Raw genomic sequence first — 70,990 nt, forward strand, 5'->3', positions numbered from 1 at the left:
CTTAGAACACAGATGGATTCCCAGGGAAGGGGCTTGAGCAGTCTGAGTACGGGGACTTCACTGCTGAGAAAGCCACACTGGCAAACTCATGGCACACAGCTCCTCCTGGGGACACCACAGCAGCGTCTGCTCCTCCTGGGGACACCACAGCAGCCTCTGCACCAAGTCCGTCCTGCAGAGCCCCGCTTCCGGCTAAACTCACCACCAGCCGCCTAGATGTCTTTTGTCTGATCATCTTCTTCAAGTTTTCTGATTTCATTTTTTAAACAATTTATAGTTTCACGACTTGCTTTTAATCTTTCCTTAAGCTCTGCAATTTCAAAGCTTGTTTTTTTCTTGGCAGCTTCTAATTTTTCTCTGGTTTTCACTTCAAGTTCTGCAACTAAAGAAAAACACTTGAGCTGAGACTTCCTCCTTCTTATGTTACGATGCCCCACAGGAGAGCAAACGGCGCTTCCTAATGCCTCTGTTTCCAGGCCGAGAGGTGGACAATTTAAGATACAGAACATGGAACGAGGTGGGTTGAGAGGGAAGGGAGTCTAGACTCCCAACAGAGGATCCAGGTTGTTTTCTGGAAAATGAAACTGTAGCTACTCGCAGCTAAGGCTTTGAGACATCATTTCTCTGTTTTTCTCTAGATACGTACTACTTTAGACTAAAGGACATACAAACCCAAGAAATGCCAGTGAACCCAAACTATTCTTAGCTAATGCACAGGAGCAATTTACATAGCAAAATCATACCACCAAAATAAGCCTCTAGCTTTTTTTTTTTTTTCCAGAAAAACAAAACAAAAACTATTTGAATTTGAAATCTAGCTCTGCTAGCCATGACACATTTCTACATTCACTTCCTCACAAGTGACATAAATTATAATGGCCTAGACCTCGTTATTTGTTGAGAAGACTGTGTGTGTGGTGTGTGTGGTGAGTGCAGGCCAGAGATCAGCTTCAGGAGTCCTCTTGCATTGCTCTCCACCTCACTGTTTTGAGACAAGGACTCTCACTGAACCTGGAGCTCACTGATTGGCAAGAACAGCTGGCCAGCAAGCCCTAGTGAACGTCCCATCTCTGCATCACTTGCTCTCGGACTGTAGGATGTAGTGGGTAGCCATTCCAGCCTTGGCCTGGAAGTTCCAACCCCCACTGAGGCTTCGGTAAGGGTCACGCCCACAAGGCGGGGCTGAGGGAGGACGCTGAAGATGCAGGATGGAGATGCCAGGGATCTCTTTGGTTCCCGGACCCTGGACACTGGAGGTAGACGGAGCAGAGTTCTTCAGAGAACACCGCCGGACTGCGCCATACCTTTGCCAGACCCTATAATCTACCTATCCCTTTACTTGTACGTTACCCCACAAAATAAACCTCCCTTTTAACTACGTGGAGTGGTCTTAATAGTTTCACCGATAGTAGGCACACAGACTGTAGACACCATATGCAATTTTTTACAGAGGTGCTGGGATCCAAACTCAGGTCCTTGTTTGTGCACAAGTACCTCACCAACCAAGCCACCTCCCCAGCCCTGTTCAGAAGATCTTAAATGAACCAATGTGTAGAAAGTCCCTAGAACACTGTGTGATATGTAAAACACTTTATCAACTATTATTACAACTATTTATGTTGGCAAAAGAATGTTAGTATTTAAAAATGTCCAGAGGCTGGTGATGCAGCTTGAGGCAGACTATGATTAGGTGACGTCCTGGATTTAACCCCCAGGAATGCAAAAGCAAAAATTTTAGCTGGATACATTAAAAATGTCTTAAGTACAAAATGAGATACAGCCACTTACATATGCTAGTTGGCTAGTATGGTCTGTCTTGATGAATTAAAATCTCCTGCTTGCAGCCAATGTCTCCATCTTGTGGAAGCCTTAGGTAACTGCTGCTCACAAAATACAGCTGTTCTCACAAACATGATTCACTAATGGGCAGGGAGGTGGTACAGTGAAAAACACTTAACTTTGAAATCACAAAGACTTGAGTTCAAACACATCCTCACTCCCTATGAGGTAAGTCCAGCTATTTCTAAATCTCCCTTCATTTCTTCTACCATGTGACAGCTAACCCTAGACATTTCTCACAGGCTTGAGGATTAAGAGCGCATCTGTCACCTAGAAATGTACAGGCACTTAGTGACCGCTCTCCTTTATTAGCTCAGTAATGTCATCTATGGTAACACGTCGCTTGTTCTATTAACTCCTAAGGAATTTACCTTTTAAAAAAAGTCACTAATAACAGTTCCCGCACTTACGACACTTGGAGGCACTTACAACACTTGGAGGCACTTACACTCTGTCTCGTGTTTATAGGCTCCTAATGTCAGCTGACGAGATGTTGTTAACAGCTGCTGCATCATTGCTGTTGGGTCTTGAAATATCTTGAGGGATAAAATGAGAAAAAAGCCCAGTAACTCCAAGGGTCTCCAACTTAAGTGCTTCCCCCCAACCCCGCCCCCAACACGGTTCTCTGTATCTTTGGTGCCTGTCCTGGAACTTGCTTTGTAGACCAGGCTGGCCTCGAACTCACAGAGATCCACCTGCCTCTGCCTCCCGAGTGCTGGGATTACAGGTGTGCGCCACCACCACCTGGCTTAAGTGCTTTTAAAACTCACTGTAAGAGCAGTGAGAATGCTCGGCAGGTAAAGCTGCCAGGCCTCGTGACCTGAGTTCAGTCCCTGAAAGGAGAGAACCACCTTCCCAAAGCTGGACTTTGACCCCCACACCGTAACTGAATGTTTGAAAAAGCCCCCTCTTATGAAGTCTTACCATTTCATCGTAGAATTCCGACACCACCGTCTTTTTCCCCAGCATTGCATTGGTGTCCGACTGGAAGAGCTTTAGTAAGTGATACAGGGTCACCTGTGAGTCAGAGACAGATGTCATCTGGTCGGCGGTCCCATCGGCGCCAGGAAACACCCTATGGTCAAGTCAGTCCCCCCCCCCCCCCGGGACTTTTGAGACCCTCAGGCTGGCCTCAAACTCGCTCTGCAGCAGCAGAAGGTAGGCCGTGAACTCCTTCCTATCTCCCGCCTCACTTCTCAATGCTGGGATTGCAAGCATGTGCCACCAGGCCTGGCTGACACAGTCGTTTCTTTAGCTGAATTATAGGATGGGATTAATAAATACAGCAAATTCCCCATCTTGCTTCAGTTGTAACTTAGGGGGCAAATCACCCCAACTTCCTGTCCTTTATTCTCCACCAGGTATACTGTAGTCTGTCCACATTTCAGAGGGGAGGTGGGGTCTACACAAGCATCTCTAGAGAGTAACTATCCCAACCAACACACAGAAAGCTATGGGGATTTTAATCGTTCTTTGTGAATATTAATGTTTACAAACAGACTTGAGAACAAGGATTTGCCACTGGGTATGGTGGACAATGCCTGTTATCCCAGCATTTGGGAGGCCGGGCTGGAGTGTTCCTGAGTTCTACGTCAGCAGCCTGGTTGCAGGATGAGACTGTGGGAGGCGGGGAGGTAGTTTTCTAAAGAAATAACCAATACTGAATCTCCAGTGGGAGCGAGATCCTCCACTAGGGGCATTAACAACAGTTGGCAGGCGACTCCTCTGCCAAGGGTACCCTGCCTGTGAGCTCAGGTGCACTGGGGCCTCGGGAGAAGCTGTGTGCTGAAGCCTTCTCCTCCAAACAGAAGGGCTGGCAAAGCTGCACAGCTGTGGTGAATCGTTCACACCAATCCAGAGGCCACACAACTCCCCACAAGGCTAGCTCACATCACTGTAAGGAAACAGTATGCTTCCAAACAATCACAAAATAGGATGTGTACTCTGAAGAGGAAAATGAACAGATATTTGCCGCTAAGTTTAAACAAACGAAATCAACCTACGGACGTCTGCCTTCTCTGCATGGGATTTAGCCAGTGGAAACACGCTACCTTCAAAGGGCGCTTTCCAGGTTCAGACCACAGCTTAGTAGTACAAGGCTCTGGGTTCTATCCTGGCTTGGGGTGGGATGGAGAAAAGGAGAAGGCAAATCCCCAGAGGATTACTAAAACAACAGCAGACCATCTTAAATGAGAATATGAGTTACGTGGGCCACATTAAAGTTGTATTTGATCATTTCTGGGACGGACAACATGTTACAGAGACTCTACAATCTGAGAACCCAGGGTTGGAAACCGTGTGAGCACACCACACATACAAACAAATAAATGTAACAATTTGTTTTTGGAAAAAAAAAAAAAAGAGAGAAGGCCATGGGGTGGCTGGGCCTACTGACCTTCCTTTTTTGCTGGATACCAAGACAGAGATGACATTGAAGGTGATGTTATGACAGACAACGAACAAGGCCTGAGGGGGTCTACATCCACAGGGAAGATGCTCTATACATCCAGAAGGGCCCACATCCCATTGGGCCTGGCTGACTCTGACTCCCGAATTGGTTTCAGGTAGGTAGGATTTTCTGGTGTTTGGAGACAAGGTTTCTCTGTATAACAGTCCTGGCTGTCCTGGAACTCAACTCTGTAGACTAGGTTGGCCTTGAACTCAGAGATCTGCCTGTCTCTGCCTGGAATTAAAGGTGTGTGTGTGTGTGTGTGTGTGTGTGTGTGTGTGTGTGCTTGCACGCCCACCACCACTGCCCCATGAATTTTCCGTTATTGTTTTCATGAGAAGCCACCTGTAGGCCAGCCAACAAGTCAATGTGGAGCAGCAGATAACCTTTAACTCCTGTGTGTACCTCCCGAGTGCTGGATTTGCTGGGGTTTCCCACCACGCCCATTTTTAATTCTTCCATCTTTCTGTTTCTGTTATAGGGTCTTAGTCTGTGGCCCAGGCTGGCCTGAGCCGCTAGGGTTGTAAGAACTGTTCACTTGCAGCTTTGCTAGGACTTAGCGCCACCCCCTTCCCCACCCCTTCTAACAATTTCAGTTTCTTTCTAAACAGAAAGAGCCTAAATAACAAGGGAAATTTTAACTTGTGGCAGGATCCCTAGGACTTAAGGTACACGGAGATCATCTGTGCAAACAGCAGCTTCTCAGTAAGTATTCCACGTGCTCATTCACTAAATGTCCTGTTTTCTACAGGCAAGGGTTAACGTTACTCACGGGTCTTTCGTTAGGGTCAATGAAGAATATTTTGATGATGATTTCAAATTCACCCCATCCGGTTTCAGTGATTTCATAGGGAGGCTTGGTAACGACTAGAGGGGGAAGAAAGAGAAACAACCGTAAATGACCAATTTGGTTCTTGCTCCTTTTATAATCATGTATACGATGAACGAAGAACTGGAACACACCTCTTAAAGGGTTGCCATAGCTTTCATGTAATTTAAACTGGATTTTCTTCACATATGCTGACATATCCTAAAATAGAGGGAAATTAGTTCTCTAGTGGAAACACACTTAGCATATACACACAACTTTATAAAACATACTTCCCTTCGAAGTTTACAGAACATAATTCAAACAAAACAGGGGTTAGCTGGCATAGTGAGCTGTAATCCTAGCTAAGGAAGGACGACTAAGGTCGAGGGGGGCCCGGGCAACTTGGCTAGACCCCACTTCAGAATGAAATGTTCCAAAAAGGCAGGGATGTAGTTCAGGAAGCATGCTTGGTTTCTTCTCCCAACACAGCAAACAAAACAAAAGCCAGTGTTCACATGTGTGCATGTGTGAGTGGATGTGTGTACATGTGTGTGTGAGCATGAACATGTATGAGAATGTGCATGTAGATGCCCAAGGAGGCCAGAGGCTCTGGACTTCCTGGGGCTGCAATTACGGGCACGTGTGAGCTGCCCTGGGCGGGTGCTGGGACCAAACTCAACTCCTTTGCATGAGCGTTATTTGCTCTCAACTGCTGGGTCATCTCTCCAGCCCCTTATCTTAATCAGAAGACACTTTGGAAAAACTGTTTCCACTCATTACACGAAGATAAGAATTTTGATTTGATTTGATTTTTTCAGATGGGGGTAGGGGCGGGAATTCTATAATGGGCCCACTTCATTCTTGGAAAGTTACTACACAGAATTTTATAATTTGCTGTCATGTAAACAAACTGTACTTCAAAAAACAGCCACAGAAAAAAAACATCGCATACCTCATTTCTGTATGGTTTTACATACACTGTCCACTGGTGGGTGTGCCCATCTTCTTCTCTTTTCTTCCCAAAATATCGGGCAACATTACCATAAACTATTGGCTTAACGATGGTAACCCCCTAAAAGAAAAGCAAGTTTAAAACCAGTAACTATTTTACCATCACCTGAAGAGCGTGAGCACCCGCAGCTTGTTTTAGGGACAGCGTCTAAGTACTTAAGGGTTTAGTTAGAACAGGCACCTCCTCAACCCATTTTCACACTCATTTCATGTTAACACAAGAACCAAGTAAGAAATTAATCACAACCTTCCCATCAGCTGACAAACTTGCTGCTCTTGCAGAGGATTGGTTCAGTTCCAGCACCCACACGGCAGCTCACAGTGCTCCCTACTTGAAATGTTAGTGATTGTGTGCATCTGGGTGCACATCTGGGTGCAGTACATGTGGAGCAGGGGTGATCTGCTGTAGAGATTCTCTTCCTTCTACCACGTAGGTCCTGGGGCCTGAACTCAGATCATCAGTTTGGCGGCAAGTGCCTCGACCTGCTGAGCTGTCCCATGGCTTGAAAGATGGCGTCAATGTTCCCATCTAAATCACCATGTAAGGCACATGTGTATTTGACTAAAGAAAAACAAAAAGCCTTCACAGACCTATGCTGTGGATATCGCTCTATGTAAATAAAGTTCTGATTGGCCAGTGGTCAGGCAGGAAGTATAGGCGGGACAAGAGAGAAGAGAATTCTGGGAAGTAGAAGGCTGGGGAGAGACACCGCCAGCCGCCGCCATGAGAAGCAACATATAAAGACACTGGTAAGCCACAAGCCATGTGGCAAAGTATAGACTAACAGAAATGGGTTAATTTAAGATAGAAGAAGTAGATAACAAGCAGCCTGCCACGGCCATACAGTTTCTAAACAATGTAAGTTTCTGTGTGCTTTCCTGGTTGGGTCTGAGCGACTGTGGGACTGGCGGGTAAGAGAGATTTGTCCTGACTGGGCCAGGCAGGAAAACTCTAACTACAGACCTAGAAGCTGGGATACAGAATACAATTGCTAATTTGACTGGCGTCACTTGCAGGTCAAGGTCTTTTCAATGAATCTATGGCAGTCTTTACCAAAGCACAGCACAGAAACCAAGGACAACCTATGAGAGAACTTTTGGGCAAACATTTTCCATTGTCATCATTATGTGCATTATAATTCGGATATGAAGGCACTAACTTGTCCATGAATTAGTACACGAGGAGTTCACAGTTGAATGCCCTACTAGGAGGTGGGCCCTGTGGGAGCAAGCAGGCCACTTGGGTTGGGTCTCTAAAAGGTCTATCTTATTCTTGGCTCCTCCATCCCGTCCCCAGCTACAGAGATAAGCAGCTGTGCTCTGCCATGTGCTCCCTGCCATGATGCTCAGTCACACGCCTCAAGCCTGTAACTGGCTAAAGGACCACAGGTAGAAACAGACAGAGGACAGTGGAGACAAACGAGGGCGTTTTTACTCTGTGTCATAGACACATTTGTATTCTATGAAATAGAAAGGAATCTGCACATGTTACTAAATGCTTAGTATGTGCATTGCTGATGGTTGGTTTGTTCTGATGGTTGGCTAAGTCTCCTAGAAGAGGACAAGGTTGATACCAGCAGACACCAACTGCTGGCTCTCTGAATAAAACACACTTAGGGATCCAATTCCCGTTTCTGTTCACTGGCTTCTGTGGTGAGAGGCTGCACAAACTTGGGTGTCTGGATTACCATACCTCTGAAGCCTAGAGCCTAAATGAACTGTTCTCCTTTAAAAATGGTTCCTGTCTGGCGTTTTATTACAGCAGTGGGAAGCTAACCAACACAATGCGTTTAATACACCTTACCCAAGACACAATACACCTTACCCAAGACACAGCTACAACTAGAAAGTCGAACTCTCAGTTCCAAAATGCTTAGGAAGAGACTTGAAAAATGGAATTAAGTATAAATGTTACAATAAATATTAATGGACACAAATACGGCAAAAATCGTAAAGTGGCACCTGGATGCTTGAAGCACGGTAGCTGATGACCAGCAGGACATCTGCTACAGCTGTGCTCAGGTCTAGGCATTTCCATCACTTCTGATTGGGGTAAAGGCTGTACAGCTAGGTTATGATGGAAAACTGGTATTAAAAATACCAAGTTTTGCACACAGATCTGAGAGTAACTGTCCAGTAACAGAAATCTCCAAAGGACAAAGAGCAGGTCAGAGTACTAAACAGTAAAGAAAGAGGAAAAAGGAAGCCAGTCAGGCAGGTAACTGAATCAAACCTGTACGTCGACAGTTAATTCTGGGGTCAGTGAGATGACTCAGTGGACGAAGGTTCCTGGTACTGTGCCTGATGACCAGAGTGTGGTCCCCAGGACTCCTGAAAACTATCCGCTGCCCTCTGCACCCAAGCTGTTGCAAGCATATACCCACACAAACATAATGGAAGTGTTCTAAAGTGAATTCAAGAGAAGGCAAGCAGCTTTTATGTGAGCCAGACCATGGCAAGAACTACTACTGACAGGCAGCACAGTGACCACCACAGACGCGGCCTCGGGTTCAGGCCTCGTTGCACTGAGTAGGACAAGGGTGCAGATCCGGTAAGCAAACAATACACAGCTAGTATGGTGGTGCAAGGAACTGTCAATTTGTCAGTAATGGAAAGGGGCTCACTCCTGACCGGACATAAAGCTCCTGGTGGAGATTTATCTATATTGGAAAAAAAGAACCCTAGGAGCACACAGTAATCAGCAAAGAGAAACAAGTCTCCAATTTTAAAGCTGTGCATGACTACTCTTGGTGTTTGAGGACCGCAGGCTTAACTTTCTCAAGTTATCCTGGACTAACATTAGAAACTTCCAGAACCTAACATGCACAAAGTAGAGAAAAGTTTTCACATTAACCCTTTGCTCTGTATCACTTCAAAATTGGCTCAAATCGTTACCGAAAGGTTAGGCAAATGTACACTTCTATGAAGCCTCTTATGCTGACATGAACATAATCTGGCATTTCTTCCTTCCTCCTATTCCATTCCAGTGGCTTTAAGACCGGTGAGAAATTCTCACTTTACATTCAATATTAAAACAGCTATGGATGCATAGACACTATGATTAAGGTAATCTAAAAATAATAGGAAGCTGATAAAGATTAAAAAAAAAAACCTAAGTAGATGGTGTAAAAGTAATTTCTTTTGAGAAAAATAATTGCCGTGATGGATTTGTAAGTAGGAGTTAAAGGGGGAGGCGCATCAGGAGCCAGCTGATCCTGTCTTAAAAATGAACCAAGGGTTGTAGTAAGATGGGAGGGTGCGAGCTGGAGAGATGGTACACCGGGCAAAGACGCCCGCAGCGCGAGCTGGAGGTCCCGAGACTGACACTAAGGACCCCCCAAACCCCCCCCCCCCGCACACACACACGGTGACATCAGAGAACCTCTACCCACTATCAATCATACACGTACGATGCTAAAATAAACGTGTGGGAATTAAATGTCACAATCTCCAACACTGTGTGGGAGACACCCGTTCACTAAACACGACGGCAGCTAAGTGCTCCTTTGATGACTTCGGGAATGACGACCCTGGGCGACTCTACCCAAGGCTCGGCAGTTACCACCTCCGTCAGCGCCACAGACTGTCCAAGCCAACCCCGGAACCTTTGTTTATAGGAGGTGACGAGGGGGACTGGAAGCCAATGAGCACCGAGCGGCGCGGGGCCAGCCGGATGGGAGCGCGAGGGACCCCGCCGCCAACGCACCGCGCCTGCGCACTGACCTTCACTCTCCCGCCGGAGTCAGGCCCAAATTCCGCCATTCTCTTGAACATATTGTCCCAGGGAAGGAGCCGCGGCCGCCAGGGAAAGAGCTCAGGCCGGCGGGGTCGCCGCTCCCCTCACAGGCCCTCTCCTCCCGCGGGAGCCCGGGCCCAGGGTTTCAGGCTGGAGCAGGGCGAGTCACTTGGGCACGCGGCGTCGGGGTCGGCCATTCAGCCCCGCGGTGGGAGAGCGGAGCGGAAGGAGCGGGGCGGGGGGGAGACCGCGGCGCGTGCGCATGCGCGACGGCCTCAGGCGCACACGGCGCACGCGCAGGGCTGCGCCCGGCCATGCCAAGAGAGATCCGGTCCAGGAGTTGTAGAGTGGTAGAAAATCAATTGAAACTCACCACGCACTTTCCAAAAGCCGTTACTAGGAAAGACAGGTTAAAGCAAACGTTTAAAGAGGAATTCGCCGGGCGGTGGTGGCGCACGCCTTTAATCCCAGCACTCGGGAGCGGAGGCAGGCGGATCTCTGTGAGTTCGAGGCCAGCCTGGGCTACAGCGCAAGATCCAGGGAAGGCGCAAAGCTACACAGAGAAACCCTGTCTCAGAAAAACGGGGGAAAAAAGAAGAAGAAGAACAACAACAACTCAGGGGCTGGACAGGGGGCTGGACAGGTGGCTCAGCGGTTAAGAGCACTGGCTGCTCTTCTGGGGATCCTCTGCTGGTGTGCAAGCGTACATGCAGGCAGAACGCTGTGTATATAACAACTAAATGCATCTTAAAAAAAAAAAAGAACTCAGAAAATAGAAGCTCAGGAAACAATAAAACACAACCTGCGAAATGTAACTCATAGACAAAAGAACCTATCACATGCGTGGAACAAGTTTGATGCTACAAGAGAATGCTCTAATAAATCATTAGGGGGAAATTATATTATGAAATAAAAATGTGATTGCACTAAGAACACATTTACTAGGAGAGCTAAGAGATGTTCTCCGTGGACGTGAGGACACGGGACGTGAGGACAATGGGAGTGTAGCTGTTGTGGGGGGGAAACAGAACACACTGCAATAGGCATACCAATTCGGTCAGGTAAGAGAGCCAAGATGCTAATTGTCTGTGCTTTAAGAATCCAACTCAGAAATTAAAACACAAATATAATAAAAAAAAAGCGGGGGGGGGGGATCCAACTCAGACAACAGGCATCAGAGTCTCGGAACAGGAGGTTTTAAAACTCTTCATGGATCTCCTGGCTAATACCTATGTCTGTTCCTTTAATAAGCATTCTGATTCTTCTATCTATCGGCCCCTCTCTTATCTACCTGCTGATCCAATTAATCTAGAATACTGTTCAACAGGCTGCTTGGACGCTTGCATATAATTGTAGCGCACAGCTGTTCTGTCTTGACCCTGAATCACTGCCCCAGAGATGTAGCAGGTAACTGTTTTACCTACCTATGACTTCGAAGTACCTGCCTGCCCCTGGGGCATGGCTCGGTGCTACCCTTGAGACCTGAGACACAGGTAGGCCACTCTTTGCTCTCTCTGGTGGGACTTGGATGCTGGGACAATCTCAGGAGGAAGAACAGTGTGAGACCCTGCGACAGTTCCTCTGTTCTGTCTTGTGAGCTTTCCCTTCTTAATAAATCACTTTGCCCTTTAAGCAGACTCCGTGGATTTCTTGCTTTATCTGGCACCCAACCTGGAGCATAAACTGACTACCCTGAGATTAAGGGTCTCATGCTCTACCCACTGAGCTAGCTGGGCCTCCCAGAACAGGTGCTTCTGGCACTGGGCAGAACAGCACAGCTGTATGACGCCGTGGCATCCTGGGCCAGGGATCAAAGCTGAGCACTAGACACATCACCCGCCCACCTAACCAACTGCGTGGGTGGGTAGTGGCATTGAAGGCACTGGCTGGTTCTTTACTTGTAAAACAATTCCGTGTGGCTGCTGCCAACTACATCTTTTGAAATAACTGCTCCTTCCCACCGATGCCACCATTTTGTACATAGCCGCCTTTGTGGGCACATGCATGCAGCCTGCCCCACAGCACCTCCAGCCTCAGAGCTATCTGCAGGAGTCCCAGGCAGTGAATTCTGCAAACTAAACTAAGAAATACTGTCACCGGATCCCTCAGATACTGGGAAGGTGAGAATGATGCCTGATTTGGCCCTAAGTGATTAGGAAGTGGGTAGTCTACACAGTGGATACCCTGGAAATGGTGAGAACTCATGTACTGGGTGGAAGGGAGCAGATAGGGGTCTTCACACATAAGAAAGAGAACACAGAAATTCTCTGAGCATCAACTGATTGCTTCTGGCATTAAAAAAATCTGTTTGTTTTGTTTTTGATTTTTGAGACCTGGTTTCTCTGATCTGGTTTCTCTAACTGTCCCGAACATGTTTAGTAGATGAGGTTAGGCTGTAACTCACAGAGATCCACCAGCCTCTGCCTCCCAAATGCTGAGATTAAAGACATGCGCCATCAATGCCACCTGACTGCTTCTGGCATTAAAGCTTGATGTTTTCAGATCATGGTTAATGGTGAGTAAGTGCATCAAGGGACAGAGAATAGCCAGTGAATAAATACACCAAAAATAAATGTAAAGTCGGTAGGGGATCCAGTCCAGAGCATTCCCACACTGAGAAAAGAAATCACAATCCTAGAGCCAGCCAAGGGCCTGAGAAGCAGGAGTGTGTGGAGGATGAGGCTGGCCTAGAGCAGACTCTAAAGTAAGGAGTGGATCACTTTGTCAAGGGCCTGTTAGGGACAAGAGAGATTGGTCAGCTTGGTTTTGAATTTTACCCCAGAAATATCAAGGTGGTAATGTGTGGAGGAGGATGTAGGCACAGGCTATGTGTAGGTGAGGATGTAGGCACAGACTATGAGTAGATGAGGATTACAAAATGGTACGTGTAGGTGAGTGTGTAAGCAATGGTTATGAATAGGTGAAGATGTAGGTCCTGGCTAAGTATAGGTGAGGACACAGACCCTATTAAGAATGCCATAAGCCGGGGCAGTGGTGGCACATACCTTTAATTCCAGCACTTGGGAGGCAGAGGCAGGCGGATCTCTATGAGTTCAAGGCCAGCCTGGGCTACAGAGCGAGATCCAGGAAAGGAGCAAAGCTACACAGAGAAACCCTGTCTCAAAAAACCAAAAAAAAAAAAAAAAGCCATAATGATTTTTTTTAACAATATATAAACAATTTCCCCACAGAGACAGCATATGAGAGTAAACAAAGACAATCATTGTGCATTGAAATCATTTAATGGCTGTTTGTAGTTTTTCACAGTGCACTTAGTTTTGCTGATACAAGCTCATCTGTCTTAGAGTTAGTTGATATGCATGGAGCTACTTTAAGAAAGTTAAGGGCTAGCATAGAGACTAATCTGCCCTCAGTACCTCATGATCAGCTAGAGGCCTGGGAACATTCTCTCAAGGGTTAAAACAGATTAACACATGAGTTGAGAATTTACTTTCAAGGAGTATAAATGGGCCAGCACTAAGAAAATACTTTTTTGATAGGACACACATTTCATGACAAGTTTCTGAGGTGCAGCAGTCTATTCACTCAGAGTTCTGGTCCCTTAAAAACCCACCTTGCCCCACACAGTGGCTCTTCTTTACTGTCTGGGTGCTGAGCCCACACAAGGCCTGGGAGCTCACACAGATGCCATCTTACCCAAGATCTCCTGTCTCCTTACATATCTGCTGTATATCTATCCAACAGTGGGGAGATGAAGATCAGTTCCAATGACACTTGATGTGAATGACTTCATAGGTGAAGAGCTGATGTAGAGATGTGTGTGACACCCAAGGCTAGAACACTGTCACCAGCATCTGCTGCCTTGGCTAACGGAAAATGGAGGCTTTCCATAAAACAGTGAGCACGTTAGTCAGCATTAAGCCTCTTAGGAGACAGTCTCCATGGTGCTCCTGTTTCTGATAAAAGCCTGCTTGTCTGAGGGGGAAACTGAGGAAGTGTGACCTTTCCCATAACTACTTCTATAGCGAGAAAGAGACAGAGTGAGCTGAGGTGGAGGCACACGGCGGTTACAATCTACAGTTGCGAAGGTACTGGGTGAGATCTCGGCCTTGACAGTGGTTTCTCCAGGCCACCCTGTGGAGGAGAGTGAGACAGGAGGGAAATGGTTAAAATTGTCTCATCTGTCACACAGTTGCTCAAACTTGTGAGGGGAAATAGTGTAACAGTGACGCTAATGAACACTGTGTTCTGGGCCAAGATCTAGTGTGAAACCCAGGCTATAGCTGCACCCAGAACCTGCTGTGGACTGGTGGAGCTGCGTCTACATGGCTGTTTGATCCTCTCCAAACCCTGGGCAGAGCACAGGATGGTCAATGTCACTGTGACATCACGGGCACAGAACAGTTAACTGATGATACAAATAGTCTGGGGGCCTGAAAAGGAAGCAGTCATGTGTGGGAATTCTCACAATCTGGAGAAATTCTCTGAACCTAATGATGGAGAGAAAGGCCCTAGCTGTACCCACAGTGTTCAGAATAACACTTGGGCCTTAGAAAGCCTCACCACACATATCAACAGAACCAGCAGTTCCCCCTGCAGAGTTCCGATATACCATGCTCCGATGCCTTGTGGATCCCTCACAACCCTCTTTGCACATTGCATGGCTTGAGTGATGTCATCCTGGAGCAAAGCTGAAAGACAGGCGTGAGGAAGGACAAGGACTGTTAGAGAAGCCATTTTCAGTTCAGATCCAGCCGGCTTTCTTCTGTGATGCTGAGAAGTGCATACAAGAAATGTTTTCCAAGTGTCCCTGCATCTGTGGTTACTGGAGACAGCCTCTCTTGATTCCATGCAGGTGATGTGGTGTAAGTCATTTTATTTCTTATTTATAAAGTCCCTGGGGGTTTGGGATGTACTTGAGTGTAGAGTGTTCTTAGGATTCCAGCACTGATAAAAAGTAAAGAACACACTGAAGTCACGAGGGGTCACTGGAGGCTGTGGGACTCTCAGCTACCATGAGGGAGGTTCCTCTTTGTTCTCACACTAGAAAATAGAACACACCCGAATTGTCACCTGGGTCTACCAGTGGAATTTATCCTAAAGAGAAACAGGGGCTGGACAGATGGCTCAGTGGCTAAGGTTGCTGGCTGTTCTTCCAGAGAACTTGATTCTAAACACCCACATGGCAGCTCTCAACTGTCTGTATCTCCAGTTCTAGGAGATGAAGCCCTTTCTTGACTCAATAAGTAGCAGCCCCAAACACCCACACAAATAAAGATAAATGAATACTTTTAGGAAGAAAATACTGCACAAGCCTTGTGGGAATAAAGTTCTAGCAATTTATAACCAGTAAAATGGAAGCAGACATGTGCTTTAAGAGTCGAGACTTGGGGCTGGAGAGACGGCTCAGTGTCAAGAGCATCGGCTCCTCTTCCAGAATCCTGAGTTCACTTCCCAGATTCCATTTGGTGGCTCACAGCCATCTATGGTAAGATGTGGCGCCCCCTTCTGGCCTGCAGGCAAACACGCAGGCAGAACACTGTGTACACAATAAATAAACCTTTAAAAATAAAGAATCAGTACTTGAGAGTGGTGTTTTCAACATACGAAGTATTGTTACTGCAATTTTATTCACTCTGCAAAGTGAGAATTCTGGTCATTATGTGTTGCTATGTATGTAGGTTTTAGTAGTCAAAAACTTGTGTAAAAATGTAAAGTCCTCTTTTTTTTTTTTTTTTTAGTTTTTTGTGACAGGGTTTCTCCATGTAGTTTTAGTGCCTGTCCTGGATCTCGCTCATGTAGACCAGGCTGGCTTCAAACTCACAGAGATCCACCTGGCTCTGCCTCCCGAGTGCTGGGATTAAAGGCGTGCGCCACCACAGTCTATACATGTTCTTGTGTGAGTACCTATGTGCATGGTGTAATTTAACTGGACCTACAGCATAGATTTACAGTCTAGTAGAGTGTTATCCAAGGATTTACGGCTATATCAACTCTCTGAGCACTCAAATTGGGGATGATGTTCCTCTTTGCTTGTAGTTTCTAATACCTGTCAATGACTTGTAGATGAGTGTACAAAACGCTTTTAAAGATAGGCTAAGTAGGCTACAAAGAATGCTCCACAATCTCTTTTCTCTGGAAAATTTTCACAACCAAATTTAATAAATTGGGAATCAGTAGTTCACTGTTTAGAGTGCTTGACTAAAAATGTAGCAAGTCTTGGGTTCAGTTCCCACACTGGAAAAACAGAACAACATTGATCAATTTAATGCATGCATTAAAAATTATATATTACTCCCATCATGGCATGTGTTCAAGTTCTACCATCCCAGGCTGCAATCCTGATATAAACCTGGTTAGTTTGTTTCTTATTAAAAATAAGTTTCATCTTAAAAAATCCATGTTATTTTGTTAGGTGAGATAATGTCTGTGGAATATTTCTTCACACTGTGTGAATATATGTCACTGTGATTGGTTTAATAAAGAAGCTGGCTGGCCAATAGCTAGACAGGATAAATGTTAGGTGGGAGAACCAGACTAAGGATACTGGGAAGAAGAAGGGAAGAGTCAGAGGAGTGGCCAGCCAGACACAGAAAGGAAACAGGAGGTGCAAGATGAAAGAGAGGTACTGCCACATGGCAGAATGTAGATTTATAGAAAGGGTTGATTTAAGTTGTAAGAGTAAAGTGGTAACAAGCCTGAGCAACTTACTGATTGAGCATTTATAATTAATATTAAATCTCTGTGCATTTATTGTAGAGCTGGCGGTCCCAACAGAAACTATGCCTACAAATGTCCATCTAAGATTAGATTTATTGAACATATATACTAAAGAGTTTGCCGGGTGGTGGTGGCTCACACCTTTAATCCCAGCACTCGGGAGGCAGAGCCAGGTGAATCTCGGTGAGTTTGAGGCCAGCCTGGGCTACCAAGTGAGTTCCAGGAATGGTGCAAAGCTACACAGAGAAACCCTGTCTCAAAAAACCAAAAAAAAAAGAGTTTATAAACAAAATTTGATATTAGTAATTTACCCTAAAATATCTCTTAATGTCAAGTGTACATTAATATATACACATAGAAGCCAGTTGGACGAAATGCCAGTGACTTGGTGGTACCCTGTCATATGATCTTTGTTATAGAAATGTCTTCATTTGTAAATGTTAGAAAAAAATCTTTATAATCAAATTCATTCAATTAAAAATGACTCTACAACAGTATTCCTAACAACCCAGAAGTAAACTGATAGAATGGAAATCTTCAGGACAAATCACCAATAAGGCCAACTACAATTAACTAGCACATTATTCCAGAAACTTTAATTTATTTTAAAAATTTATTTATTTATTTATTTATCTATCTATCTATCTATCTATTTATTTAGTTTAGTTAGTTAGTTTGAGACAAAGTCTCTCTGTGTAGCCCTGCCTGTCCTAGGATCTTGTTCTATAGACCAGGCTGGTCTTGAATCAGAGATCTATCTGCCTCCACCTCTAAAGGGCTGGGATTAAAGTGTATCATCACTACACAGTCAAAGATTTGTTTGTTTTTATTTTATGTGAATGATTGTTTGCCTGCACATATGTCTAGGCATGACATGCATTCCTTGAGCCCACACAGGCCAGGAAAGGTTGCCAGATCCCCTGGAAAACTGAATTTATAGATAGTTGTAAGCTGCCATGTGGCTGCTGAGAACAGAAACCAGGGCCTCTGCAAGAGCATCATGTGCCCTTAACCACTGAGACATCTAACCAAGTCCCAGAAACCCTGGAACTGGCTTACAGATGAGCCTATGCTGGTTGACCAGTGAGCCCCATGATCTGCCTGTCTCAGACTTCCCAGACCTGGTCCTACAAATGCATGTCACCAAACTCAGCTTTTATGTGGGTGCTGAGGCACTGGGGACTCTTCTGTCTGAACTACCAGGCCAGCCTCTGTTTGTTTTGTTTATTCATTCAGTGATTTTGGAGGTGGAACCAAGACCCTCTGATTGGTAGGCAGGGCATTTTATCGCCAAGCTATGCCCTAAGCTTAATGTCTTCCTTGGCTAATGTTGATGTGAATAACTTCCTAACAGTCCAGACAGTCTCCCCAGGTTCCTGATGCTTCATTCAGTGATGTCTCCTGCACAGAATCTCTGCTCTTGTGCATGAAAGCAGGGGCTTGTTTGCTATCCCTCTAACCCGCCTTGTCTTACCACTGCAGGGGATCCCACAGGCATTCACTGCATTTGGGGTTTTGTCATCATTACACCAGTATCGGCTATTGATCTGAAATATCCCATAGTCGGTGCTTTGGTCCCCATGGTTGTAGTTTGTAGTCTCTGTGTTAAAGCTACTCCCATGCTGAGCCAAACACACCCCTAAAAAGAAAAAGGAATATTCATCAATAAGCAGCAACAGCAAATGATTAATATTGGAAACCAAAATTAGTTCTTTGAGCTGGCTGTATTTACAGGTATAAGTGCAACCATATCATTAAATTATAAAATATACTACCACTAGTTAAGGCTGGGTCTGGCTGTGTTGCTCAGTGTAGTCTCTAGTCTCAAGTGATTCTCCTGCCTCTTCCTTTCAAGTAGGTGGAATTGATGTACCCAGTCAGCAATTGAGTTTTCAATTGTTCCCAAGAGAATCCCTTTGATTACAACCAAGAATAAACAAGATTTGGTATTCAACAGTTTAAATCAAGTGCTAGGTACTTCCTTTTCCTTTGGAAGCATCCATGTGGTAAGAAACGTTTCTTTCTCTCCCCACCATGGCAAGTGCCTCTCCCCTCAAGAGGTGTCCTCTGAAAAGGGGCCATTCATCTGGAAAAAATGTCACTTAGCCAGATGTGTTCATGGCTCCCATCGGACCAGATATTGTGAACTCTGCTCACATCAACTTGTGCAAAACCAACAGGCAGCCCTATGCTGTCGGGAATTACCAGTTATCAGACCAGCACTTGTGGGAAATTGGCAGAGACATAGACCAAACTCCCAGAGTTGGTGGGATCTACCTTTCTGGCCAAGATGTCTTTAGAAATATGTGTTGAGAGTTCCTACATTTTCACCAACCAAAACCTTGGCCTTTTGCACCACAGAATGAACATCACCTCAAAGCAAAATGCCCTCTGCTCAGCCTTGGCCGACTGCCTCAGTCTGCCCACCTTGGGTGAGGTCTAAAGGTCATTGTATTGAAGAAGTTTCTGAACTGCCTTAGGTGGTTGGAGACAGGGTTGAAGGTTACAAGAAGACCAAGGAGGCTGCTTTGAGTCCTAAGGAACATAAGGCCTGGGGTGACATCCCCAAGGTCTCTGTCTCTCTGCAAATGAGAGCTGGCAAGGGCAAATCAAGAATCTGGAAAATGGCCTCCAAAGGGAGTCACGCCATTAGGAGGTGTGGTCTTGTTGTAGGAAGTGTGTCACTGTGGGGGCAGGCTTTGAGGTCTCTTTTTCTGAAGTGTCCCTCAGGGGGATAGCCAGTCGACTTCCTGTTGTCTGCAAGATGTAGGATTTTCAGTGACAGCAGCATGTCTGCCTGCACGCCTCCATGTTCCCTGTCATGATGAGAGTGGACTGAATCTCTGAAACTGTAATCAATCCACCCTCAATTACATGTTTTCATTATAGGAATTGCCATGGTCATGGTGTCTATTCACAGAGTTAGTAACCCTAACCAAGATGGAGGTCCTCTGAAACTTTATTACACTTAGATTATACTTACTCTTCAGGGAAGCAGTTTACTCCTAAATGCCAACAACTCACTAGAAACTTTGGTTACAAATGTCCAAACCTCCCATGTGTTCACCAGGAGCAGCTTTCAAATGTCCAGCTTGCTCACATTGAACAGTAATATCATGGATGTTTCTGAAGGTCTTGATGATACCACTGCCTTCCTGGTAGATGATATAGGTTCCCCTGATTGGATATGATGTTGTCTCTGTTAGAGTTATAATTGCTATGAGGAGACACCATGACCATGGCAACTCTTATAAAGAAAACATTTAATTGAGAGTGGATCTCGTACAGTTCAGTCCATTATCATCATGGTGGGGACCATGGCAGCGTGCAGGCAGACTTGGTGCTGGAGGAGGAGCTGAGAGTCCTACATCTTGCAGGCAACAGGAAATCGACTGAGACACTCACTGGATGGTATCCTGAGTACGGGATATCTCAAAGCTCAAGCCCACAGTGAAACAGTCCCTCCAACGAGGCCATACAGCCTCCAACAAACACACTACATATTAGTGATGCTCCCTATGAGATGACGGAGGCCAACTGATTCAAACTGCCACAACCTCATTTCAGCAGCACGTAGGGGAAATTAAGATAATGTTGACCTGCATACATATTCAAAAGGTTTGAAAGTTTTTCTCTCTAAAGGTCCATACCACGGTCAGAGAAAGGAAGACAGATCCCAGTCACTCCAGGTCTCAGAACTCAAGTTCTGAGTGAGTGAGGCCTCTCATCTTTTCTCACCCAGTGTGGGCTATGGAGCCAGAAGCAACTGGAAAGCCTAGTGACTCTCCACGAACACCTCAGGTCCTGTTGCCTTAGCCTGGGAAGATGTCCCCTCCCATGTCCTCACCCCAGTATCTCTGATGAAAAAGACAAACACCGATGTTTTAATCAAACTAGTCCAACACACAGGAATCATGAAGGCTTACTGACTCCAGCTCCCTCTCTGCTCATTGATTGCTTCCATGTACCTGTTCTGCAGAGGGTGATTACCTGGAGGGGTCAAGGAGACTTACAGTTTGTCATGTTGATTCCCATGTAGCCATCCATTGCATTTCTTCTCAGAGTTCTGACCAAATCACAGCGTTTATAGACCTTGGCCTGGACAGGGACAGAAAGCAAGAGGAGCCCCAGGGTGAGGAGAGCCTTCATGTTGACCTGGAAGCTGGATCCGCTGTAGGCTGACTGCAGAAGGCAAGCCTGCTATTTAAGCATCCTCCAAGTTCCTCCTTTTGCTAGCAGCTGTGGCCTCTAATCTTTGAGCTGTGTGCCAAGGAGGAAGTCCCTGCAGTTCTGATTTCTGCATTTGTCCTTTTTTCGCAAGTTTGATGAGCGATGTTCTGGTGGACCAGCGGGAAGTGCACAGTACTTATTTTAAAGCGCTTAAAGATGTGGACCATTAAGAATGGAGAGGTAGTTCTCTTTCTGAAAGGGGCTTTTTCTTCCATTTTATTTTAAAGTTAAACAACTAAAAGAAAATAAAAGGCACAACTAATTTTTACAGTTAAAACCAGCAAGTACTTTTCACCCACACTGCTTCATATCAAATTGTTCTGTGTGCACCCACCATTTTGCATTGATTTTTACTTGAATCACTTCATGTGTATTTCCCCCAAGCAGACCTGCTGCATGTCCTTGTTCTCTAGAAGGCTGGGTCCCACGGTATCACACTGCTTAGCCAGTTTCTCCTCTAGAATGTCTCCATTGCTACTGTTCTATTTGTATTTCTATTATTGGTGAGACTCCTGTGGACATCATTCCTAGCTACTTTACACCATGCCTTGCCTCTCCTCTCCATGTTAAAACATAAAGGGTTACCATAAAACAATAGGACTTCAAAACTAAAACACAGGAACCAAACACATAAGTCTAACTACATGCAACCTTTAAAAGTATCTCAGGAGGCCAGGGGTACTTTTCAAATAAAGTTTTCATTTGCTGATACAGAGGAGACAACAAACGGAATGTATTTCGATGTTTAATTATGATTTTTATTTCATGAGTACAGGCCTTTTGCTTGCATGTATGTTTGTGTGCCCCATGTGTGCCTGACTGTAGGGAGGCCGGGAAAGGGTGTGAGATCCCAGGAATGGAGTTACGGTTGTGAGCTACCATGTGGTGCTGGGCAGCTGTGTCCTCTGGAAGAGCAGCCAGTGCTCTGACCTGTCTGGCCATCTCTTTAGGCTCTCCGTGGTGTCTTGAGACAGGATTCACTCTGAAGCCCAGGCTATCCCGGAGTTCATTTTGTATTCCACGCTAGCCTTGAATTCCTGACCATTTTCCCCTCTCATCATCACAGGCCCTGGGATTAGCGGTGTCAGCCCACAAGGTTCTCACTGTCAACCAGGGCTTCTTCCTGCAGGACACAGTTTTCTCCCAGGCAGGAGCTAGTAGGAATCCTCACTGGGATAAACCCCTAAAGCAAGAGAAGATGTCCAGTGATGCCAGTGTTTAGACTCATGGTAGAAATGTCAGACCTGCTCAACTCCAGCTGGTTGGTGTCTCTTTGCCCTGAGAGCAGAAAATTGGCCGTTCAGGCCCTTAGACCTTAAGGTTTCATACAGCCAACCGAAGATCACCAGACACTAGCCGAAATAACAAAACAGAAGAGAAGGGACCAAGAGGATATCGAACAATAAAAAGTGAGATAGGATCAGCATGAATGCCCCCAGAGAGACCAGAGCGCAGGAGGACTAGGGATAAATGACTAGAGAACGTGTTTACATTGTTGCTTTTCTGTTGCTTTGATGTACCGTGGCCAAGAGAACCTATAAAACAGAGTTAAATGCGGCTTACTTGTCCAGAGGGTTAGAATCCATGACAGCAGAGCAAAGCCACGAGGGCAGGTGGCTGAGCAGCCGCTGAGGGCTCAATCTCAATCCACAAGGAGGAGGCAGAAAGCACTCCCTTGAAGTGGTGTGGGTGCAAATCAGACCCCAAGGAACACACTTCCTTCAGCAAGGCCACACCTCTCAGTTCTCCTTCCCCTCCCCCACAACAATCACCCACTGGGGAGCAAGTATCCAAATGTCAGAGTCTAAGCGAGGACATTTCATTAAAACCACCACTGTGTTCATAAAGGAGATCACCTCTGCTAAAAGCACTGAGGTTAACTGTGTATCCCTCTTCTATCGGGGCCCCAGAGCAATGGGGAAAGGCCTCCCCTGGACAGCAGGTGACTGCACAGAGCATTGGTCAAGCATGGACTGCCCTTGGCAAGTGACAGCCTCAAGAGGAAGCCTCCTGCCTCTGAAGGACAGCTTCATCATGGCAGTAATCACCATATGAACATCTCACGTACAACCATAAAAGAGTAAAAGCTCATCTGAAGTCTCTCTGAATGTTTTTCTTAAAAAAACAAAAACAAAAACAAAAACAAAAGCCCCGAGGTGTTGGAGAGATGACATAGTGGAAATAAACAGCGACTGCTCTTCCAGAGGACTCAGGTTCAATTCTCAGCACCTACCTGCAGCTCATAACCATCTCAACTCCAGTTCTAGGGGATCCATTGCTTTCTCCTGGATCCTGGTGCCACAAGGCATGCTCCTGATGCACAGAGAGATAGGAAAGAAAAATATTTTTTATTTTCTGTGTGTGTGTGTGTGTGTGTGTGTGTGTGTATGGACACATGGATCTGTGGGCTGTGTTGCGTGTTGCTCATGCGAACGTCAGACTTGCAGGAATCTATTTTTTATCCATCATGCGCACCTTGGGTTTGAACTCAGATCGCCAGACTTGGAATGAGCCATCTTGCTCACTCCTCCCTGTTTTCTGACTTGGAGTTCTTAAGATTCCCGGAAGCTCTTAGGTTGGGAACTGCTGGTAGTTTTAAAAGAATGTCATCACCTTGCCACTCAGAGGAATGCAGAGTTCACCAGCCAGTGCTGAGTCAGAATAGAGAGTAAGTGTTGAGTGCATTCTTGGGTAGCAAACCACCTGCAAGGCATTGTTTGTCTAGTTCTGGGGGTTAGATCAGGGGATGGAAACCACAGCTGGTCCACCCAACCCCACATGCATTAGGACTTTCCCTGCCTGTTTTCCCACGTGAGAGTTTAATTCATGAATCCAGCACAGTAAGAGATTAGCAACTGGCGAAGGCAGGATTATCATTGAATTCTGTAAAACTAAACTAAGAAATACTGTCACCAGATTCCTCAGATACTGCCAAGGTGAGAATGATTCCCATCTATTTTGCATGTATGAATGAAAATGTGGCCACAATATGCTTGTTTTTTGACTGGTTTTGAATGCCTGGGATTATGTGTTCTATATGTCTTCCTAACAGCTCAGCGATGTTCACAACTAGCTACTTGGGCTCAGATTTTGTAATGACAGAAAAATGTTATTTTTATGCTGTTCTGCCACCATTAAGAGCACCAAGTTGTCTGCCATCACCGAATAACACGTGGGCAGGTGCCATTTTGACTAAAGTTAAAGAGAGGTCACATGACTTCACCGCTATCTTTAGTGAGGGCGACCACATGAACTGGCCAAACCAAGGAGATGTTAGGTCTCTCGTGTATTTTTCTGTATGATAATTCCTGTCCTGTAATAAAAGCAAGGTTTATAAAAGAGTTTAAAACAATGCTCGGTTAATGAGGCATTAAAGCTGCACCACCATGCATTCAAGTACAGGAATGTACCTTGCTGAACAGCCAGATTTTATAGTGTAAGAGTAAACCTCTCAATAAAGATTTTAAAAACACTGAATTGTTTGCAATGTTCAAACTTGGTTTTGCCTTATGATAATGCCTCAGGACCACAGCTGAACAAAAGAGGCTGAAATATTCCTTCTAACCTTCTTGATTTTACCAACATTCATAAGCTGTAACTAATTGGGAAAATTGTATGTCCAGATTTAGCTCATTAGTTAAACAACATTTGTATAATTCAGATATACCTAACAGATAATGATACACTGGTCCTCAAATTCTTCAGTGATCTGAGAATATGATATTTTACTAAAAACAAAGACATGCCAGCTCCTAGCATTATCCTGTACCTCCTCCAAGGAACATGGAAGAATTTCTACCTGGAAGCTTGCTTTAAATGTGAGAAAGCCAGCCATGCAGCAGGAAGCAGCTTTGCGCCTTGAACTAGTGCCGAGACTCTGCCCAGGCTGGACAACAGGATCCTGGTAGATCAATTGCTCCACTTTGCCAAGTTAAGGTAGGACACTGTCCCCAAATTCCCACCCCACAGGAAACTGTCAAATCTTCTGGGGTTGGCAGCTGAAGAAGATAGGTCCTGTCTCTGGGACTTCTGTCCCCTTAACAACTATAGAGAAACCTAGGACTGCCTAGGTAACTGGAAAGCTGTCTCACTTCCTACTTATCCTTCTCACATCTGATGGCATTTGATGACGAGGGTACTTATAAACTGCCAGAGCACTGACTGCAAACAGTTTTCTGAAGGTTCTTAAATTTCTATGGATTTTCTTGGTCCCTGCTTTTAGAGACAGGTTAGCATTAGAGGGGGTATGGAAGCCTGCAAGCATGTTCAACTCTGTTCCTCTCCCATTCCTCTGTTTCCCCTCCCTCCTCTTTCACTCACTCAACCACTTCTGTTCAGTAAATTTCCTCTGGTTATAGTCTGTTGTTGTTGTTTTTTTGTTTTTGTTGTTCTTTTTGTTTGTTTGTTTTTTGTTTTCGAGACAGGGTTTCTCTGTGTAGCTTTGGGCCTTTCCTGGAATTCACTCGGTAGACCAGGCTGGCCTCGAACTCACAGAGATCCGCCTGCCTCTGCCTCCTGAGTGCTGGGATTAAAGGCGTGTACCACCACCGCCCGGCTGGTTATAGTCTTAAAAGTGTGTTTCATTGGGCTGAAACCAGGCCCTAGGAAAATGTTAATACCTTTTTAACACAAAGCCATAGCCTTTTGCTATGACACCAAGATGTAAATCTGTTCCAGCTATCTTACAGACACCTGCATGTTCCTGAAAAAGAGTCCTGCTACTATATCAAGGAATATGACACGGTGGATCAGTCCCTAGACAGGTCCACCCCTCCTGCCAAACTTGTGCCAAGGCCAACCCACAGGGGCCCTTCCTGATATGCCAGCCCCTGCATGAGTTCTGAGGGTACCAACTGGGTTGAGTACTGACAGGTTGATTTCACCCACATGGTCATTTTAAACTCTGTGGTGATATTTTAATTGTCCTGAAATGTGATTTTATTTGTATGTTAAGAAATAAAGTTTGCCTGGAGATCAGAGGTCACATAGTGAGCCATAAACAGAGTCAGGCGGTGGTAGCCCACACCCTTGATCCATTCATGTGGCAGGCAGAGTCTCTGTGTGGTCAAGGACACAGCCAAGTGTGGTGACACCAGCCTTTAATCCCAGTACCAACCATAGAGACCTGGAGGTCTGCATAGACAGGCAGTGATGAGGAAGTGATGTGGCTGGACTTAGAGCCAATGAGAAGGCAGAACAGAAGAGCAATAAAAGCGCAGGTTAGAAGATGTTCTCACCCAGAGTCGCCTCGGTTTCCTGCTTCAACAGTGCTTGAACGGAACCCGGCACTCCCCTTCCGACCCCAGGCAGCTTACAACCTAGTCATTCTGCCGCTCCAGTGTCACCACCGAGCCTTGCCCTGCCACTGCCATGACCACCACATCTCCCTCGCAAGTGTGCCAGAAATACCACCAGGACTCAGAGGCTGCCATCAACCGCCAGAACAACCTGGAACTGTATGCCTCCTATGCCTGTCTATGTCTTGCTACTTCGACCGGGATGATGTAGCTCTGAGGAACTTCGCCAAATGCTTTCTCCACCAATCTCATGAGGAAAGGGAGCATGCTGAGAAACTGATGAAGCTACAGAACCCACGAGGCGGCCGAATCTTCCTGCAAGATGTCAAGAAACCAGACCATGATGACTGGGAGAATGGGCTGAATGCAATGGAGTGCGCCCTGCACTTGGAGAAGAGTGTGAATCGGTCACTACTGGACCCGCACAAACTGGCTACGGACAAAAATGGCCCCCTCTTGTGTGACTTCATTGAGACCCATTACCTGAATGAGCAGGTGAAATCCATCAAAGAGCTGAGTGACCACGTGACGAACCTCTGCAAGATGGGAGCCCCGGAAGCTGGCCTGGAGGAATATCTCTTTGGCAAGGACACAGTGATGAGGGCTAAGCTGACTTCCCCAAAGCCACAAGTGATGTTACTGGTCACTGAGGCCGCATGCATGTCGGGCTGCCTTTATCTTTTCTATAAGTTGCACCAAAACATCCACTTAAGTTCCTTAATTTGTACTGTTTCTTCAAATAAAGAATTTTGGTACCAAAAACCAACCAACCAAACAAACAAAAAACCAAAAAACCACAGGTTACACAGGAAGAAGCTCTCTCTGGGGAAGTGACGGCGGCGAGGTGGTAAGATAAGGCAGACATGGCTCTTCGCTAGTTCTCTGATCTCTTTGGCTATTACCCTTGTATTTATCTCTGTGTTTCTTATTTAATGAGACTGTTTAGAAATTCATCTACAAAGCTCTGTTATCTCTTAATTCTTATTGACACCTTTACAAGATGGTTGTACTCCCCACCTCCAGGAAAACAGCAGAGGTGACGGATCAGGTATTTCCAAACACATCCTCCCCTGATTTGGCATGCCATTTCCCCAAGCTCCTGGAACATGAGTGCTGGTACCACCTCTCCAGACTTAATAGCATATCTATTCTTTCATCTGACTCATTCACCCAGGCCCCTTCTGTACAACCAGGGCACATCTTCATTTCATTCCATAGGGCTGTTGTTAATAATATATTTTTTCTCCCAGTGCCTTGCCTTCTCTTCCTCCTCAAGAAACAGGTGCCTGAGGTCTCCAGGGTGGCAGTTAACCAAATCCTACTCCCCCCACACCTCCTGCTGAGTGGGACCCCCACCTACTCCTGACTCCCCTCCCCACATCATCCCATGTCTGCAGGAAGTGGCCAGACTTGATCTGGTGCCCATATACCCAAGGAATCTGGCGTGTTTAGGTGGAAGCCCCATCTTGGCCCCACCTCTCTCTGTCCCCAGATACTACCCCTGAGAAAGCCCACCCAGTAGCAGCTCAACCTCTAGAGGGTACTTAAGGTCTGGCCCACAGACTTCCCCTTGTGGTTCCCCTTGTTTTCTGGGACCACCCGGGAATGTATTCCTCAGATTAACCCTGGACTTATTAATTTGGCTTGATATGATTTACTACATCAGTGGAAAGGCTTAATATCAGGGTACAGAAACTTTTCATCCATGTCCTATGCCCAGACTCTGGATTGAGGGAAGAACTAGGCACACATCACCCATGCCCTCACAGCAGCTGTAGGAAGTTCATCATTCTGACTGGAACACAATTCATGGGTGTGGTGAGATCTATGGACAGAGTTGCAGCATTTATGGGAGACAATCCCAAGAATAATCCTGTGAGGGAGGTCCCACCCAAGCCTTAGATTATAAACTGGAGCTAGCCAATTTACAGACTTTGAGAGAGTGGGACAGGATGGGAACCAAACCATGTGCTGGGAAGTCTAGAAGCAAGAGGAGGCCGAGGAAGATGTTTAAAGCAGTGCAGGGGTGTCTGGGAAGTAAATGGAGTTGGAGAACCCAGGACCAGAAAGTGATGATTCCAATTGCAATGGAACTTAGAATCTAATTATAGGATAATGGTTACTATTCATGAATATTAAACTGCAAGTCTGGGCTATAGAATGTTCACCTAGTGTGCACAAAGCCTCAGATTGGGTCCCCAGCCCCCATCAAACCAGGGATGGTGAGTCTCAGCACTCAAGAGTCAGAGGCAGGAGGACCAGAGTTCCAGGTCATCCTTGGATGTGTCTCAGCTGCCTGAGACCCTGCGTCCCTCTGCCTTCTCCCTTTAAAACTTGGGGCTGGGATGACAGCTCAGCAGGTAAAGTGTTTTCTGTGCAAACATGAAGGACCAAACTTCTCCCAGAACCCATGCACAATGCCATGTGGTATGGTAGCCTGCCTGGAATCCCAGCACATAGGATGTGGAGACAGGCCATCCCTAGAGCAAACTGACTAGCCAGACAAACCAAAATAGTGATTTTTGTGTTTCTGAGCCCACAGCTTAAGTTAAGGTTGCTTGCATTAATTAACATGCATGGGTGGGTGTTGCTCACTTGAGCAATTGCAATTACCAATGGCTACACCACTGGGGAATGCAACTCCTCTCTTCCTTTCCCCTCCCCAGCAGCCTTTAACTGCCTATTGCTCCTCTGGGACAGGTGGGGCTTCACACACGCCTCCCTCACCCAGAATGAAATGCTAATGGGCCCAGTCTTGAGCAAGAAGATCCTGCAGCTGAGAATGTATGGGAGCAGCAGCCATGTTGTGTCCAGAAGGCAGAATTTCCTAGCTCCCATCCCCTTCCCATCCTCTTTATAGTACATACACTTCCCAATGCTTTGGGGAACCCAACTATCTCACCTGCAATACTACATGGTCTGGAGTTAGACCCTGATATGGCTATTAATTGAATCGATATTAAATGCCTTGGATATGCTCAAAACAAGGATGAATTAAGAGAGTAAGACTCCCAATGAGTTGCCATAAATAGTTCTTTCAAAGATGGAGGGACATCTGTAGTGGATAGCCATCCCAGCATTGGCCTGGAAGTTCCAACCCCCATTGAGGCTTCTGTAATGATCACGCCCACAAGGCAGGGCGGAGGAGGAAGCGGAAGACCAAGGATCGGGAAGAGGTCACTCTCTTGGTTCTGGGACCCTGGACGCTGGAGGTAGACCGAGCAGAGTTCTCCAGAGAACACCGCCGGACTGCGCTATACCTTTGCCAGACCCTGCAACCTACCCCTTCATTTGTAAGTTACCCCACAAAATAAATCTCCCTTTTAACTACGTGGAGTGGCCTTAATAATTTCACCAATAGACATCCTGCATGGATCTACAACAGGGAGACAAATTTTCCTTCTTAAAGGGAAAACATGTCTTGTGAGTCTGTACACTCTGCACAGGCTACGGCTTGAGTGACCTCTTTCGAGGGAAGCTGGAAGACAGGATGGGAACAACAGGAGCTGCCCCAGAATTGTCCAGATTTAGCCAGCATTGTTCTGCTAGGCCCAGGTTCCATTCTAAACACATCACAGCTTACACCCTGAAGTCCCGGGGGATCTGGTGCCCTCTTCTGGCTTTTCAGGGCACTGATGCATGTGGTGACACGTGGAGGGAAAATATCCACATACATGAAACAAAATGGAAAAACAAAAACAAAGTGCTGTAGTTGTGGGAGCTGAACATAAAGAATTTTAAAATAAAAATAAAATATTTTAATAGAAATATTTAATAATAAAATACGATGTTTCTAGTGCCCATTAAACTGCCTCAAAAGAACAGTACAGATTGAGAGAGGGAGAGGGACAAATAGAGAGGAAGTGACGGCATCAAATGCTAGAACAACACACGGGGATCTGGCTGTCGCTGTAGCAATGTCTTCATGTCTACATGAAGTGTGTAGATGAGGGAGTAAAAGCAATGGCTTCGTGCAGGTGAGGATATAGACACATGCTATGTGCAGGTGAGGATATAGGCACGTGCTATGTGCAGGTGAGGATATAGGCACGTGCCATGTGCAGGTGAGGATATAGGCACGTGCCATGTGCAGGTGAGGATATAGGCACGTGCCATGTGCAGGTGAGGATATAGGCACGTGCCATGTGCAGGTGAGGATATAGGCACGTGCCATGTGCAGGTGAGGATATAGGCACGTGCTATGTGCAGGTGAGGATATAGGCACGTGCTATGTGCAGGTGAGGATATAGGCACATGCCTTGTGCAGGTGAGGATATAGGCACGTGCCATGTGCAGGTGAGGATATAGGCACGTGCCATGTGCAGGTGAGGATATAGGCACGTGCCATGTGCAGGTGAGGATATAGGCACGTGCCATGTGCAGGTGAGGATATAGGCACGTGCTATGTGCAGGTGAGGATATAGGCACGTGCCATGTGCAGGTGAGGATATAGGCACGTGCCATGTGCAGGTGAGGATATAGGCACGTGCCATGTGCAGGTGAGGATATAGGCACGTGCCATGTGCAGGTGAGGATATAGGCACGTGCTATGTGCAGGTGAGGATATAGGCACATGCCTTGTGCAGGTGAGGATATAGGCACATGCCATGCGTAGATGAGGATGTAGGTGCTGGTTAAGCTTAGGTGAAGGATAGAGACCCTATCAACAGTGGCATGTTGTTTTTCCCAATATATAAACAATTTCTCCCAGAACACCATACGAGAATAAACACACACAAGTTGTGCATTGAAATCATTTAATGGAAATTTGTAGCTTTTCACAGTGCACTTAGTTTTGCTGATACAAGCTCATCTGTCTCAGAGTTGGTTGATATGTATGAAGCTACTTTAAGAAAGTTAAGAGTTAGCACAGTCACTAATCTGTCCTGAATACTTCATGCTCAGCTAGAGGCCTTGGAATATTCTCTCAAGGGTTAACACAGACTGACACATGAGTTGAGAATTTACTTTTTTTGTGTGTTTTGTTTTTTGAGACAGGGTTTCTCTGTGTAGCTTAGCGCCTGTCCTGGATCTCGCTCTGTAGACCAGGCTGGCCTCGAACTCACAAAGATCCACCTGGCTCTGCCTCCCAAGTGCTGGGATTAAAGGTGTGTGCCACCACTGCCTGGCAGAGAATTTACTTTTTTATGCAGTATAAAAAGGCCTGCTCTAAGAAAATATTTCCTGTGGGATGTCCTGTATGTTGTGAATATATGTTGCTATGATTGATTGATAAATAAAACATTGATTGTCCAGTAGCCAGGCAGGAAGTATAGGTGGGACTATTGGAGAGAAAAATTGGGGAAAGAGGAAGGTGGAGTGGAGGAGATGCTGCCACTTGCCAGGATGAGGAGTAAGATGTAAAGTGCAGATAAGCCATGAGCCATAGTATAGATTGGTAGAAATGGGTTAATTTAAGATGTAAGAACTAAATAACAAAAAGCCTACCACAGCCATATAGTTTGTAAACAATATAAGTTCCTGCGTGTTTACTCAGTTGGGTCTGAGCAGCTGCAGAACTGGCAAGTGAGAGAGATTTGTCCTGACCGTGGGCCAGACAGGACTGGAGAAAACTTTGGCTATGGTCACACATTTCATGACAAGTTTCTGAGTTGAGAAGTCTCACTCTGTCCACTCAGAATCCTGTTCTAACCTTAAATCCTTAAAAACCCACCTTGCCCCACACAGTGCCTGTTCTTAATTGTCTGGGTGCTGAGCCCACACAAGGCCTGGTAGCTCAAACAGATGCCATCTTACCCAAGATCTCCTGTCTCCTTACATATCTGCTGTATGTCTATCCAACAGTGGGGAGATGAAGATCAGTTCCAATGACACTTAATGTGAATGACATCATAGGTGAAGAGCTGATGTACAGTAACTATATCAGGAATCTGTGTAAGTATAATTTAATTTGTATAAAAATGTAAAATCTGTATGTGTTGTAATGTGAGTATATTTTTGCATGATATAACTTTACTAGACCTTCAGCATAGATTTACAGCATAGAAGAATATATTCCAAAGGTCTCCAGTTACATCAACTCTCTGAGACCTCACATTGGGAGTGATGTTCCTCTTTGCTTGTAGTTTCTAATACCTGTCAATGACTGTAGATGAGTGTACAAAACACTTTTAAAGATAGTCTAAGTAGGCTACAAAGAATGCTCTACAATCTTTTTTTCTCCCCTCTGGAAAATATTCACAACCAAATTTAACAGAGTAGGAATTAATAGTGAACTGATAAGAGTGCTTGACTAAAATGTAGCAAGTGTTGGGTTCAGTTCCCACACTGGAAAAACAGAACAACATTGATCAATTTAATGCATGCATTAAAAATTATGTATTACTCCCATCATGGCATGTGTTCAAGTTCTACCATCCCAGGCTGCAATCCTGATATTGAACCTTGTTTGTTTCTTGTTTAAAATGAGTTTCATCTTAAATACATAAATCTATGTTATTTTGTTAGGTGAGATAATGTCTGTGGAATACTCCTTCACACTGTGTGAATATATGTCACTGTGATTGGTTTAATAAAGAAGCTGGCTGGCCAATAGCTAGACAGGATAAATGTTAGGTGGGAGAACCAGACTAAGGATACTGGGAAGAAGAAGGGAAGAGTCAGAGGAGTTGCCAGCCAGACACAGAGAGTAAACAGGAGGTGCAAGATGAAAGAGAGGTAATGCCACATGGCAGAATGTACATTTGTAGAAAGGGTTGATTTAAGTTGTAAGAGTAAAGTGGTAACAAGCCTGAGCAACTTACTGATTGAGCATTTATAATTAATATTAAATCTCTGTGCATTTATTGTAGAGCTGGTGGTCCCAACAGAAACTATGCCTACAAATGTCCATCTAAGATTAGATTTATTGAACATATATACTAAACAGTTACAAACCAAATTTAATACTAGTAATTCTCAACACATACAGTACATCAATACATATACATAGAAGGCAGGAAGACAAAATGCTAGTTACTTAGTGGTACCCTGTCATGTGGTATTTATTATAGTAATATCTTCATTTGTTTTTCTTTGAAATTATTATTATTATTATTATTATTATTATTATTATTATTATTATTTGGAGCTGAGAATCAAACCCAGGGCCTTGCGTTTGCTAGGGAAATGCTCTACCAATGAGCTAAATCCCCAACCCTATATCTTCATTTGTATATGTTGGAAATCTTTATGATAAAATTCATTCAGTTAAAAATAACTGTACAACAATATTCTTAACAATCCCTATTTAAATGGCTAGAATGGAAATCTTCAGAACAAATTACCAATAAGGCCACATATAATTAGCTAGTAGATTATTCCAGAAACTTTCTTTCATTTTTGTTATATTTATTTATTAATTTTTTTCTTATTTGAGACAAAGTTTTTATGGGTATCCCTGACTGTCTTGGGATCTTGCTATGTAGGCCAGGCTGCTCTTGAACTTGGAGAGCTGTCTGCCTCTGCCTCTGGATTGCTGAGATTAAAAGTGTGTATCATCACTGCCTAGTCAAAGATCTCTTTATTTTCATTATATGTATATGACTGTTTGTCTGCATGTATCTCTGGTCATTACATGCATACCTGGAACCCACAGAGGCCAAGAAAGAATGCAAGATTCCCTGGAAGTGGAGTTATAGATGATTAGAAGTGGCCATGTGGCTGCTGGGAACCGAAACCAGGGGCTCTGCAAGAGCATCATCTGCTCTTAACTACTGAGCCATTTCTCCACCTTCCAGAAACACTGGAACTGGCTTACAGATTATTTATTCTCTTCTGATTGGCCAGTGAGCCCTATGGATCTTCCTGTCTCAGACTCCCCAGAGCTGGTCCTACAAATGCATGTCACCAAACTCAGATTTTATGTGGGTGTTGAGGGAGACTCTTCTGTTGAGCTCTCTGATTATATTGATTGTTCATTCATTGATTTTGGAGGTGGAACCAAGGCCCTCTGATTGGTAGGCAGGGCATTCTGTCGCCAAGCTATGCCCTATGCTTAATGTCTTCCTTGGCTAATGTTGATGTGAATAACTTCCTAACAGTCCAGACAGTCTCCCCAGGTTCCTGATGCTTCATTCAGTGATGTCTCCTGCACAGATTCTCTGCTCTTGTGCATGAAAGCAGGGGCTTGTTTGCTATCCCTCTAACCCGCCTTGTCTTACCACTGCAGGGGATCCCACAGGCATTCACAGCTCTTGGGGTTTTGTCATCATTACACCAGTATCGGCTATTGATCTGAAATATCCCATAGTCGGTGCTTTGGTCCCCATGGTTGTAGTTTGTAGTCTGTGTGTTAAAGCTACTCCCATGCTGAGCCAAACACACCCCTAAAAAGAAAAAGAATATTCATCAATAAGCAGCAACAGCAAATGATTAATATTGGAAACCAAAATTAGTTCTTTGAGCTGGCTGTATTAACCATATCATTAAATTATAAAATATACTACCACTAGTTAAGGCTGGGTCTGGCTGTGTTGCTCAGTGTAGTCTCTAGTCTCAAGTGATTCTCCTGCCTCTTCCTTTCAAGTAGGTGGAATTGATGTACCCAGTCAGCAATTGAGTTTTCAGTTGTTCCCAAGAGAATCCCTTTGATTACAACCAAGAATAAACAAGATTTGGTATTCAACAGTTTAAATCAAGTGCTAGGTACTTCCTTTTCCTTTGGAAGCATCCATGTGGTAAGAAACGTTTCTTTCTCTCCCCACCATGGCAAGTGCCTCTCCCCTCAAGAGGTGTCCTCTGAAAAGGGGCCATTCATCTGGAAAAAAATGTCACTTAGCCAGATGTGTTCATGGCTCCCATCGGACCAGATACTGTGAACTCTGGTCACATCAACTTGTGCAAAACCAACAGGCAGCCCTATGCTGTCGGGAATTACCAGTTATCAGACCAGCGCCTTGTGGGGTATTGGCAGGGACATAGACCAAACTCCCAGAGTTGGTGGGATCCACCTTTCTGGCCAGGATGTCTTTAGAAATATGTGTTGAGAGTTCCTACATTTTCACCAACCAAAACCGTGGCCTTTTGCACCACAGAATGAACATCACCTCAAAGCAAAATGCCCTCTGCTCGGCCTTGGCTGACTGCCTCAGTCTGCCCACCTTAGGTGAGGTCTAAAGGTCATTGTATTGAAGAAGTTTCTGAACTGCCTTAGGTGGTTGGAGACAGGGTTGAAGGTTACAAGAGGACTAAGGAGGCTACTTTGAGTCTTAAGGAACATAAGGCCTGGGGTGACATCCCCAAGGTCTCTGTCTCTCTGCAAATGAGAGCTGGCAAGGGCAAATCAAGAATCTGATATGTGTGGTGGTTTGAAAGAAAATGGCCTCCAAAGGGAGTCACGCCATTAGGAGGTGTGGTCTTGTTGTAGGAAGTGTGTCACTGTGGGGGCAGGCTTTGAGGTCTCTTTTTCTGAAGTGTCCCTCAGTGTGACAGCCAGTCGACTTCCTGTTGTCTGCAAGATGTAGGATTTTCAGTGACAGCAGCATGTCTGCCTGCACGCCGCCATGTTCCCTGTCATGATGAGAGTGGACTGAACCTCTGAAACTATAATCAATCCACCCTCAATTACATGTTTTCGTTATAGGAATTGCCATGGTCATGGTGTCTATTCACAGAGATAGTAACTCTAACTGAGACATCATATCCAACCAGGGGAACCTATATCATCTACCATAAAGGCAGTGGTATCATCAAGACCTTCAAAGCATCCCTGGTATTACTGTTCAATGTGAGCAAGATTGACATTTGAAAGCTGCTCCTGGTGGGCATGTGGGAGGTTTGGACATTTGTAACCAAAGTTTCTGGTAAGTTGTTGGCACTTAAGAATAAGGCTGCTTCCCTCAAGAGTAAGCATAATTTTCCCAGAAGTGGCAAACATTTCAGAGGACCCCTGTCTTAGTTAGGGTTCTATTGTTGTGAAGAGACACCATGATGATGGCCACAGTTATAAAGAAAACATTTAATTGGTGTGGCTCACAGTTTCAGAGGCTCAGTCCATTATTATGGCAGGCAGACATGGTACTGGAGGAGTACCTGACAGTCCTACATCTTGCAGACAACAGGAAATCGACTTGAGACGTTTACTGGACAGAGTATAGGATTTCTCAATACCCAAGCTCACAGTGACATAGTTCCTCCAACAAGGCCAAAGCACCTCCAACAAAGTCACACCACCTAATAGTGACGCTCCCTATGAGATTACAGAGGCCAATTGAATTCAAACCACCACAATCTTATTTCAGCAACAACTAGGGGAAATGGGATTCCTCTGCCCTGCATAGGAAGTTCAAAAGGTGTGAAAGTTTTTCTCTCTAAAGGTCCATACCACGGTCAGAGAAAGGAAGACAGATCCCAGTCACTCCAGGTCTCAGAACTCAGGTTCTGAGTGAGTGAGGCCTCCCATCTTCTCTCACCCACTGTGGGCTATGGAGTCTGAAGCAACTGGAAAGCCTAGTGACTCTCCACGAACACCTCAGGTCCTGTTGCCTTAGCCTGGGAAGATGTCCCCTCCCATGTCCTCACCCCAGTATTTCTGATGAAAAAGACAAACACCGATGTTTTAATCAAACTAGTCCAACACACAGGAATCATGAAAGCTTATTGACCTCAGCTCCCTCTCGGCTCACTGATTGCTTCCTTGTTCCTGTTCTGCAGAGTGTGATTATCTGGAGGTGTAAAGAACAAGAGACTTACAGTTTGCCAGGGTGATTCCCCTGTAGCCGTCCATTCCATGGTTTTTCAGAGTTCTGGCAAACTCACAGCGTTCATAGACCTTGGCCTGGACAGGGACAGAAAGCAGGAGGAGCCCCAGGGTGAGGAGAGCCTTCATGTTGATCTAGTTCTGGATCAGCTGCAGGCTGAGTAGAGAAAGCAAGCCTGCTATTTAAGCATCCTCCAAGTTCCTCCTTTCTCTGGCAGCTGTGTGCCAAGGAGGAAGTCCCTGCAGTTCTGATTTCTGCATTTGTCCTTCTTTTTTTCGCAAGTTTGATGAGCGATGTTCTGATGGTCCAGCGGGAAGTGCACAGTACTTTTTTTTTTTTTTTTTTTTTTGCCAGAGCTGAGGATCGAACCCGGGGCCTTGTGCTTGTTAGGCAAGTGCTCTACCACTGAGCTAAATCCCCAACCCCAGTACTTATTTTAAAGTGCTTAAATTTGTGGCTTGTTAAGAATGGGGATGTAGCTGTTTCTAAAAGAGGATTTTTCTTCCATTTAATAATGAAGTTTAACAACCAAAAGGAAAAAAAAAAACACAATTAATATTTACAGTTAAACCCAGCAAGTACTTTTCACCCACACTACTTCATATCAAATTGTTCTGTGTGCACCCACCATTTTGCATTGATTTTTACTTGAATCACTTCATGTGTATTTCCCCCAAGCAGACCTGCTGCATGTCCTTGTTCTCTAGAAGGCTGGGTCCCACGGTATCACACTGCTTAGCCAGTTTCTCCTCTAGAATGTCTTCATTGCTACTGTTCTATTTGTATTTCTATTATTGGTGAGACTCCTGTGGACATCATTCCTAGCTCCTTTACACCATGCCTTGCTTCTCCTCTCCATGTTAAAACATAAAGGGTTACCATAAAACAATAGGACTTCAAAACTAAAATGGAACCAAACACAGAAGTCTAACTACGTGCAACCTTTAAAAGTATCATCTCAGGAGGCCAGGGGTACTTTTCAAATAAAGTTTTCATTTGCTGATACAGAGGAGACAACAAACGGAATGTATTTCGATGTTTAATTATGATTTTTATTTCATGAGTACAGGCCTTTTGCTTGCATGTATGTTTGTGTGCCCCATGTGTGCCTGACTGTAGGGAGGCCGGGAAAGGGTGTGAGATCCCAGGAATGGAGTTACGGTTGTGAGCTACCATGTGGTGCTGGGCAGCTGTGTCCTCTGGAAGAGCAGCCAGTGCTCTGACCTGTCTGCCCATCTCTTTAGGCTCTCTGTGGTGTCTTCAGACCAGGATTCACCCTGAAGCCCAGGCTGCCAGAAGCCATCCCCGGCAGTGGGCCGGTCCCAGCAGAGGATGTAAGGATTCAGCAGGAGAAGGAATGAGCCAGGTATGATGGTCAAGAGAATCTTGCAGCCTGATTCATTAGCAGCAACACATTCACAGCATAGAAAACATCCCACAGCAGACTAGGGAAGTCAAAAGAAAGAAAACACATGCGCATGCACATGTGTGTGTGTGCAAGTACATCATATGTATGCATAAAATTGAGAAAGCCTACGTAAGTTTAAAGAAACCCAGGGCCTCATACACTGAAAGAACAGAGGAAACGCCACCCAAAGTGCTCCCCTCAAGTCACCTAAACTATTGACACCCTTCCTGGGCGGCTTCTGGTTTCTTTCTGGCTTGATCGAAGGGTTTGAGCTCCTGTTAAAGGTGATGTCTGCACATGCAGATGGATTCCAGCTCACTCACTCCTCCAAGCTGTTTGCCCTCTTTCTATATCACCTTCATCATGGCACCAAATAACCCATGAATCTGTCGTCTTAGGATGGCATCTTAGGAAGCAGGGTATAGCCCTCCAACAATATTATCTTTTGATCTTACTAGCACAAGACTTGAGGGCAAAAGGTCTGTACATAATTATCTGCTGTATCCTCACCTCTAGTCTTAGTCAAGGTTTCTATTGCTGTGAAGAGACACCATGACCAGGACAACTCTGAAACAGGAAAACATTCAATTGGGGCTGGCTTACAGTTCAGAGGTTCAGTCCATTATCACCATGGTAGGACGTGGTGGCATGCAGGCAGACATGGTGCTTGGAGAAGGAGCTGAGAGTTCTACACCTTGATCCACAGGCAACAGGAAGTAAAGTGTCCCACACTGGGTGTAGCTTGAGCACAGGAGACTTCAAAGCCCACCCCCACAGTGACACACTTCCTCCAACAAGGCCACGCCTCCAAACAGCGCCACTCCCCACAGGCTAAGCATCCAAGCACATGAGCCTATGGGGCTGTTAGTTTCCACCGCGGCTGCAGCCTGCCTCTGTCACCGAAGCAGTTACATCATCACTTCTCTTCAGGCGCCTTTCCACTGCCAGCTCTGCGCCACGTGAGCTCCTTAAAAGTGCCTGCCAGACAGAGCTGGCACTCTTGCCTCTTGCTCTTCTCTTGTCTCTCTTCTTCTTCTTGTCTCTTCTCTGTTCTCACTGTCTCTCTGTCTGTCTGTCAGTCTGTCTGTCCATGTCTCTCATGTCCTCACTCTGACATGGCCTTTCAATCTTTCACACATTCCCTCCCCCAATAAACCTCTTGTACTTTCTTGGTTGCACGTGACATGTTTGCTTTGTAGCATACCTTGGCAGGGCCCACTGAAAGGTACCCACGTTGCCTCTCTTTTTTAATTTATCATTACAAGAAAATATATCATTTCAAACCACCACATGCCCCATTCTCTTAGCATGTCTTTCTCATCTGACTTTGGTCCTCATTCAGATCAATCTCCTTGTCAAGACATCTCCCATGATGCCTTGGTTCTAATCCAGTCAGCATGGCTGCTCTTCTTACCTAATGTCTCAGCAGCCTTGCATGAAGCACAACACTTCATACTTCTAGGAACCCTTCTCTGTTGGCTGCTCCACACCTACATCCCATGGCACAGCCAAATCTGATCCCTACTCACTCACTACACATTGGCAAAGTGAGCCTCCTCTACTTCTAGAGAGGATTGTATCTCAGCTTCTCTACCCACCTCTTCCTTCACAGACTGCTTCTTCTTAGTCCTTCTTGTCCATTCTTTGATTTCAATGTCGTATCTCAATGTGAGCATGCCCTGGTATCAACCTACTATCATCTGATACTTACCAATAATTTATTCATTTATAATTTATTTCCCTATCTATTGTTAGACTTATCTATGCTCGATAATAATCTCAACATATTAACTGAAATACTCCAGAAGTACCTAATTCCCAAAGTTTGGATTTCATGTCTCTAAAAGCATGTGATGAAGTTCTCCACCGTCCTGTTCCATTCAACCCAGCACATAAGTCATCTCTTTATCTCCTCATATGACTTAGTATGAAATTGTTCAGTTTTATTGCTAGTTATTGTGAATCTCTTGTTGTATTGGTTACTTTTCTCTTCTGGGAGTGATGAAACATCACACCCCAAGGCAACTTGTGAACAAAGGGATTATTAGCTTACATGTCCTGATCACAGTCCATTGCTAAGGGAAATCAGGTCAAAACCTTAAAGAAGGAAACTGCAGATAAGACCTGAAGAAGAAGCCATGGAGGACTGCTGCTTACTGACTTGCTCACATGGTCTGCTCAGATTGCTTTTTTATACACTTCAAGACCACCTGCCCAGCAATGGCACCATGTCCAGGGACGCTGGGTCCCACATCAATCTTCAACCAAGAAAATGCCCCACAGGCCAATTTGATGGAAGCATTTTCTCAATTGAGGTTCTCCCTTCTCAGATGACTCTAGCTTTTTTTTTTGTCAAGTTGACAAACAACAACAAAACTACAAAGGCAGTCACATTCTTTGATATGTGAATTAAATTTCCCACAAAAATATGGGAGGAAGTCTAACACATGTTATTTGCTGATTAATACAATAACTGGTATTCATGGTATGTACCTTCATAGATGGTGGAATTTATCTCCATAGAGAATTTATCTCCTCTCACCAAAACACACACTTAAAAAACAGAGTTTTTTTCTACATTTTAAAAATATTAAGGGGCTGAAGAGATGGCTCAGTTGTTAAGAGCACTGGCTGTTCTTCCAAAGGACCCAGGTTCAATTCCCAGCACCCACATGGCAGCTCTCAACTGTCCCTAACTCAAGTTTCAGGAGACCTGACACCCTCATGCAGGCAAAACACCAATGTGCATAAATAAATAGAAAGAGTGTTGGAATGGGGTGGAGGTGTAGCTCATTAATAGAGTCCATGCCTGAGCATGCGCAAAGCTCCCAATTTGACCCTCAGCATAAGAGAGAGAGAGAAACAGAGAAAGAGAAGAGAGAGAATTGCCCTGAATCTAGCAACATATACTGAGCTCTTGGTTCTCACCCTGGCATAATGTCATCTGCTCCCTATATTAGCTATCAATTTTCCAACAGCTCCCTTTCAGTCCAATGTAGAGGGTGTTTAGTTATTGTTTTGGTTTTTTGTTTGTTTGTTTGTTTGTGTTAAAGGTTTTGACCTTGATGACTTCTGGTAAGAGAGAGTTAGTTTCCTTTAAGGGTGTCTGCACTGGTAGGTGGACCACACTCAAGTGGATGGCCTCACACCCATGAGTACATGGGTAACACACACTGGAACCAGTTGATTCAAAACAGCAACCACAAATTAGGACATCAAGTTGCGAGGAGATCTGGAGGGAAGAAGAGAATATAAGAAGTGGACCGGGAATAGGAGAATAGGGATTGTGGAGCCCACAGAGGTTTCCTAGTGTGATCTGAGCTTGCTTTATCCAAAAGGGCTGCATAATGGGATGGATTGACCATATGCACGGTTACCAGGTATTTGGAAGGGTCTACACTTGGCTGTGCTAGGAGGAGGTCTTTTGCTCTACTCCTTGGCATTCCTATAAAAAGCCCCTTAGAAGAGACAGAAAGGGACAGTGGATTAGGATCCAGGCCCTCCCAATGCTATCCTGTGCTTCTGTCTGTCTCTCCCCCTCTATATTTCTAACTAAATCTCTTATACCTCACATCTCAAGAGTACCCTGGGGGAAAAGGTGGAGGCATGTCCCACACAAATGGCACCACGAACGGGGACCGAGGACTTCACAAAAGTGTGTCAGGGGGCATCATGGTTATTGGCAGTGTAGTAGATATAACACTGTTTACTCGGGCCTCTGGATTTATGTTGAAAAATCATTTCTGTCAGTGTTATTCTGTTTCCTGTTGCCAAGGACAGCAGGAGTCAGAATATAGCTCGGATTACATGAAGGTGATATTCGGAGATGGGATGAGGTCTGAAGACTTGGGAAGGAAATTCTCCACATCCTCTTATCTATTTTTCACTGAGCAGGAGTTTCAATTGCACAGACATTGGCTACTGAAAGGCCGGAAAGCGATCATTAATCTTTATTTGAAAATATACTGGTTTTGCATTTTACACACCCACACTCTGTGCTGTTTCCTAGCAAACCCAGGCATTACAGGGACCACCAAAATGCCACTCTTGGGTTAGGGTAAAGCCCTTCTGCTCATTCCCACAAGAAGTCACCTGACTCAGGAGGCAGGAAGCAGCCACATAAGGAGGTCTGTGTCCCAGGTGACTCTACAGAATGCCATTTTTATGCGGTTTCTCCTGTCAAGTTCATTTTAACATTAGCACAAGCAGAGAAAGCAGTGTTTCAGAAACAAACTCAAAAAGTGGTCAGATACCTTACAATGAAACAAGACTGTGAATACAGAGAACCACTGCAAACCAAAACACTGAAGATGCCCCCACAGATCTATGAGGTTCTGAATTGCAGAAGCCAGAGAGCTTGTTTAGGGAGAAAAGAAAGAGGACAATGCCTTGGACTCCCAGGGACCATCTGGCTTCCCCATATTCATATCACTCAAGCCAGAACAAGCAAGTCTGATTCATCTATGTGAGTGAACTTGTTCATCGAAAAGGGAAACTTTGCCGACCTATTTTTCTAATTTAAGTTTTCTTCTCTGAACTTTAATGCTTTTTTGCCTTTTTGGTTGGAGAGGCAGTAGTGGTCTCTCTGAATGGATTGATTTTATACAGCCTTAAACACTAGCTGGTTAACTGGAAAGTGGGTGACCTGTGTAGGCGACATCAGAAGCAAGTGAGTAGAACCGGCCATTTCTTTGGTAGTCACATGTATTGGGATCAAAATGTCTTTCCTCCCTCTTGAGGTGTTTAATCACATAAAGGAGTCGTATTGAATCCCACTGGAGGTCAGGCAAAACTCAAGTTGCACCAGAGGGTCCTGTCTTAGGGCTCAGAATGCAGATTTTTTTTTATTTTATCACCCCATTTGCATTATGGCATTATAACTCTGATTTTAACCAACCTGTCTCTCTTTACTGGTGTTGCTTTAACTTTACATGGGCGGATGTGAACAAAGGTCCACTTGGCCATATAGGACACCAACAATAGATCAAAGCAATGATTCACCAAAGTCCAACCCAGTGAATCAAGGAGAGTAGTGACTTACAGAACATAAATAAGATACTACTTAAAGAATCATAAGTAACCTAAACAGCTAGCTGCTTCACCGCAAATCCCCACCCTCCATGAATGACCACATTGTGGAAGCTGCATCATGGAGTTTCCCCACTCAGCTAACCTATGTTATACTCAATAATCCTCCAGGATCACTAGCAGCTGGGAAAGGGCAGAAGGGAATAATAGTTGGAATCCATGATGAGGGCCCCGGGATTCTCCCTTCCTCTGCCTACTAGAAGTGCTGACAGTCCTAAAATCATTGCCTGGCTCTTCCACACTAGTCTACTCCTCTCATGGCAAAGGCTACCAGGTGAACTCTCTACACCAAGATGGTGATCATTTTTTGCCTGGAAGAGAAAGGCACAGCACAACATTGGGATCTACAAGTGTTAGAATGCACTCTGCCACTGAGCTACATCCTAGTCCTGCAGCTGGGCCTTGAGTCTCAAATCCAGAGTGTCCAGTTCGTCCTCTCCAAAGGGTGATTGTGCCATCCGTCCTCTGGGGGCTTTTCCCTCCTGGGAAAGAAGAGCCAATCATTTAAATGACTTCTTAGCCTTCCGATCTGCCCTGGTGTCTGGCAGCCATGCTTGCTGCATTGATTCTTTTAGTGTTTTCCAGGTTGTAGGGCAAGACCCAGACTGCCTTTTCTGGATGTCTCTTTCCGGGAACACTTGGGGATTGTTTCCTCGCATCTTAAATTCCTGTTCTCCCTGTACAGGTTACATGCTTTTTCATTGGTACTGCCTTTCCCGTGTGTGTGTGTTTAGGTGAACCGGAAGAGTTGCAGCCTCGTGTCCAGCATACTTCTTCACACACCAGATCTAAGTACATTCTATAGACTGTGGTGCATTGTGGCAACTTTTTGACCTGTGAAGTTGGTTTCCACAGTCAAATGTCTGACAGACCCACAGTCAACTTCCAACTTCACTGGTCTAAGTTCCACAGGCTCATCAAAATTAATTCCTTTAGCCCCAGAAACAAGATGAATAAATTATTAATTATGAACATTTTGTACCTTCTTTCCCATTATAATATAACAAAATTATCTGAGATCTCTAAACCACCTAAAAAGTGGCAAAATGCACATTTTTTTTAAACCAAAGGAGAGTAAAATCTGGGCCCAAAATTATGTATGCTTGTTGTTTTATTTTTAAAGCACTTGCTCACTATTTCAAACTAAACAAAATTAAGATTGAATATTGTCACTGCCTGTAACTCCTGCACCAGAAGAAACAACTTTTGAAATCGGAACCACCCCTTCCCTTTGGAATAGTCACAATGAATCATTGATAGTGGTTTGGCTCTGGATGCTGAGTAAATATTTGCCTATTCAATCCCCAACAAAGGACAAGTTCAAATGTGTGTAATGAAAATTTGATTTTGTCAACAGAATGCACGAAGTTGTACAGATAACAACTGTATGTTCTGGAACACTGGGTTGGGAAGGACACAAAGGAGATGTCTAGTGACCTTTTCTGGTTTCTGTCATTTTGAATTCCCCCAAATCTATCTCCAAATCTATCTCAGTCTTTTTTTTTTAATTAAAGAATCAATATTAATCTGACAAAAACAGTGGAATTGTTCTTGATTTTTTAATAGAATGCTCAAACAATGACTTAGAGATAATACTGGAACACTCTGAGGCCAATCAGAGGAACTCCCATTGTTGGAAATAGAGTTGACTATTAAGTCGACAATTTGTATGACTTAAGAGCTTCCTTCCTAGGCTGATCCTGAGCATGCTGCTTTGGGGTTCTGGTGGTTTTCTGTTCAACTCTTTGAGCTGATGACTTTTGAAGGAAACTCACTAGGGTATGTTTGTTTGAGTCTGTCTCATTTTTAAAGTCCTGTTGCTTCCTAGTGACCTTTGATGCTCTAACATGGAAATTAGTTGGGACAGTGGAAGACAAGACCTTGCATGAAAGATACTAGGGAAGTTGTTCGCATGTGCTTTATTTATACTTAAAAGTATTGATTCTTGTTTAGGGTTTCAATTGTTGTGCATAGACACCATGACCATGGGAACTTTAACAAAGCAAAAGCACTTAATTGGGATGACTTACATTTTCAGAGGTTCAGTGCATTATCATCATGGCAGGGAGCATTGCGCCATGCAGGCAGTTATGGTGTTGCCTATATCTTGATATGCAGGCAAAAACCAGGAAGTAGACTGTCTCACTGGGAGTAGCTTGAGTATAGGAGACCTCAAAGCCTACTGCCACACTGCCACACTTCCTCCAACAAAGCAACACTTCCCAACAATGCCACTCCCTTTGGTGGCCATTTCCTTTCAAACCACCGCAGGGGTCCAGGTCCACAATGGTAGTGACAGTAGCTGGATTTCTTGACTATTGGTTGGATCTTGAACACTACCCAAAACAGGGAGACCTCATCTCTGACACAGAAGGCCCTCACTTTTTTCCTCACACTGGCCTGTGTAGTGAGCATGCTGAAGAATTAACTGAAATCACATAGTTAAGAACACAAGGGATGCAAGTTCATCACTACTTCCATCTCTGCATCAGGACCAAGCCCTTTCCCTCGGGAGGAGGTAGCTATACCCTCTCCCATAACTTTAATGTGACTGTGCTTCATCCAGGTCTAAAGATGAATAAAGAGGATCCCAAGTTGGCCCATAGTTACTGCAGGACATATGTTTACCCTGAGTAAAGATGTGTCTATGTATTCCCTCACTTGCCTAAGGCACCTAATTAGTTTAATAAAGATTTGAATGGCCAATAGCTAGGCAGGGGAGAATAGGCAGGACTTCCAGGCAGAGGGCTGAACTCAAGGTTAGCATCTGTCTTAGCAGGCAGAATCATTGAGACAGGGAGGGAGTTGGACATAAAGAATGAAGGAGAGGTAAAGAGCCACGTGGCAGAAAGTAGACTAATAGAAACAGGTTAATTGAAGTCAAAAGAGCTAGTTGGGAACAAGCCTAAGCTAAAGGCCAATAGAATCAGAGCTAATAATGTCTCTAAGTCATTATTTGGGGGATGGCAGTCCAAAGAAAGTCAAACAAAAAAGATTCAATATACACAGTACTGGTTTGAAGTATTATTCTGGGTATTGACCAGAAAGCATGCAGGGCTTTAAAGTTACTATTTCTTATATCAAATGATGACCAGTATGTTGATCTTCTATTCCTTTGCTTATGCTGGGAGATAACTTAGCTCAGTAACTTAAAAGAAAACATAAAACCTGATTGCTCACATGTTAGCACATGTCTTTAACCTAGGCACAAGAGTTCAAGGATACCCTAGGGTGCACAGCCATTTTCAGACCAGCCAGGGCTCACAGTGAGATCTTGCCTCAAAAAAGAAACCAAACCCCTGGTTTGCAGCGATACAAAATTCATAATACCATCAAGAAAGTCTAGACAAGGAAACTGACTAAGCAGAGACGCATGGCTGCTAAGGAATTCACTTTGTGGAAAGTTCTATGAAAGACAATTTTAAGTGAAAGAGATTATACAAAAAGGTAAATGCACACAAAACCATTTAATTTTAAAAGACTGTTGATGTATAGTCACACCTTATTTTCAGCGGTGAAACATAACCACTTTGTTTTTTTACATTGGTCATATTCAAGATAAAATAAAATGAGCTCCCTGTTATAGGAGTAGTGTTATCTCTTTCAATGGTATCATTTTATCATTCTCTATAGAACAGAACATCTCTCTTCAAACATTGGCAGAAAATAAAAAATGCTTTTCAAGTTTATGGATCACTAAGAACTTCCTGCTTGGCACGAAGCTCAAAAGGTAGAGCCCCCAAACCACTAGAAGATGAAGGGAGTAGAAAATGCTTAAATACTGGGGCCTGGCTGCTCTGGGCAGCTGCTGAGTGGATTCCCAGGCAACATGAAGGCTCTCCTCACCCTGGGGCTCCTCCTGCTCTCTGTCACTGTCCAGGCCAAGGTCTATGAACGCTGTGAGTTCGCCAGAACTCTAAAAAGCCATGGAATGGACGGCTACTTGGGAATCACCCTGGCAAACTGTAAGTCTCCTTCTCTTGACCCCTCCAGGTAATCACCCTCTGCAGAACAGGAACAAGGAAGCAATCAGTGAGCCGAGAGGGAGCTGGGGTCAATACCCTTTCATGATTCCTGTGTGTTGGACTAGTTTGATTAAAAACATCGGTGTTTGTCTTTTTCATCAGAGATACTGGGGTGAGGACATGGGAGGGGACATCTTCCCAGGCTAAGGCAACAGGACCTGAGGTGTTCATGGAGAGTCACTAGGCTTTCCAGTTGCTTCAGACTCCATAGCCCACAGTGGGTGAGAGAAGATGGGACCTGGAGTGACTGGGATCTGTCTTCCTTTCTCTGACCGTGGTGTGGACCTTTAGAGAGAAAAACTTTCACACCTTTTGAACTTCCTATGCAGGGCAGAGGGATCCCATTTCCCCCTAGTAGCTGCTTCAGTGAGGTCTTCTGAACCTGAGTATGAAATGATTTGGTACAATTCTTCACTCTGGGAAGGCCTTTCATTCTGTATAAAGGAAGACCCGGATGGGATGAGAAAAAGTTGCTCATGGCCTACTCCATCTACTAGTTAGGTTGTAACTAGTGTGATTTTCAGATTCGATTGAGGCTGTTCCTACACAGTAAGTAATTGTCCATGAGGAACCAGTGAGCAGACAGATATGTATGTGTGGATGGTGGATGGATGGGGGACCTGGGTGGATGGATGGATTGATTTGTAGAATAGCTTTTTCTGTTCTAATGTTCTCACTTTCAATATTCATCTGCCATTTGTGATGGTACATACTCCTGAAATCCAAGCAATGAGATGCTGAGGCAGGAGATTGCATGTTGTGTGCCAAACTGGGATTCACCATGCATCTAGGAACATCTCTATGAGGAAATCCTTAACTTCTTAATAGGAACATCTTTATGTGCGTATGTGTTAGGTATTCATTTCTAAAATTCACCTAACTACTATTTGCATTTCTGTTTTAGGCAGAGGTATCTCGAGAAAAGATGAGGGTTGGAATAGAATTGGAAGAAACAGCTATTTTATTTTGGGGAGGAGGGAGTAGGGTTTCACTGTATAGCACTGTCTGGCCTAGAACTTGCTATGTAGACTGATCTCAAACCCACATAGATTCACATGCCTCTGCCTACAGACTGCTGGGAATAAAGGTGACCACCACTGTGACTGGTTCATCTAGGACCTTATCCTGTTTAATCTCAGTGCAATTAGATTTGTCCTCAAAGAGATTCTCTTTGGGGCACCTGAGAATTTTCACTTGCTGACTAGGTACAGCTGTTCCACCTACTTGAACAGCAGGGGCAGGAGGATCACTTGAGACCAGAGACTACACTGAGTAACACAACCAGACCTGGCCTGAACTCGTGGCCCCACATTTTATAATTTAATCGTATGGTTGTATTCATAATGTAAATCATTTGTAAAATATGGCCAGATCAAAGAGATAATTTTGGTTTCCAATATTAATCATTTGCTGTTGCTGCTTATTGATGAATATTCTTTTTCTTTTCAGGGGTGTGTTTGGCTCAGCATGAGAGTGACTATAATACACGAGCTACAAACTACAACCGTGGGGACCAAAGCACCGACTATGGGATATTTCAGATCAATAGCCGATACTGGTGTAATGATGGCAAAACCCCGAGAGCTGTGAATGCCTGTGGGATCCCCTGCAGTGGTAAGACAAGGCGGGTTAGAGGGATAGCAAACAAGCCCCTGCTCTCATGTGCAAGAGCAGAGATTCTGTGCAGGAGACATTAACTGATGGAAGCATCAGGAACCTGGGGACACTGGACTGTTAGAACGTCATTGTTATTCACATCAACATTAGCCAAGGAAGACATTAAGCTTAGGGCATAGCTTGGCTATAGAATACTCTGCTTACCAATCAGAGGACCCTTGGTTCCACCTCCAAGATCATTAAAGGAATAATCAGTGTAAACAGAGGCTGGCCAGGTAGCTCAGACATAAGAGTCCCCTAAGCAAAGTTTAGACCCTCATCACCCACATAACAGCTGAATCTGGTGACATGCATTTGTAAGACCAGCATTGGGGAGTCTGAGACAGCAGATCCATGGGGTTCACTGGCCAACCAGCAGAGGCTAATCTGTAAGCCAGTTCCAATGGCAGACCCTGTATCAAAAACAATGTGGACTGCTTCTAGGGAATAGCTCCTGGGGTGTCCTCTGACTTCTACACACACACACATATATGTGCAGGCTCATTGGTGCATATACCAGCACACACAGACACAAATATTAAATTATTAGAAAATAGGAAGTAAAGAGCTGGTGTCCTTAAAGCTTGGTGGGATTATTTTTAACCTATACTGACATGCACTCATCCATACACAGACACATAATTAAAATTAAGAAAAATAAACATTTGTAACATGTTGTCATTTTATAACATGAAAATTTCTGGAATATACACTAATTAGTTGAAAGTGGGCTTATTGGTGTTTTGTCCTGGAGATTTCCATTCTAGATGTTTACTTAGAGGTAGTTTTGGAAATTGTCGTAAGGTCATTTTTGACTGAATGAAATTTATTATAAAGGTTTCTAATATATACAAATGAAGATATTACTATAATAACAACCATATGAGAAAGTATCACTGAATAATCACCATTTTGTTCACCTGGCTTCTATGTGTATGTATTGATTACTCTTTGTATTGAGGGATTTTAGAGTGAATTACTGATGTCCAGTTCTTTATTTTGCATGTCCAAACAATCTAATTCTTAGACGGAAATTATCTGATCTAACAAAATAACACAGATTTATGTATTTAAGATGAAACTTATTTTTAACAAGAAACAAACAAAGAAAGTTCATATCAGGATTGTGGTCTGGGACAGTAGAACTTGCCCTCATGCCGTGATAGAAGTAATATGTAATTTTTAGTACATGAATTAAATTGGTCAATGGTGTTATACTTTTCCAGTGTGTGAATTGAACCCAGGGCTTGCTACCATATGGATTCTGGGAATCAAGTCATCTGGAAGAGCATCCAGTGCCCTGAGCCACTGAGCCACCTGTCCAGCCCCTATCTTTCTTTAGGATGTAGTTCCAATGGTAGTCCCAGGTGACAGTTATTGGTGGGTTCTATTTTCCAGTGTGAGAAAAAAGTATATCCCAACCCCCAGGGACTTGATAAAAGAGAATAAAATGACTTACACCACGTCACCTGCACGGAATCAAGAGAGGCTGTCTCCAGTAACCACAGATGCAGGGACACTTGGAAAACATTTCTTGTATGCACTTCTCAGCATCACAGAAGAAAGCCGGCTGGATCTGAACTGAAAATGGCTTCTCTAACAGTCCTTGTCCTTCCTCATGCCTGTCTTTCAGCTTTGCTCCAGGATGACATCACTCAAGCCATACAATGTGCAAAGAGGGTTGTGAGGGATCCACAAGGCATCAGAGCATGGTATGTCAGAACTCTGCAGGGGGAACTGCTGGTTCTGTTGATATGTGTGGTGAGGCTTTCTAAGGCCCAAGTGTTATTCTGAACACTGTGGGTACAGCTGGAGCCTTTCTCTCCATCATTAGGTTTAGAGAATTTCTCCAAATTGTGAGAATTCCCACACACGACTGCTTCCTTTTCAGGCCCCCAGACTATTTGTATCATCAGTTAACTGTTCTGTTCCCAGGATGTCACAGTGACATTGAGCATCCTGTGCTCTGCCCAGTTTGGAGAGGATCAGACAGCCATGTAGACACAGCTCCATCAGTCCGCAGTAGGTTCTGGGTGCAGCTATAGCCTGGGTTTCACACTAGATCTTGGCCCAGAACACAGTGTCCATTAGTGTTACCGTTATACTATTTCCCCTCACAAATTTGAGCAATTTTGTGACAGATGAGACAATTTTAACCATTTTCCTCCTGTCTCACTCTCCTCCACAGGGTGGCCTGGAGAAACCACTGTCAAGGCCGAGATCTCACCCAGTACCTTCGCAACTGTAGATTGTAACCGCCGTGTGCCTCCACCTCAGCTCACTCTGTCTCTTTCTTGGTATAGAAGTAGTTATGGGAAAGGTCACACTTCCTCAGTTTCCCCCTCAGACAAGCAGGCTTTTATCAGAAATAGGAGCACCATGGAGACTGTCTCCTAAGAGGCTTAATGCTGACTAATGTGCTCACTGTTTTATGGAAAGCCTCCATTTTCCGATTAGCCAAGGCAGCAGATGCTGGTGACAGTGACCTAGCCTTAGGTGTCACACACATCTCTACATCAGCTCTTCACCTATGAAGTCATTCACATCAAGTGTCATCAGAACTGATCTTCATCTCCCCACTGTTGGATAGACATACAGCAGATATGTAAGGAGACAGGAGATCTTGGGTAAGATGGCATCTGTGTGAGCTCCCAGGCCTTGTGTGGGCTCAGCACCCAGACAGTAAAGAAGAGCCACTGTGTGGGGCAAGGTGGGTTTTTAAGGGACCAGAACTCTGAGTGGATCGAACTGGGACTGCTGCACCTCAGAAACTTGTCATGAAATGTGTGATCTTTCAAAGGTGAATTATCTTAGAGTTGGCCCATTCATAATACTTGGAAGTAAATTCTTAACTCATGAGTCAGTCTGTGTTAACTCTTGAGAGAATGTTCGATGCCTCTATCTGGCCATGAGGTATTCAGGACAGATTAGTCTCTGTGCTAGCCCTTAACTTTCTTACAGTACCTTCATGTTTATCAACTAACTCTGAGACAGATGAGCCTGTATCAGCAAAACTAAGCATACTGTGAAAAAATAAAAATGAGCATTAAATGATTTCAATGCTCAACTTGTATGTGTTTACTCTCATATGCTGTCTCTGGGGAAATGGTTTATATACTGGGAAAAGTCAACATTTCACTCTTAATAGGGTCTATGGCCTCACCTATACTTAGCCAGCACATACATCCTTACCTAAACATAACCAGTGTCTACATCCTCACCTGTACAGGTCCTGTGCTTATATCCTCACCCACACATAGCATATGCCTGCATCCTCACCTACACATAGCCTGTGCCTATATCCTCTCCAACACATAGCATGTGCCTATCTATATCCACACCTACCCGTAGCAATTGCCTATACCCTGGTTACATACAACAAGCTGCATATTCTGGGGTAATATTCAAAAGCCAGCTGACCCATCTCCCTTGGCCCTGATAGGCACTGGACAAGATAATTCCCACTCAGTGAAACCTGCAGTCATGTAGACATGAAGACATTGCTACAGTGACAGCCAGATCCCCGTGTGTTGTTCTAGCATTTGATGCCGTCACTTCCTCTCTATTTCTCCCTCTCCCTCTCTCTACACTCATTTTTTTTCCAGGCATTTTAAATGCTAGTGCATTTCATGAGCTAGAAACATCGTATTTTATTTGCAAATTCTTTATTTTCAGCGCCAGTGTTTTGTTTTGGGTTTGTTTGGTTTTTTTTATATCCATTTTGTTTCTTGTATGTGGATATTTTCCCTCCACACTTCACCACATGCACCAGTGCCCTGAAAAGCCAGAAGAGGGCACCAGATCCCCCGGGACTTCAGGGTGTAAGCTGTGATGTGTTTAGAATGGAACCTGGGCCTAGCAGAACAATGCTGGCTAAATCTGGACAATTCTGGGGCAGCTCCTGTTGTTCCCATCCTGTCTTCCAGCTTCCCTCTAAAGAGGTCACTCAAGCCGTAGCCTGTGCAGAGTGTAGCGAGGGACCCACAAGACATGTTTTCCCTTTAAGAAGGAAAACTTGTCTCCCTGTTGTAGATCCATGCAGGATGTCCCTCCATCTTTGAAAGAACGATTTATGGCAACTCATTGGGAGTCTTACTCTTTTAATTCATCCTTGTTTTGAGCATACCCAAAGCATGTAATATCAAATCAATTAGTTGCTATACCAGGGTCTAACTCCAGACCATGTAGTATTGCAGGTGAGATAGTTGGGTTCCCCAAAGCATTGGAAATGTATGTACTATAAAGAGGATGGGAAGGGTGTGTAGGCCAGCTGGATGACAGGGTCCCACATTTTACCCCAGGGTACTCTTGAGGAGTGATGCATAAGAGATTTAGATAGAAGGATAGAGGGGAGAGAAACAGATAGAAACTCACAAGACAGCCTCGGGAGGGCCTGGATCCTTATCCAGCAGCCCTTTCTGTCTCTTCTAAAGGGCTATTTATAGGAATGCCAAGGGACGGAGCGTAAGACCTCACCCCAGCACAGCCAAGTTCAGACCCTCTCCTATCACCTGGTAACCATGCACATGGTCAAGCCATCCTCTAATGCAGCCCTGCCAGGTGAAGCAAGCTGAGATCTCACTAGGAAACCTTTGTGGGCCTCCACAATTCCCCCTCTTGATATAAAAAAGCCCCCTCCCCAGGCCTCTCAGAGAGACTGTGCCTGTCTTAGGTCATTCTTGTTGATTAATTTTACATACATACATTCAGGAAGTTATCAAAAAGAAATTGGTCCATCTTTGGTTACCAGCCTCTGGCAAGAGAGGATAGAGAACTTAACTTCGCTCTGACTCAGGTCCCTACTATGGTCTTGCAAACATCCACAGCGATCTCCATAGCTGCCACACCTCCTGGTATGGGAGTAGAGGATAATAAAGACGGAATACCCATATTGGAATGGGTCTAAAGTGATTACAGCTGTCTCGACTGCACCAAGCCCTTTTCCTGGATCAAAACTCTCTCCTAACAGATGCTCAATAGAATTTTCAAGAGACTATTTTGATTCCCAGGAAAAAACAGTCGTTTCAAATCACTTCAAAGTATCCACTCAAGTAAACAAAAACCCATGCTAGTTATAAAAACACTTTACAAACTAACTCAATTATGGGAGGCTTACTCCCACAAACAGAAATAGAAAGAGTGGAAACTTCTAGGAAGAAGACAGAAAAGCTCCCCTAATTATGGAACCTTCCCTTAAGTTTTCCAGGGGCTACTGGGATCATAAGATTATATTTTAAGCTACCATAAAAAGTATTCAGATATATCTGAAGGTGAAAGACTAATGAGAACTTCAATATGCTTCTAAAGTGATTGATTTGGTTTATTCTTTAAAATTTAATGTTATCTCATTTATCTGGACTAGATAGATATTGATGGAGTAATAAAAATTATTCTAGTATGAATTTACATTAACATTTACATGTTTTACAAACCCACACTCAATATACACGTTTTATATTCAATATTTACCCCCTATACATTCTTAATTCAAAAAGGAAACTCTATAGAACAATTTTAGCACGTATCTAGAAGAGATCTCTTAACAAAAGTAATTTCAGATACTTTCAGGCATTATGGCCATCTTGAACTGAAAAACTACATTTCCCATACTGCCTTTCTCTATCATCATGCTGTTTGTTCCATTACATAATAAATTTCCCAGACTACATTTCCCAACACAACACAAAAGGCCTGTAACTGAGAAGAGGGCGTGTGGGGAAGGAGTTCAGTGGAAGAGGAGGGGCGTAGGAGAAGATATTGGGGAGGAATATGAACTAAGTACACTGTAGGTGTGCATAAAATTGTGAAAGTCTGAGTAAGTTTAAAGAAACCCAGGACCTCTTCCACTGAAAGAACTGAAGCAACATCACCCAAAGTGCTCCCCTCCAAGTCTCCAAAACTCAGTGGTTAAGAGCACTGGCTGTTCTTCCAGAGGACCCGGCCTTAATTCCCGGCACCCACATGGCAGCTCACAGCTGTCTGTATCTCCAGTTCCAGGGTACCTGACACCCTCATGTAAGCAAAACTCCAATGCACATAAATAGAAAGAAAGAATGTTAAAATTGCCTGTAGTTGTAGCTTATTAATAGATTAACTAATGTAGCTCATGAAAATGGCATTCCTGAGTATGCCCAAAACTCCAGATTTGACTCTCTGAATAAGAGAGAGAGGAGAGAGAGAATTTTGACTGAATTGCCCTGAATCCTGTGATACCTCCTGAACTCCTGGTTCTCACCATGGTACAATGTCATCTGCTACCAATATTATCTGCCAGCTATCTAATTCAGCCCAATGGAGAGTGGCTTTTGTTGTTGTTGTTTTGCTTTCTTTTAAATATTTTGATCCTGATGACTTCAGGGGAGAGAGAGTTAGTTTCCTTTAAGGGTGTCTGCCCTGAAGGTGGGCCACAGACGAGTGAATGGTCTCACACCCATGAGCACATGGGCAACACACACTGGACTCAGTTGATTCACACAGAAACCACAGAGAGGACATGGAGTTGGGAGGGGATGCAGAGGGAAGGAGAGGATAAAAGAGGTGTTATGGGGCCGGGCCGTTGGTGGCACATGCCTTTAATCCCAGCACTCAGGAGGCAGAGCCAGGCGGATCTCTGTGAGTTCGAGGCCAGCCTGGTCTACAGAGCAAGATCCAGGAAAGGTGCAAAGCTACACAGAGAACCATGTCTCAAAAAAACCAAAAGAAAAAAAAAAAAAAAGAGGTGTTATGGCAATCAGAGATTGCCCTGCAGCCTCTCAGTCCCAAATAAACACACTGAGGCTTATATCAATTACAAACTGTTTGGTCTATGGCCCAGATTGATTCCTAAATAGCTCTTTCATCTTAAAGTTACTCATTTCTGTTCATCTATGTATCGCCAAGTGTTTTGTAGTTTTACCTGTGTTCTATTGCATCTTGTTCCCCTGGCGGCGCTCAGCATCCCCTCACTTTGCCCTTCTTCTCCCTGTGCCTCTGTTTGGATTTCCTGCCTGGCTCTGACCTGTCTTGCCATAGGCCAAAGCAGCTTCTTTATTAACCAAGAATAGCAACACATATTCACAGTGTACAGAGAGACCATCCCACAGCACTTCCCCTTTTTGGTCTAATCAAAAAAGAAGGCTTTAAGTTTGACATAGTAAAATTATATGTAACACAACAGTTACCAAGCAAGAATTACAGTCACAATATGTATTCATTTTTGTATTTGGCAAAGTTAAAGAAAATACTCTATCATCTATTCTATACTTTTTTTTTTTTTGCAACACATCTTTGATTCATTAAACACACATTCTACAGCACAAACAAAGGTAACATATCTTAAAATGATAGCAAACGACAGACTAACCCTTGCCACCCTCCTGCCCTGAAGCTTTGGGACAGCAAAACCAGTCTCAAGCTACATCTCAGACCCCATCCATCAGGAGGCCCCTGTTCACCCCCACACCTGCAGATAGGTCTTGTACTCAATGAGCTTTTCAGTGCCCCGGTGCAGGAGCCCGATGTGAGGGTCGCACTTCCACACCATCTCTCCACTCAGCTCCATCACCAGTCTGAGGACGCCATGGGCTGCTGGGTGCTGGGGCCCAAAGGGTCACGTTGGAGACCAATTTGACCTTCAAAATATCCACATTATTCCAAGGAGGAGGCTTCTGGTGGACTGTTTCCTTGGAGGGGGTACATGACAGCTCCCGCAAACTGCTATGCCCATTCTATATCTGGCTGCCACTGTCGAGTACCTCTGCTGGGCTGTTTCAGCAGCTGGATCCCAGACCCGGGCTGCAGCACCTGGGCCCCGATGCTTCAGAGGCAGCACACAGCTCTCAGTGCGCCATCTTTCCCAGGCAGCAGAACCTATTCTGTATCTGTGAATCTAAAGTTTCATATCTAATTTACCTTTTATCGTAACCAAGGAAAACTATAACTATCTAGTCTTCAGCTCCATCAAAGACCCCAGGAGGATGTTATCTGAGTAAACAGGAAGTGCATTGCAAGCAACTTCCAAAGCTCTAGAAATGACAAGAGACATCTTGTTGCCTGGACAGTCACCCAAAGTTCTTTTGTAACATTGGGGCATCCATCTTCAGACTACAGGCCTAGAGTATCTGGCAGACTTTTCAGTGAAGCAGGAAATTTGAAGAACCGTCCCACTTATTTTGGCAAAGTTCATCAGTCACTTTCCTCTGTGTCCTGCAGATTGTCTGGCAGGATCTTCTGTAAAGCTGGAACCTGAAGGACCATCCTGCCTTTTTTGACAAAGTTCAGTGGTCACCTTCCTATAGGTCTTGTATGTACCATTTATATAACATACTATCAAGCAGTCCAGGAGAGAGCAGTTTCTTGCCCAAATGACTAGCCTTTTCCACATTGTAAACAGACTCCATAACCAATTTCTTCGATGCCCATCATCCTCTTTGAAGTAATTGGTGCTGCCAGGAGCAGATGTGTCTCACTGTTCACAAAAGACTAAGTTATTAAAATATTTTAAATGCCATATTCTGTAGGTCTTTGAACTGTTTGAAGATTACCTATCCATCTGAAATATATCTCTGCATATCTATAAAACCTTACTAATATGACTATAAGTTTGATGTTTATAGATGACTATTAATTTGTACTTCTTAACTATACATTACATTTTCAAATGAGCTGCATAAGCATAATACCTTAAACAAGAGTAGAATATACATAGAGCAGAAAAATTGACCTTAAATTTGTAAAAATAACCCAAAATCCATACTACTGTAGAGTATTTTGAGATTAACAGTGTTTTTTTGGAGTAAATTCAATAATCTAACTTTTTTCATTATTTCTATATCCCCCTTTTCCTTTAAAAAGAAATTGACTATAACCATTAATCATTTATAATCAACTCCTGTTAAATAAAAACAAACACTGATGAATAATATTTTGGGAATTTGAGTGTAGATTTTCATACTACTTCCTGCTGATAGGGGGCACTTTCAGTCTTATGGGAATCCTGAGAAAATTTAGGATTATGGTGAAGTCCTGACTAGTGTATTCTGTGAGGCTGCATCATTTCAACCAGGTGCCTGAAAGCCGATCTGCTTTTTGGATCATCTGGGCCATCGCTCCCTTTGGAGACCTCTCAGAGGGTCTTCCTTGATGGAACCATACTAACCTGGAAGGAATCCACAGCATCTCATCTTCTGTGAAAAAAAAGCAGAACCTCTTTTCCAAAGCAACATATCCTTAGACCCAAATTTTGAAGTCAAGATAACTTTCAAATACATATGTTGGTTTAACTTAGTAGTCCCTACAATCAAATGTCTTTCTGCAGTTAAAAATCCCACAAACAATACAAGAATATATAGAATCCAGAGTCTCTGTGTATTTTCCACCTAAACATGGCTTTTTTTCTGTTTTTTTTTTTTAAGGACTTTCTCTATCCTTTTTCTTTTCTCTCCAAGCCGACATATATTTTTAATAACATTGTAACCTGTTTAAAGCTTTCAAAATACACTGTATTAATAAGTGAAATTCTATAAGAATTAACAAAATGTCATTTAAAAAGATTTTAATCCTATATCTTTCTAGACTTTAATATTTTTCATATGTATATGTGTTGTCTGCATATATGCATATGCATGTTCCCATGTGTGTAGGAATGTGTGAGGGTGCACAGTCACGTGTGTGCACATGCATGTTGGAGGCCCAAGACAGACATTCAGTGCCTTTCTCAGGTGCTCTCCACCTTATACTTTGAGGAAGGGTCTCCCTATAATCACGAAGCTCACAATTTTGGTTTGTCCAGTTAGTCAGTTTGTTCTAGGGATGCCCTGTCTCCACATCCTGTTTGCTGGGATACCAGGCAGGTTACCAGGCCACATGGCATTGTGCATGGGTTCTGGTGATCCAACTTTGGTCCTCCATGTTTGCATAGAAAGCATGTTACCTGCTGAGCCATTATCCCAGCCCCAAGTTTTAAAGGGAGAAAGCAGAGGGACACAGGGTCTCAGGCAGCTAAGACACACCCAAGGATGACCTGGAACTCTGGTCCTCCTGCTTGTTCCTCTTGAGTGCTGAGACTACAGTCATGCACAACCATTCCTGATTTTATGAGGTTTGAGGACCTAATCTGAGGCTTTGTGCACACTAGGTGAACATTCTATAGCCCAGAACTACAGTTTAATGTTCATGAATAGTTACAACTATTTATGTTCTAAGTCCCACTGCAGTTGGAATCATCAGTTTCTGGTCCAGCATTTTCTGCATTACACATCTTTTTTTCCCAGTGTAGTCTCTGGTCTTAAGTGATCCTCCTGCCTCTTCCTTTCAAGTAGGTCAAATTGATGTACCCAGTCAGCAAGTGAAAATTTTCAAGAGCCCCAAAGAGAATCTCTTTAAGGACAAATCAGTTTGCAAAGAGAATAGACAAGATAAGGACATTTTAAAACACGCACTAGATCAACTGGCCACACTGGTGCTCTCTTTTATTCCCAGCAGTCCATAAGCAGAGGCCAGAGAATCTGTGTGGGTTTGAGACCAACCTGGCAACATAGCAAGTTCCAGGCTTGCCAGAGCTCTACACTGAAACCATGGTCCCTCCTCCCCAAATAAAAGCCATATCTTTCACTGCTTTTCCCTCCTTCATCTATTCTCGAGATACCTCTGCCTAAAATGGAAACACAAATAGTAGTTGGGTGGATTTCATAACTTAATATCAAATACACATGCTAATAAAATGTTCCTATAGAAAAATAAGGATTTCCTCAGAGATATGTTCTTATAACCAATATGAATTTGTATGTTAAGTTGGAATTCTTTTCTTCTCTGTGTCTCTATAGATACAACTTTGGCACAGAACATGCAGTCTCTTACTTGGATTTCAGGAGTGTGTACCATCACAAATGGATGCTAAGACTATTGAAAGTGGGCTGGAGGGATGGCTCAGAGCTTAAGAGCACCAACTGCTCTTCCAGAGGTCCTGAGTTCAATTTCTATCACCCACATGGTGGCTCACAACCATCTGTAATGAGATCTGGCACCCTCTTCTGTATACATAATAAATAAATAAATCTTTTTTAAAAAAGAATATTGAAAGTGAGAACATTAGAACAGGAAAGGCTGTTCTGCAATGGACCCATCCATCCATCCATTCATCCATCCATCAATTCATCCATCCATCCACACATACATTATCTACTCACTCATTCATGGACAGTTATTGGGGAGTAGTAGCCTTAATCGAATCTGAAATTCACACTAGTTACAAGAACATAGATGGCATAGGCCATGAACAACTTTTCTCATCCACGTCTTCCATTCTGCAAAAAGAGAGGCCTTTCCAGAGGGAGGAATTGTATAAGTCACTTCATTCTCAGGTTCAGAAGACCTCACTTCAACAGCAACTAGGGGAAATAGGATCCCTCTGCCCTGCATAAAAGTTCAAAAGGTGTGAAAGTTTTTCTCTCTAAAGGTCCATACCACGGTCAGAGAAAGGAAGACAGATCCCAGTCACTCCAGGTCTCAGAACTCAAGTTCTGAGTGAGTGAGGCCTCTCATCTTCTCTCACCCACTGTGGGCTATGGAGTCTGAAGCAACTGGAAAGCCTAGTGACTCTCCACGAACACCTCAGGTCCTGTTGCCTTAGCCTGGGAAGATGTCCCCTCCCATGTCCTCACCCCAGTATCTCTGATGAAAAAGACAAACACCGATGTTTTTAATCAAACTAGTCCAACACACAGGAATCATGAAAGGGTATTGACCCCAGCTCTCTCTCTCTCTCTCTGCTCACTGATTGCTTCCTTGTTCCTGTTCTGCAGGGGGTGATTATCTGGAGGGGTCAAGACAAGGAGACTTACAGTTATCCAGACTGAATCCCTCATAGCCATCCATTCCATGATTTCTCATAACTCTGGTGAACTCATATGGGTCAAAGACCTTGGCCTGGACAGTGACAGAAAGCAGGAGGAACCCCAGAGAGAGGAGAGCCTTCATGTTGCCTGGGAATCCACTCAGCAGCTGCCCAGAGCAGCCAGGCCCCAGTATTTAAGCATTTTCTACTCCCTTCATCTTCTAGTGGTTTGGGGGCTCTACCTTTTGAGCTTCGTGCCAAGCAGGAAGTTCTTATTGATCCACAAAATTGAAGAACATTTTTATGTTCTCCCAATGTTTGAACAGAGACGATCTGTTCTATAGAGAATGGTGAAATGATACTGTTTAAAGACTTGGCTCACATAGAACCAGGAGATAGCACTCTTCCTAAAACAGGGAGCTCATTTTATTTTATCTTGAATATGACCAGTATAAAGAAAAAGAAAGTGGTTATGTTTTACTGCTTAAAATAGTCTTTTAAAATTAAATTGTTTTGTGTATATACCTTTACCACTTTGTAATAGCTTTTTCACTTAAAATTATCTTGCATAGAACTTCCCACAAAATGAATCTCTTAGTTGTGATATGTCTTTGATTCATCATCTTCCTTTTCTAGATGTTCTTGATAGTATTATAAATTTTGTATTTTTGCAAACCAGTTGTGGAATTTTTTTTTTTCTGAGAGAAGGTATCAGTGTGAACCCTGGCTGGTCTGGAAATTGCTCTGTAGACTAGGGCATCCTCAAACTCTTCTCCCTCCTGAGTGTTGGGATTAAAGACATGTGCTACCATTCCCAGCAACAAAGTTTGTTGTCCCCCCCCCCCCCCGCCGCCTCTTTTAAGTTACTTATTTACATCATCTCCTAGCATAAGCAAAGTAATAGAAGACCAATATACTGGTAGTCATTTAATATAAGGAACAGTGACTTTAAAACCCTCAGGCTTTCCGGTCCACATCCAGAGTAATAGTTCAAATTAGTGCTGTGTGTGTTAAGTCTTTTTTGTTGGACTTTCTTTGGATTGACAGCCCCCAAATAATGACACAGAGACTATTAATTGTGAGAGCTTGGCCTTTAGCTCAGGATTGTTCCCAACTGGCTCTTATAACATAAATTAACCTCTTTCTGAGTCTATTTTCTGTCATGTGGCTCTTTACCTCCTCTCTGTATGTCTAATTCACTCTGTGTCTCAATGGCTTCTCCTGCCAGGCTATTTACTAATCCTGATTTCCTCTCTCTGCCCAGAACTCCTGTCTATTCTCTCCTGCCTGGTCATTGGCCATTCATCTCTTTATTAAGCCATTCAGGTGCCTTATTCAGGTGAGGCAAATCATAGACACATCTTTACACTGTGTAAAAAAAATGCTGCTATAGCTATGGGCCAAATTCTTTAATCATCTTCATAGTCCATTGAAGCAGAGTAACAGGAAAGTTATGGGAGAGGGTATAGTTATCTCCTCCCCAGGGAAAGGGCTTGGTCCTGATGCAGAGATGGAAGTAGTGATGAACTTGCATCCCTTGTGTTCTTAACAGTGTGACCTGAGGAAAACCTTTAGCATCCTCATTACTGAGGCCAGTGTGAGGAAATAAGTGAGAGCCTTCCATATCAGAGCCGAGGGTTCCCTTTTTGAGTGGTGTTCAAGACCCATCCGATAGTCAAAAAACCCAGGTACTATCACCACCATTATAGATCTGGACCCATGTGGTGGTTTGAAAGAAAATGGCCACCAAAGGGAGTGACATTATTGGAAAATGTGGCTTTGTTGGAGGAAGTGTGTCACTGTGGGAGTGGGCTTTGATGTCTCCTAGGCTCAAGTTACTCCCAGTGAGACAGTCTACTCCTGTTGCCTGGATATCAAGATGTAGCCAGCACCATGTCTGTCTGTGTGCCGCCATGCTCCCCACCCTGATGATAATGGACTGAACCTCTGAAAATGTAAGCCACATCAATTAATGCTTTTCCTTTGTGACAGTTACCTTGGCCATGGTGTCTCTGCACAGCAATTGAAACCCTAACTAAGACAACCCATAAATCAATATTTTAAGTATTAATAAAACTCATGTGGACAACTTTCCTAATATCATTCACAAAGGTCTTGTTTTTGACTCTGCCAATCCATTTCCATGTTAGAGCATCAAAGGTCACTAGGAAGCAACAGGACTTTAAAAATAAAATTGACCCAAAGCAGCATGCCCAGGATTGGCCTAGGAAGGAAGCTCCCATTTATACAAAGTGCCAACATGACACTCAACTCTATCCATCAAAGGGAGTTCCTCTCTGATTGGTCCTAGAGAGTGCCAGTTTCGTTTCCAAGTCATTGTTAGAGCATCCTATTCAAAATCAAGAACAATGCCACTTTTTTGTCAGATTAATTTTGATTCCTTAATAATATGTACTGAGATGGGTTTGGGGGAATTCAAAATGACAGAAACCAGATAAAGGTCACTAGATGTCTCCTTTGTGTCCTTCCCAACCCAGTGATCCAGAACATACAGTTGTTATCTGTACAACTTTGTGCATTTTGTTGACAAAATCAGTTTTTCACTACACACATTTGAACAGTGATAAACTTGTTCTATTTGGGGGGTTGAATAAGCAAATATTTACTCATCATCCAGATCCAAACCACTATCAATGATTCAGTGTGACTACTCCAAAATTAAGGGGTGGTTCCAATCTCAAAATGGTTTCTCCTGGTGCAGGAGTTACAAGCAGTGACAATATTTAATTATAATTTTGTTTCATTTGACTTAGCTAGCAAGTGACTTAAATATAAAACAGCAAGCACACATAATTTTGGGCAGAGATTTTACTCTTCCTTTATAGAAAATATGCATTTTTACCACTTTTTAAAGTTGTTTACAGATTCCAGATAATTTTGTTGTATTACAGTGGAAAAGAATGCACAACATGTTCATAATTATTTATTCATCTTGTTTATAAGGAGAAAGGAATTAATTTTGATGCACATTGTGTGCTTTAGATCTATGAAGAGGGATGTTGACTGTGAGTCTGTCGAATATTTCACTGTGGCCCAGACAGTGGAAACCAACCTCAAAGGCCAAAACTTTGTCACAATGCACCATACTCTATAGAATGTGCTTGGAACCTGTGTTTGAAGAAGTGACCTGGGCACAAGGCTCCAATCCTTCCAGTTCACCTAAAAATACATGGAAAAGGCAGAAAAATGAAAAAGCACAAAATATGTAACCTATACAGGAAGAAGAGGAATTTAAGATGTTAGGATACAGTTCCCAAGGTTCCAGGAAAGGCAGTCTGGATCTGGCCCCACAACCTGGGAAACACTAAGAGAATCTGGATTCAGCAAGCATGGCAGCCTATGGACACCAGGACAGGTTAGAAGGCTAAAAAATCATTTAATGTGGGTGCCCACAGAGACCCTAGATTTTGGCTTGTTTTCATCTTGACTCAAGGTCTGAGCTTGTTTTTCAGCCCCCCACAAGGCTGCATAAAGGATGCTTTGGCCAAATGCATGGTTACCAGGTGTCTAATATTTCAAAGCCTAATTACAGGATGCTTTGCCATAAGGCATGGTCACCAGATGTCTTGAGTGCTAAGGAGGTGTTTATAGTTAACAGTACTTTGTACCTTGAACCGTGATGTCCTTGAAAGGGAGAGGTCTTCTTGCCCCTCCTCCTTGTTTTGTGTACTTATAGACTGTGGGTAATAAAACTCAGTGTAGTATTGACCTAGAATCATCCCAAAGCTATCTTATGTCTCTGTTTTTTTTTTTTTTTTCTTCATCTATGCCTCTATTTCATAGCTTCCATTTCCCAATTCCACACTCCTCCATTCGGAACCGTTCAGCTGGTCGAGCAGGACTTAACAAATGGTTTCTCTAATTTGTGGCTCTCTGAATACAGGGGAATCCAGTGATGGAACACTGAAGATGAAGAGGAGATGAAGGGAATACTCTGGGTGTCAAAAGTGCAAGTGCAGTGAGGAAAAACTCAGAAATCAAACTGTAAATATGGGGCAGAATATCAATAGACAATTTGTACATTAGCTTGGAGATATTTTGAAAGCCAGGAGAGTTAAAGTAGAGGGTAGCAGGAATCTCAATAGTTCTTATTAATAAAATCAAACCTGAGGCCAGTTATTGGGGTGAATACTGGAAGATCAGAGAAGCAGAACAAGCTTTAGCTTCCTCACCTTGCCAGTTCCTCAGCTGTCCTATTTCCTCACACTGGAATCCTCTGAGTCTTCATATCCGAATGGATCTCAGCTGAACTTCTGCTAGAAGCCTAAAAGCTTAACCAGCCAAATGCTGTTAGTTTCTGGTCCTCACGCCTTATATATCTTTCTGCTTTCTATGATCACTCCCTGGGATTAAAGGCTGTATCCTTGAACAGATGGATTTCTGCCTCTGGAATGCTAGGATTAAAGGCGTGTGCTACCACTGCCTAACCTCTATGTTAATACTGTGGCTGTTCTGTCTCTGACCCCAGATAAGTTTATTAGGGTGCACAATATTGGGGAACACAATACCACTACAGTAGAGCAGCAACAAATACAGAAATTTTTAGAGTTTGTAGAGGAGCTGTATATCCTTAGTGTCCTGACTAAGGGATCTTGCATGCAGACTCATGGGTGTGATGATATTTTTATTTGTGCTCTAACAAATAAAGTTTGCATCAGGATCAAAGGACAAATCAGCCACTGTATTAAACATGGAGGCCAGGCAGTGGTAGCACAAGTCTTAAATCCTAGTATACAGGAGGCAGAGATTCATCTGGATCTCTGTTAGTTCAAGGCCACACTGGGAACAGAGCCAAGTGTGGTGGCACATACCTTTAATCCCAGCACTCGTTAACCATAGAGGTCTGGAGGTCTATACAGACAGATAGGAAATGATAGAGCTGGGGAGAAAGAGGAAATAATGTAGCTGGGTGGAGAGAGGAAGTAAGATGGCAGGGCACAGAAAGGTATATAAGGCGTGAGTCTACAGGCAGTAGAGCTCTTGAGCTGAGGATTTCCTAGTGATAGGACTTGTAGCTGGCTTGTTATATTCCTCAGACCTTCAGCTTTCACCCTCATATCTGGATTTGAGTATTTTATTAATAAGACCTTTTAAGATTCATGTTATACATGGGGGAGAATTGGAGTAAAAATACAACATCATTATGACAAGCATGCTCCTGAGAAGGTCTCAGTGGATAGTTTTAGCCTGTGGGTCAGTTTGGGTCTGAGCTATAAGTGGCAAAGGGTGTTTATCCCTGAAACAGACATGGATGAAACAGATGCCTTCATCCTGGCAGAGGAGCCAATAGTTGGGGATGCCTTTACAAATTGCTCGATCATGGTCAGTTTGATCCTGGCTATGGAGCTGAGTTTAAGGAGCAGAAACCTTGGGATGAAACAAAAGAGGAGCCGAAGGCTTGCGAGATTTAGTAGTTTCCCTTTCACAAAAACTGGAGACCCTGCAGGTCTCCTCTCCTTGGAAGACCACCCCTCTTCCTACTATAGTAGCTGGATTAGATCTGCCTAGGGGGCCATCTATGGGGCAAAGGCCTCCTGGAGATTGCCAAACACTCACCACTAGTCATGCCTCTCCCCTGCAAGCCAGTGTTAGAGAAGCAGCCAGCAGAGGGGAGAATGTCCAAGGCTTTCAAATGTTCCCTGTGACTGAACAACGAGGCACCCAGGGAAATTTTGCATGAGTACATGTGCCGATTCCATTTAAACAACCCAAGGAATTAAAAAATGTGGTGGTATTGTGTTCCCCAAAATATTGTGCACCCTAATAAACTTATCTGGGGTCAGAGAACAGAACAGCCACTAGATACAGAGGCTAGAAAATGGTGGCACTTACACCTTTAATCCTAGCATTCCAGAGGCAGAAATCCGTCTGGATCTCTGTGAGTTCAAGGCCACATTGGAAACAGCCAGGCATGGTGACTCTTGCCTTTAATCCCAGAAAGTGAGCTTTTAATCCCAGGAAGTGGGGGCAGAAAGTAGAAAGTTATATAAGGCATGAAAACCAGGAACTAGGCTGCTTAAGCATTCAGGCTTTCAAGAAGCAGTTCAGCTGAGATTCATTTGGATAAGGACTCAGAGGCTTTAAGTCTGAGAAAAGAGGATCAGCTGAGGAAACTGGCTAGGTGAAGTAGCTGTGGCTTGTTCTGCTTCTCTGATCTTCCAGCATCCACTCCAATAACTGGCCTCAGGTTCGATTTTATTAATAAGAACTTTTAAGATTCCTGCTATATCTGGTGCCCAACATGGGGCTCAAACCCATGACCCTGAGATTAAGAGTCTCATGCTCTACCGACTGAGCTAGCCAGGGAAAACGGCATGTTGTCAATATGGATCTGTTGTCCCCTTTACTCAGGCTCTGCTAGAAAACAGGGTTCTTGAAGCCTGGCCTCCCAGGGATTGGAAATAGATGGCTGGAGCTTACCTGTCAGGAGGGGATTATTTGTTGTGGAAAAATGAATTTGTGGAACAATGTCCAGGCACAGCTGATAAGAATCAGGCACAACAAATTCCCAGTATTTTTATATGCTTGCCAGAAAAGGCATTTATCAGGATACAAATCAGCAGTTAAATTTTGATGTGGCAGTGTATGTCCAGGTTAGTACAGCTGCCAGGAAGGTCTGGAAAAAGCTTCTGTCTTCTGGAAGACAGACCAAGGATTTAACAAAGATAAGGCAAGGATCTGATAAATTATTTCAGGACTTTGTTGCTAGGCTAATGCAAACAACAGGCAGGTTAATTGGAGATTCATAAGCTGGACTTTTGCTTGTTAAACAGCTCACCTATGGAAATGCCAATGCAGCTTGTCAGGCCACTTTGAGACCTTTTAGAATGAAGGGCAACATCTCTGATTATATTCTGCTTTGCTCAGGTATTGGGCCTCATATAATCAGAGGATAGTTATGGATGCTGCATTTCAGGGAAAGACAGTGTAGGGTGTTCTCTACCATCCAAGAAATCCTGGCCTGAGGTGAGGGAGAGATATCCAATCTCCTGAAAGTTGATTTAGGTGTGGTCAGAAGGGGCACCAGGTCAATTGGTGTCCTGATAAGAGAAAAGGTATATGGGAAAATAAGGAACCTGGGTTGTGCCTGAGTTGCAAGAGAGGAAAGCATTGGGCTTATGAATGTCTATCAAAGAAGGATGCCCAAGGGAATCCTTTTCAGGGAAACAGATGGAGGGGCCAGCCCCAGACCCTGACAGAGTAGTTTTTTGGGGTGATTCTGAAGTCTGTTCCCCAACAAAGAAATTCATTCAGGACCTTTGCAGAGCAGCCCCAGGTAGTACTGGATTAGATCTCAGGTCTTCCATCTATACAGTTTTAACTCCTGAAATGGAGATGTAGACCCTCCCCACTGGTGTTTATGGGCCTTTTCTGGAAGGCACTGTAGGGTTATTGCTGGTGGAAAGTAGTACCACCATGCATGGGGTCTTTGTTGCTCCTGGAGTGATTGATGCTGATTATGTAGGAGAAATCAAGGTGATGACTCACTCACCTAAAGACAGGCCAGAGACTTTCACAATTAATTTTACTTCCCCAAGTGGAATTAGAAATCAAGTTAAAAAGGGTAAGAGAGGAGAGTCTGGGTTTGGTTCATCTGATGCATATTGGCCACAAGCCACAAAACCAGAGCACCCAGAACTGACTTTGCTTATAAATGGAAAGAACTTCCATGGTCTTCTAGACAGTAGTGTGGATGTGTCTGTTATTACTGCCAGTCAACGGCCTTCCATGTGGCCAAAGATGGAGACTGTTACAAGGCTGCGAGGCATTGGTCAAACTCAGGGTCCTGAGCAATGTAGCAATGAACTTTCCTAGAAAGATGAAGAGAACAATTAAGGAACTTTTTGGCCATAGATTGTTCCCTACTTGCCTGTAAATTTGTGGGGTTGAGATGTTATGAGCCATATGGGAGTGTATTTATATAGCCCCAACATAGTCGTTGCTAAACAAATGTTTCAACAAGGACTGTTACCTGATCAGGGGTTGGGGAAAAACAGTGGCAGCCAAACATCACCTCTGCTTCCTCAAGAAAGGACTAAGAGAGCTGGATTAGGGCATTTTTAGCAAGGGTCAATGGCAGGCTGGTACTCCATGCAGACTGTATAACTTGATGACCTGTGTGAAGGGATCAATGGCCCCTTACAGAAGAAAATAAGCTGCCCAGCAGTTAGTATAGGAACAGCAAGATAGGGCCATGCTGAGCCCTATTATTCTCCCTGGAATTCTCCTGTTTTTCTAATTAAAAAAAAAAAAGGTCTGGAAAATGGAGATTATTATAAGATTTAAGGAAAATTAATGAGACCATGCAGCCATTGGGAGCCCTGCAGCCTAGATTGCCCTCCTCTGCAGCCATATCAAAGGATACTTACACAATTATTTTAGACTTAAAGGATTGTTTTTATACCATCCCTTTGGCTCCCCAAGACTGTCAAGGTTTTGCATTTAGCATTCCATGAGTTAATTTTAAAGAGCCTATGAAGAAATTTCATTGGAAGGTTTTGCCCCAGGGAATGCCTAATAGTCCATCCAACATTGTGTCAGAAATTTGTGGCTCAAGCTATACAAGGTGTTAGAGATAAATTTCTGCAAGTTTATCTTATTCAGTGTATCGATGATATTTTGCTTTCCCATAAAAAAATGAAGGAATTTTTTTCTTGACAGAGATGGACACATTCAGCAGGGTCTTGCCCATTCAGGGTTAGTACTAGCCTCAGAGAAAGTGCAATGACAGCCACCTTTTCAATATCTAGGGCATATATCATCCAAAGGCTATGACTTTATTTAACATTATCTACCAGTGATTTGGAACACTTAAGTGATACTTAAAAGGAGATAGTGATTCTAATTCACCCAATACAATTAGGTAATTGAAAAATGTAGGCAGGTTCTTTTACAGGTTGAGAATTTTATTCAATATCAGCGGGTATGTTGTATTAATTATGATCAACATTGGCAAGCATATATCATGACCACTAAACATACTTCTACAGTAGTATTATGACAGAATGGCCCCCTTCTATGGTTACAGCTTCATGTTTTGTCAGTTAAGGTATTAAACTCTTATTATGAATCAGTAACTTGTTTAGTACAGAAAAGCTGAATAGAAGAATCTAGACAACATTTTGGTAAAGAACCAAGTGTGATCAGTGTTCCTTTTACTAAACTACAAGTTGATTGGTTATTTAAAAAAAAAAAAAATGGTTCTTGGGCAATTGCTTTTTCTCAGTTTTGGGGCCAAATTGATAGTCATTTTCCAGCTGATCAATTGTTACAATTCCCCCAAGTGCATTCCTTTATATTTCCTAAGGCTGTGATGAAAGATCCTGTAAGAGATGCTTTGCTGGTTTTTACCGATGGTTCCACCAATGGGAGGGCTGCTTATGTTATCAATGGTAAAGATTACATAGCACAAACAACTCCAGCTTCAGCTCAGATAGTAGAATTAAGAGCTGTGACTATGGACTGCAGTCTCCACACCCTGCCCCCACACCCATTTGCCCCCAGCTTCCATCTGCCCCGGAACTCCCATCTAGACCAGAGGTGAGTACCTGAGTTATAGTCAGAGAGGCAACTGCGCCTGGGTCCCACTGCTGGACACAGGCCACTCCGGGAGGACCTGACCAACTTGGCCCCAGTTTCCTGTCAATCGGCGGGCCCTACGGGAAGGCTCCCCTTTTCCAAGACTGCAGGCAGACACTGCAGTCTCCACACCCTGCCCCCACACCAATCTGCTGGAGACCCCAGCCACTTCCTGAGACTCAGAGACCAGCCCCCAGCTTCCATCCTGCCCTGGAACTCCCATCAGAGACCAGAGGAATTCCTATCTGGACAAGAGGAGCTCCCATCTGGACAAGATAAGGAAACCCCAGGGACTTCCCGAGACTCAGAGTCCAGCCCCCCAGCTCCTATCCAGCCAGCACTCTCATCCGGACCAGCGCTCCCATCTGGCCCAGAGCTTCCATCTAGACCAGACAGAGGCTCCCTAAATCTGTCAACTCTCTCTGGACCAAGTACACTGATAAGACCAAAAACGAACACAAGAGGAGATGGGCAGACGTCAAGGCAGAAGTGCATACAACAAAACAAAGAGCAATACAGCATCACCAGAACCTAGCCCTTCTCCAACAGCTAGACCTGCACATCATGGAATGGAAGAAGAAGAAGAAAACAACCTTATAAGTAACATCATGAAGAGGCTAGAGCCTTATATAGAAGACATCAAAAAT

The 70,990-nt window shown here is 44.0% G+C and overlaps 4 protein-coding genes and 1 pseudogene across 4 annotated transcripts in view; 2 read left to right on the forward strand and 3 right to left on the reverse strand.

Annotated features, from left to right (window-relative positions):
* Yeats4 (YEATS domain containing 4) overlaps nucleotides 1–10,107 on the reverse strand; it is a 10,471-nt gene extending 364 nt beyond the window's left edge. Inside the window, exons 1-7 of the mRNA XM_036170176.1 lie at nucleotides 9,834–10,107; nucleotides 6,052–6,171; nucleotides 5,252–5,318; nucleotides 5,061–5,155; nucleotides 2,764–2,856; nucleotides 2,288–2,375; nucleotides 1–382 (exon numbers count right to left, since the gene is read on the reverse strand). The exon at nucleotides 1–382 is cut by the window's left edge and continues 364 nt beyond it. Coding sequence (XP_036026069.1) covers nucleotides 213–382; nucleotides 2,288–2,375; nucleotides 2,764–2,856; nucleotides 5,061–5,155; nucleotides 5,252–5,318; nucleotides 6,052–6,171; nucleotides 9,834–9,884 — 684 coding nt within the window. The 5' untranslated portion in view covers nucleotides 9,885–10,107 and the 3' untranslated portion in view covers nucleotides 1–212. The remainder of the gene's footprint in view (nucleotides 383–2,287; nucleotides 2,376–2,763; nucleotides 2,857–5,060; nucleotides 5,156–5,251; nucleotides 5,319–6,051; nucleotides 6,172–9,833) is intronic.
* Nucleotides 10,108–13,077: 2,970 nt separating this feature from the next.
* Nucleotides 13,078–20,751, reverse strand: LOC118570780 (lysozyme C-2-like). Its single transcript, XM_036169396.1, has 4 exons — nucleotides 20,541–20,751; nucleotides 18,002–18,166; nucleotides 14,420–14,498; nucleotides 13,078–13,941 (listed from the first exon to the last, which is right to left on the reverse strand). Exons 1-4 carry the CDS (start codon nucleotides 20,674–20,676, stop codon nucleotides 13,875–13,877), a joined length of 447 nt encoding a protein of 148 aa, XP_036025289.1. The 5' UTR covers nucleotides 20,677–20,751; the 3' UTR covers nucleotides 13,078–13,874.
* A 2,261-nt stretch (nucleotides 20,752–23,012) lies between these two features.
* Nucleotides 23,013–36,914, reverse strand: LOC118570782 (lysozyme C-2-like). Its single transcript, XM_036169397.1, has 3 exons — nucleotides 36,747–36,914; nucleotides 34,217–34,381; nucleotides 23,013–23,070 (listed from the first exon to the last, which is right to left on the reverse strand). Exons 1-3 carry the CDS (start codon nucleotides 36,880–36,882, stop codon nucleotides 23,021–23,023), a joined length of 351 nt encoding a protein of 116 aa, XP_036025290.1. The 5' UTR covers nucleotides 36,883–36,914; the 3' UTR covers nucleotides 23,013–23,020.
* Nucleotides 26,113–27,576, forward strand: LOC118571254 (annotated as a pseudogene).
* Nucleotides 36,915–47,079: 10,165 nt separating the features above from the next.
* Nucleotides 47,080–51,665, forward strand: LOC118571061 (lysozyme C-2). The gene is made up of 4 exons (XM_036169950.1): nucleotides 47,080–47,215; nucleotides 48,725–48,889; nucleotides 50,565–50,643; nucleotides 51,120–51,665. Exons 1-4 carry the CDS (start codon nucleotides 47,080–47,082, stop codon nucleotides 51,184–51,186), a joined length of 447 nt encoding a protein of 148 aa, XP_036025843.1. The 3' UTR covers nucleotides 51,187–51,665.
* Nucleotides 51,666–70,990: the final 19,325 nt, after the last annotated feature.

This window comes from Onychomys torridus, chromosome 20, assembly GCF_903995425.1.
Source record: "Onychomys torridus chromosome 20, mOncTor1.1, whole genome shotgun sequence".
Lineage (NCBI taxonomy): Eukaryota > Metazoa > Chordata > Mammalia > Rodentia > Cricetidae > Onychomys > Onychomys torridus.

Excerpts from the sequence above, each read along its gene's own strand:
- LOC118570780 (XM_036169396.1), bottom strand. The coding sequence starts at position 20,676 with ATGAAGGCTCTCCTCACCCTGGGGCTCCTCTTGCTTTCTGTCCCTGTC. Across the intron at positions 18,167-20,540 it reads GGGAATCAACATGACAAACT|GGGTGTGTTTGGCTCAGCAT; the intron begins GTAAGTCTCCTT and ends TTTTCTTTTTAG. Across the intron at positions 14,499-18,001 it reads CTGTGGGATCCCCTGCAGTG|CTTTGCTCCAGGATGACATC; the intron begins GTAAGACAAGGC and ends CCTGTCTTTCAG.
- LOC118570782 (XM_036169397.1), bottom strand. The coding sequence starts at position 36,882 with ATGAAGGCTCTCCTCACCCTGGGGCTCCTCCTGCTTTCTGTCCCTGTC. Across the intron at positions 34,382-36,746 it reads GGGAATCACCCTGGCAAACT|GGGTGTGTTTGGCTCAGCAT; the intron begins GTAAGTCTCTTG and ends TTTTCTTTTTAG. Across the intron at positions 23,071-34,216 it reads CTGTGGGATCCCCTGCAGTG|GAGCATGCCTTGTGGCACCA; the intron begins GTAAGACAAGGC and ends TCTGTGCATCAG.
- LOC118571061 (XM_036169950.1), top strand. The coding sequence starts at position 47,080 with ATGAAGGCTCTCCTCACCCTGGGGCTCCTCCTGCTCTCTGTCACTGTC. Across the intron at positions 47,216-48,724 it reads GGGAATCACCCTGGCAAACT|GGGTGTGTTTGGCTCAGCAT; the intron begins GTAAGTCTCCTT and ends TTTTCTTTTCAG. Across the intron at positions 50,644-51,119 it reads CCACAAGGCATCAGAGCATG|GGTGGCCTGGAGAAACCACT; the intron begins GTATGTCAGAAC and ends TCTCCTCCACAG.